Consider the following 72089-nt stretch of genomic DNA (forward strand, 5'->3'; position numbering starts at 1 on the left):
AACACTCTAGACAGCTACCGCCATCTATAAGCAACGGCGGTAACAAGACAACCGGATTACCGGTTGTCTGCTTGCCGCCGTCGCTCATAGATGGCGGTAGCTGCCCGAAGTGCTGTGTTTGCCGATTGTCTGGTTGCCGCCGTCGTTCATAGATGGCCGGCAACCTTTCCAGCCTTTCCACTCTGGCTTGCCGACTTGCGGCTGGCCATTACTTCATTCCCACCATAGTACATCTTCGCTGGTCTTCCTTCTTCACCGGAATGGAAAGGCCAAAAGTTGTTTTCATTATTGTTTACACAAATACTTCCATGCTTCGGAAGGTAGAAGCCTCCTCTTCCACCGTGATCTGGTGTGCCACAAAGTTGAAGCGATCGGAATGAGAGAGTAGGGGAGTGTCGACCGAGTTCCAATTCCCACTACCTAAAAGTACCCACGAAGAAAGCCATGGACGATGCGGCGTGTGCCATATCACAAATAAATCGTGCAAGTTTTATTGTGGCCACTGTATATCCAGACGACCGTGCAGGAGGTATAACGACCGTATGCCGTTGGCTAAAGCATCGGTGGCGAAAGGAGAACAGCGGTCAGTGCAGGTCAACGAAGCGGTACCTCGCTGGCTTGTCTGGTGCATTGGCCAACTTGCCCTGAACACCGATGTCCTCGTAGTGGTACTCGATTCTGTATTTCAACAACAGCTGTAGAAAACAAAAAAAAGTATGGAGGAGTGGTAAATTAATGTGTTACAGAGTACATGCTGAAACATTCAATAACGACGAATACGACTTTACAAGACTCCCGCTGAACAAAAAAAAGGAGAGATAAAAAAAATGACTAAAAGGAATTCGATCGAGATGTTATGAACAAATCACTACGTTCAAGTTGAAAAATGTATGTGTCCGAGACATACCGGAAAAAAAGGCGCCCCTTTGCCGTACTAGTGTGGCAAAGGCAGTGGTACACAGAATATGATGTGTTAAAGCCTGTTCCCACATACAGCGGAGCGCTAAGTTAGCGCTACGTGAGCGCTCCAAAGAGCGCTCATGTGGCACTTCCTAGCGCGTGACTTATTTCTAATATAGCGCGTGGCTTTTGTAGCGCCTTGTTAGCGCTTCAGTAGCGTCTTGTTAGCGCTTCTTGTACGGCGGTTATTGCTGCGGATTAGCGCGTGCACTGCGGTTCCGGTTCATGTGGTTGCGTGTGCATCAACAGTACCATGGAGGACATGTGGGCCGCTCAAAATAGAAATGCGACAAATGCTCTTACATACGCAATTAGTGCATATGTGTGTGGACGACTTAACGCCCAGAAGAGCCTTCTCGGTGCGCGAAATCTTTCGCCACGAGATACCGATGGGTACCCGGCGAACCTTGTTCATAGGCTGAGGGACCGAGACACACAGAACACTTACGAAGGTGATTATTTTTTAACTGCGTGTCTTTGAAACCAGGGTCACGCATATCGAATAGAAAGCGATGAGGTCGCTCCGCATCCATGACTCTGGATCGTCTGCCCGACCCTTTGCTTGGAGGGCGGCTGTTTTACTTCCTCTTCTTTCAATACCAAAGGAAAAACAACAACGGAATCGCCGTGCACGTGCTCTTCCGCAGCAGCAAGCACGGCACAAGAAGCTTGAGAGCGCTTACACTGCGCTGCTGAAGCGCTAACCGAGTGCGCCATACTGAAGCGCTACTGAAGCGCTAACGAGCGTCTACTGGAGCGCCTATAGTGGAGCGCTAACCGAGCGCTACGTCACGCGCAAGTCTGTGCCCACAGTGAGTGCTGCTTCCAGCGCTCAGTAATAATAATTGGGGTTGTGGGGATATTTATACAGCGTGTAGTTGGTCAGCCATTTAAAGTTGCGACGAGTCACACGCTGTAGATGAGCAATTTAGCCAGTGCAGTACAACCGCTAGCCTGGGGTCTTTAACGTGCACCACGCAGTAGTGATACACGACCGCACGCCGGTCGTGTAGTTAGCGCTCATGAAGCGCTAACTGAGCGTTCCGCTGTATGTGTGAACCGGCCCTTAAGTGTGGAGAAACTGTGTACCCATGACGAGAGTGGATGGCTCGAAGCTGCCCTGTGTCGTGCAAGGTAAGCGCGTGAGCGCACCGTGGATGTCTTTCTTGTGGGTGTCATCTTCTGCGGTTGCAGTGTAAATGCGACTTTCTCAGAGCCTGTTGGAGTGTGAAGGCCCCTACGTATACAGTTGCGTTTGATAGCGTTTGAGTACGTTTGACTGCGTTGCGTCGAGAAACCAAAGCTAGTCACCGGCGCATCTGTGCTGCGTATGAAGCGTGGAACCCAATTCAAGGAAACATCTTAGCAAGCGACATTAGAAGCAAGGATGTCCTGGTTTCTCGCAACCACAACTGAGTAAAACGCACCGCTCTCAAACGAAATTGGGCCTTCAGGCGCAGAAGACAGAGCGCCAGCTCGCGGCAAAAGAGAACTAAACATTCAACGCGCTGCGGCAAAGTAGTCTCAACACTTTTTGTTTTGTTTTGTTTTCTTCCGATTTCTTTGCACTCTTTCTCTGGAAAGCCTGGAGCGCGCTCGTTTCTGGAGTACACCGCTGTGTGCCTGAACACGTGATGTTTTACTCCAGGAAGAGGTTCGGCCGAGGGGTGTCGCGAACCGGTCGAGGTTCGAGTTCGACCAGGTTCGACTTTTTCGAACTTCTTGTGAAAAGTTCGACAAAAGTCCGACTCAGGTTCGACTGCTATGTGCATGCGCGACAGGCTGGCTAGTCGGCTTCGGATTGGATGGTGATGGCTAAGGGATGAATTAAGGGATGAATTAAGGGCAGCATTGATTGGTTATTTCAGTTAATACAGTACAAAAAAAATAAGTTATTATCTTCTTCAGTGATTAGAATTAGTTCCTTTTAATTGCAACTGTTCATAAAATTAAAATAACCCTTTGCATGAAAAAAAAAAAAAAAACTCCAAATCTAAACATGCTTGTATCATGGTCTGGCCACACTGTCCACAAAGTCGAATTGGTTAAAGCAGTCGAACCCCGAAAGTTCCGACCTAAAAATCTGGTTCGACAAAAGTTCGCGACACCTCTAGTTCGGCTGGCACATGGTGTCCAATCAGTGAAGACACGAGCGCTTCGTCAGTGTTCGGCTGGCAGTCGGTCTGTTGACTTCCGTTGCCGGCACATCACCCGATATGGTTAGGTGCCAGCCATAATATTTTGCGTTAGAACACGAAAGAAGAATATTTTCTCAAATGACGGAACATAACCATATACCGCTGGTGACACAACAAAGACCCGGAATAAATAAATAAAAAAAAACTAGCTTTTTTCCGGAATCATGTATTGGGTGCGGCGATCGTCAGTGTACTAATGAACACGAATAATTTAAAATGGCATGGCAACCATGTGACTTTGTTTTTTCCTGACGCTGTTCCGTAACGTGATGCTCGTCTCATGAACGCTACCAGACACTGCGCATTAAAGGGTTCAGCCGCCGTATGCGCACCGAACCAACCGCACGGTTCGGAGCTTTCAGAAACGCGGCTGGTTGAAAGCGTCGGGGCTCCCTGGGGCGCGCACCCTGGCACCTAGACGGCCTGCGCGATACGTCATCACGGGTGGATCTCTGCAGCACCGCTCGCGTCAGCATCGCCACGGCGCACCTCGTATTATTTCACGAGGAGCGTAACTCTAACAGGCGGCGATGCCAAGGCGGACATCGTCTCAGCGTGTATTGGGGGCGGGATCCACTAACGATGGCGTCACGCGCAGGCCTTGACTTCTCGGCGGTACTCAGTGTGCTCACCTTGACGAGCATGATCCAGACCTCGAGCTCGGCCATCCGCCTGCCGAGGCACATGCGGGGCCCGAAGCTGAAAGGAAGGGAGGCGAACGGGTGCAGGACCCAGTCCTGGCGGCCTTCGTCGTCCCGCTTGAGCCAGCGCTCCGGCAGAAACTGGTCGGCGCGGGTGAAGTTCTCCTCCAGCCGGCTGGCCACGTAGTTCTCGGTGAACAGCGGCGTCTGCGCGAGACCATTGCGTCGCCATCGTCCGACGTCGTACGACCCGATGGATCGGTCGGTTGCAAGGACGGGGGCCACCGAATGTTCAGAGAATCCCGTCGTAATCGAGGGCTTTCGAAATGCCCGCTCAGACACTTGTGACTTTTTAGGACCGTGTACCATCTCTTACGACGAGGTAACGATGCCAAGTATCGGCTAGCCGCGGGACACTTGGCGGTCCCGTATATTTCCTTGAACATGATTGTAAACCTGAGACTGGGGTAGAGAAGAGAACCCAACAGAAGGTAATAAAAGAGGAGGCAACGTCTCAAACTCAGCTGCAAAGTTTATTTCGAACACGCTTTATATACCCCATCTCCAACGTTGTCTCTACAAAAAAAAAAAAAAAAAAATACACACATGACAATAGGACAATGACACTTGGGTAAACCTTCTCTTGTCCTCTTGTCATGTGTGTATTTTTTTTTTTTTTTTTTGTAGATACGGCGTTGGAGATGGGGTGTATAAAGCGTGTTCGAAATAAACTTTGCAGCTGAGTTTGAGACGTTGCCTCCTCTTTTTCTACCTTCTGTTGTGTTCTCTTTTCTGCCCCAGTCTCAGGTTTACAATCATGTTCAACTTACACCAGCTCGCCTGCACTCTGACTATTTTTTCGTATATTTCCTATTCTTTCTTTCTTGGCTCGAAAAACTTTGGCAAATGTTTGACCGAATACCGCAAAAAAACTTCGCTCTAGCGGAGGAATTGCGAAGCTGCCCGCTCTATTTCAGTCTCATTTAAACTATTGCCATCTCGTGTGGGCGGCTACAACGACAAAAATTAATCTTCTAAATGCACAACTACTGAACAAAAAAAAAAAGTACGCTATATTGCGGATGTTTCGTATACAGACCACTAAGAACCTTTTTTACAAAATTTAAATTACTTCCTGTTGCGAGCATGAATGTACGAATACCGTTTACTCTGTGCGACTCGGTTTTCATCAGAGGCATTTGTAGATTTTTTGTTACATTATTTCATGACTCAAAATGAACAAAAGCAATGTTAACACGACGTACAGAAACATATGTGCTTCCTCAATCTCGCACAACCATGCTTATTAAACAAGTATATCACAAACAACATAAACATATACACGTTAAACAAAAAAGACCTCCGGTTGTACAGTCTGTAGCTTCGCGTAGTGGGATTTTAAATTGCATGTTTTTGCTGTGAATTTTTTTTTTTCATATATATATATAACATATGTTTTTCAGCGTCAAAGCTGCTGCTAATGTAAAGGGATCCCAGACCCAGTCAAGTTGTTTTTCTAACAACTTTTTGTGTGGCGATCCCTCCAGTTTTCTGGAAATAAAGATTTGCTTTCATTTGAGCTCTTGTCGTAAAAAAAACATTTTGGACTTAAAACGAACAAAACCTAACTTATCTCGTCGCTGCTGTTATTGAAGGTCAATAAGCAATGTGCGGCGGGACTTCGTTAAAATCTAGACGTAAAACTATTAGGTCACGTGTCTAGTGGTCAAAAATGTGCAACATGGTGGCGGCCAATCGGGGGGTTACATTTAGCTGCCAGTTTATCGCTCTAAGCCCCTCCACCTCGTTGCTTTTAGCCTTTGATATGCTCACATTCAAGTTAAAACCAAGTATAGGTAGGGAGTCTGCTAGCTTCTTGGAATGACCCAGTCGGCGTACCGTAAACGCACAAGTATAAAAAAAAAAAAAAAAAAAAAAAAAAAGAAGTAGAAAGAGTTTGAGCGAAAGAGGAAGAGAGAAAAGATGTCGCTATTCAGGGACCCTAGGGCTTACCACTCGAACAGGACCGGGCAACACGGGCCTGCACAAATCGCCATCTATTCAGAGCTCCCGCCTAAACGTTTGACATGCGTTTTTTGTTTTTTTTTTTGTTTTATGGCCGACATTGACCAATCGGACAACTCGATCCTCCAGATGAGTCCTAACGCAACGTTATTATCAGACAGAATGGCCATCGAAACAAAGGAACCCGCTGTCTCCCCCTACGCGTGCGCCGGCGCCATCAACATGCGGACGAAAAGGGAAGAACTCACCCCCGCAGGCACGAGATATCCGGACAAGGTGACGTCGTGGTCGAGTTTTCGGAACACGCCGGAAAGTGTTGGGTTGAGGCTGCAAGGCACAAAGACGCCATCAGGGAGAGGACAGGTTCCGTATTTCAGCGCCTGCTTGCACGCATCCTCGGGGAAAATAGGTACCCCTTGGAAGCCGGGACAACTGTGCCATCCTTTGAGGTACGAAGCTGGCACTTGACATTCCGTTTCTCGCGTGGATGGGCAGCGTACCCGCACGTGGTCGAGTAACCGCGTGATGCGCCCTAAAGAACCCGGACTATATATACAGCCCAGGATCACAGAATACCGTATTTTCTAGAAAATACGGCATTTTGTGAATTGCAAGCGTGAAATCAGTCTCGCCAAATTTTATGCGAGGACTGAATTTTTGCAGTATAAACGATCCCAATGCCCAAACTACATGTATTGCTTCCAAAGGGTAATGTATTTGAGATCTACGTGGCATTTTTCGTTTTAACGGGGACTGTGTTACATTTAATTACGCGCTCCATGTGCGCGGTTGTTGGCCGTGTTTCCCCTCCCCCGGCACTGGTAGACGCTGACTCAGGTGGAGCCTTTACTCGGACGTCCCAATAGCGAAATAGAAGACTCCTTTCACTGTATGCAATCTTGTACACGTTACTCGAAAAAAATACTGGATTACAATTACTCTTAGATAAAAAGGATCCATTTAGATTACTTGATTACAAAAATAACTCACCATTACTTGAGAAACTAACCGTTACTTTTCAGATTACTTGAACATTTTCGAACGGCAGACCTTTCTGCCGGTTTGCGAACGGGTAGTTCGTCCATTATTCAATTAGAATCAATGAACTTGATCCACCGATCTTCCTAGACTAGCCTCCTGTCAAAACCTAATGATAAAGTTGGAGCCTTTAGACGTTTTGTGGGAGCCGTGGGACAACGCTGTTTGGTTTGTGAGCTAGTTTTTGATGCGCCATGGCGTCGACCCGCGCCATTCCCAGATCCCTCTCAGGGGGGCTGGGCGCCTCACCGCAACGCCTCCTTGACGCAGGCCTTGAGGAAGGGCAGGTGGCTCAGGTGCTCGGGCTCCAGAGTTCGGGGCTTGTTCCCGACCACGTCGAAGACTTCCTGCCGGGCTCGCTCCTGGGCCTCGGGGTTCCGCGCCAGGTGGTACAGGCAGAACGTGGCCGTGGCCGACGTCTGCGAGGCGTAGCCCGCCAGGTTATGCCTTTTAAAGCGTCAAATGCCCCCCTTACGGGTTATAACACTCCTGCCAGAAATGCGTCCGGCCCCATGGCACAGCCGGTTTGGAGCGGCAATACAAAGTACTTGCTTCGAATTAATGCAATATATACTCATCAAACCTAGGATTTCTCGGTCAGCAGCCCAATGCTCTATGGATCTGCGCCATCTGCTTTCATATGCTCACCGGATAAGGTGTATGTTTCATGTCTCCTAGAAGTTTCAACTGGCGATACTCCCCGTAGTTCACGGTGGTGATGTAGAGGATGATGTTGGAAATGAAGAAGCGATATGTGGCCTTCGTCACTCCCCGACCGTGTAATGTCTTCTAAACAATTAAAAAAAAAATTCCTTCTCAAATATTGCATTGCGAGCAGCACTTTTCAAGATAAGGGTCGCTGTCAATTCTTTTATGCACTGTCTTCGGAGCGACTACTCTCCGAGGGAAAATTATGAAATCGTTTTTTCATTCTATTTTTTTGCGTTTTTTTTTTTTTTCGCTGATAGGTTTAACCTCCTGGAAGCACGCAGTGTCAATACTCGGCGTCCTTTGCGCTAAGCAGCTAAATCTCGAAAAAGTTCTTCCTCGCAGAAACGTTGGATGGGACTCTGGGGATTCTTTTAGGCTGTGTCAAGTTCGCTCTACCACCTGGAACTATAGACCTTTTTCGTGTACTCCCGTCCCCAGCCACCAAATAGGCGTATCCGGTATGGGCGACAAAAAAATGATAAAATGTTTTAACAGCTGTTACAAGTAAAAAAATAGAGGGGAGCCAAAACGAGAATGTGTGGCGGTTACGCTTATATCCTAAATGTCTTAAGTTGGCGTGGCGACGGCAAAACAATTTTTTCGCCCATACTGGAAGTGACGACATTTCAAGATGGCGGCGCCCTTGCGGAAAAGGTTTATACCTTTGTGGTTTTGTTTGGATTTTCCTTCCGGCTGTCGATCGGCACCGGAGAAGCTAAAACTTTCTTGGGATGCATGGGCTTCCGCTCTGCTACCAGAAAGGGAAGGGGGGGGGGGGGGGGGGAGTTCTTTTTTCCTTTTTTTTTGTATCGTGCATTTTCGATTGTTTCCGGCAATTACCTGACGTGCAACAGAACTCAAATAAACCGAAGCTAGCAACGCGAGGGACATGACTCTTCTAGACCCGACTAATAAGCTTGGCAGCGCTGCGATTTGTTTGCCTTCGAGTCTTTTTCCGCGTCTCTGCGTTGCTTAATTTGCAGCCTATGTGTCTTATGCTCATTATTCGAAGCTGTAGACGGCACTTGAAAACGAGGATCGAGGCAATCGAATGAGCAATTTATGCCAGTCGTCGACTATGCATTTTATACTGTAGCGCAGCACAGAGAAAGACAAAAATTACAATTACCTCAATTGATAAAACAAAAAATTGGTGCATTTATTTATTTATTATATTCAACTTTAATCTTCTGCATAATTTTGCAGCTTTATTGCTTGATCAATCTAGGCGCGTGTAATGGATTCACAAATAATTTTTTGGCACATTATTAGCATTTTCTAATGTGCTTGTGTCACACTGTATGGTATGCACGTATAATAAGCCGCGTTCAAAAACTGTTTGCAATTCATATAATAACCCATGTTAAAAAAAAAAGAAAATAAATCACGAAGTGCTTAAAAAGCAGGCTCGAGGTACACCTAAGCACTTATGAGTTGTGAATGCGAAAGCATGAATGTCGTTCTTGAGCGCGTCCTCGTAAAGTGACCGCGCTGTGCTGACATCGGCCGTGCCGCCGCTCTCTGCAGAGCGGACTCCTTTTCCGCGCGCTGGCAGCCTGCCCAAGCGCGCCAGCCGACTCCTTCTACCGTTGCGCTGGCGGCGCTAACGCGGCGCGGGCACGCAGCGCCATGGGGTGGCCCACTCTGAAACTGACACGCAGCGGCCAATGGGAGCCTCGTTCCTTGACACTATGACGCACGCCAGCCAATGGGACCGAAGCCAAAATCCATCAGAATTCGGCTTCACTGCGCTCCATTGGGAGCGGGGAAATTAGGTGCCGTTTGGCTAGGCTTTTCGTGCGGCTTCATAGCTGGGAGCCATCAGATTGCGGCCTCACTTAGTGAAAGGAGTTTAGGTGCCGCTTGGCGCGGCTTCAAAGCTGATGACATCTGCTCGCTCTATGGGGCAGTTAATGCTTTTGCATTAAAATCTGGACTTCACGGAATCAGGGGGAACGTTACGGAGATGGTACGCCACAGTCGACGGTGACGTCACGTTCCGCGCCCACTTGTGTTCAGTCTTGTACACGTTACTAAAAAAAAGTAATCGATTACAATTACTATTACTCTTGGCTAAAAAGTATTCGATTAGACTACTTGATTACTCGACGGCAAAAGTAATTGGACATTACTTAAAGGAGTAATCGTTACTTTTCCGATTACTTTATTGTGTGAAGACACATCTTTAGCGCTCATAACAATGAACTACTTCCAACCTATATTTCACATTTGCACAAGTATTGAATAAGAAAAACTGGCACCCTCTTCGTGGTCGTTGCACCTTCACAATGCGGACACAAGCATAGAATTCGTTTGAAGACGTCTAATGATTTGGGCGTTCGCCAGTGTGTGTGTGTGTGTGTGCGTGGGTTGGGGGGGGGGGAAGCGGAGGGGGTTCTAGATCTTGTTAAGCTTGGGCAAGGGTTGTCGCTCAAAGTTTGCATCGCTCATTTTATTATTCACGTGCGGATGAGCTCGCATGTTATACAAAAGAGCAGCAGCTCCAGGATTTGAAACGGATAATACGTAGTATCCATTAGCGGAAGAGATCGCCCCAACCACTTCTCAACTCAAAATCTTGCTTGTCACAAAGACCACGTAGGGGAAATGGGGAAATATTTCAACTGGCTTTGTTATATTTTGCATCCGCTTAAAGGCATTCTTCGATTCTGGTTCTCCTACGGGCTGCGAGTAGGTACCCTAAGCAGGATTTTTTTTTATTTATTTTTTTATTTCTGTGTGTGTGTGCGTGAGGGGGCTAGTTTGAACGAAGGACTTACAAAGCTACATTCTGCTTCCTCAATTTTCGCCCTGAATGGCCTTTGTCACGCACTGTGGCTTCCCTGGCCCAGTCCCAGCTCGAAAAAAGAAAAAAATGGACATTCCACAGAAACTGTACATAGAAAGAGATTGACGTCGTTTCCTACAGCTCCGCAAAAATCTTTCATTTTTCCGTTCGGAAAAAAAAAAAAAGCAAATTTTATTGTTGTCATTTCATAAAAAAAAGAAGGCGTGTGCCGGGGGGGGGGGGGGGGGGGGGGGGGGCGGGGGTCCCGTGGACGAATTGTAACGGTTACAAGTAAATTTATTACTTCAAAAAGTAATCAGATTACTCTTGTGATTACTGCCTAATAAAAGTAATCAACTGATTACAAAATTACTCCAAAAAGTAATCGATTACAAGTAATTTGATTACTTGTAATGCGTACGGTACAAGTCTGCTTGTGTTCAGTCAATCGCTCGCCGGAAGTGCATACATTTAAGTTCCTAGACAAAAGGCACACTGCGTAAACAGCAGAAGATTTTTAGAATAGCGTAAAGACCCTTGCACTAGCACTGTGTACGCCGCACGCAAGCTCTCATCGGAACGCTGCGGAGCGCACCAAACCAGCACTTTAAATTCAGTAAAACGCAAACGCGCATGCATGGATGGATGAATGGTGCTGAACTTTTCTAACCGGGCGTTGGCTTGCTCCACCTAAAGTCCCTTCATAAACGCTTTGCTAACTAGCGACGGCGATGGATGTGTCGACGAGGTCTCGCATTGGTCCGTGCCCGCGTTCCGTTTCCGGTTAGGAAGAACACGGCAAATTTGACTGGACCCACGTTCGAGAAACGGTTTGGTACCTTGGCGTTCAAAAACCTACCTGCGTCCAGCGTTTCTCTATCTAGATTGTCACGTGACATGACCCGCCGGGGTAACTCGCAAGATTTCGTACACAGCCCTGCTGGGTGAGTTAGGAAGAACATGGCGGACCGCGCGCAAGCAGACGAGAGGAGCGAGGGGAGGAGGGCGGGGGAGAGGGACTTGTCACCAATTCGCATAGCGTTATCGTAGAGACGTTAGCTCCTCCTAGCAAAGCTTAAAAATGTACGCCCAAGCCTTTTAACAGTATACTTATGGTGGCTTGAAGGGGAAGTGTGACGGGCGCCTTACGCGTGCAGTGAGAGACAGGGTCGCGAGTAGCGATAAAAAGGGGGAAAGCAGCAGGAAAGGAGGACACTATGCTTACGGTCAACCCTTTCGTCAGCTCCTCGTAGCTCATATTGCAAGGGTATTGCAAATACGCCTTATAAATCACGTGACCCCTATCGAGCAGTTGAAAAATCTCTGTAATATGGGCTCTTTTAAAATTTTGGGGACCGCTGACTCGCTTACTGGGCGCAGCGCCCCTAGCGGTCCCCAAAACTTTCATCGCGGAATTTTAGGCGCACGGCCTGTTTAATTGGTGAAACGTGCGCAATTTATGTAGTCGACAAAGGAAATGTAGTCTCACAAGGCAACGTATGCGCGCCATGTAAGAGAGGGGCGCAAGTTGCGATGAAAATCTTCGTCACCGCCAGGGGGCACTGCAGTTCGCAGGGGAGCCGTTTTCATCGCAAATCTGTGCCGACCTTCGCTCCTGCCCGTCACAGTCCCCCGGTTCCCCTTCCAGCCAGCATCATATACTTCTACATTCAGAGTTAAGGTCTGACAAAGAAGCAAGCGCGCGTTTGCAGCGTCATCTAGCTGTCTTCGTGCAAAGTGCCCTCGTCGCGCGTGGACAGCGCGACAAGAGCAACGAGAAGGGTGCACGCGGAGTGTGCGCGTAGCTCGCTGCGTTGCGTGCGTATGAGGCATGCGCAGTGTGGAGCACGCAACGCTAACGCAGACGCACAATGCTTGCGTTTGCTCCTACATGCATTACTAAAACTCCCTAGTATCGAAGGTTCTAAAGGATACCAGAACACAGAGCTGTACTCGGAACACATCTCCGGAAAACTAATCCGAAATTGCGCGAAATGTTAAACATGGTTCCGCGCTATTTCAAGATACGCCGATGGTGTTCGCTGACCATAAATCGCAATTACGGTTTTGTAAAAGGGGGGTAGTGATTTCAGTAGGTTAAATATCTACGGGTGGCTCCTTTAAAAGAAGAATGTGGAACTATTTGACCATGTTCGCACGTGCGCAAAACCGGTTAGTCTTCCCCATACGAGGTGTGATAAAAAAAGTTTCGGGACTGACTCTGTAGCGCTAGAACAGAGGCCAGCACAGTGATGCACGCGCTTTTGTCGAGGGAAGGTACCTTCGTGTGTCATTGTGACCAAACAGTGTCACTCTGGACAACGTGCACGAGCACAATGGCGATTCAATCATGCACTGCAAGCCAAAGCGAGAATGAACATCAATTCTGCGTCAAACTCGGCAAACATGAAACAGAGCACTTTGAAGTGATTCAGCAGGCTTGTGTTAAACATTAGTGAATTTTGCGAAGTGTTTTAAGTGGCAGTCGCACTTCAGGAAAGGAGAACATCGCTGGAAGACGAAGACCTGTGGTGCGACCTTATCCGAACTCTTCTTCAGTGACGTTCTGCCATTCTTGAGGCGCGAGTGCCACCCAAAACACCTCGCACACCTCACTACCTTTTGACATAAGCCTTCTAAATCATCTGAGAGGTCTCTGACTTAGATTGGCAGAGTTTGACGTAAAATTGATGTTCGCTCTCGCTTTAGTTTGCAGACTATGGAGAGATCATCATTATGCTCGAGCACGCGGTCAAACAAACTCGCGCAGCGCAGTTCCCAATGTTCAAAGAGAGACGTCCTTTGGCATAATGACGCAAGAATTTCCCTGCCTTCGACGGCTGCGCGGGGATCACTTTGCTGCATTTTCGTTTTACGCTACAAAATCAGCCCCGGAAATTTCTGATCACACCTCGTATATGTTTGACCTTATATTGGACAATTTTCGCGCTCGAAGAGCGCGCTCCATGTTGTCACTGCCATGTCACTGCGCAAAGTCGTGAGGCGCACATTTCTACCTAGGATTTGCTTCGTTATAACAAAAAAACAACAGCCATACCTTTTCTTCTTCTTTTCTTTGTTCACGTGTGCAGTTTTGCCGTCCTTCACGGGAATTTGGGCTCGGTCGCACGCCACGGTGGAAGACGGTTGTCTGAACAGAGCCGCCTCGCCTTGGAACTAGTGTGTCGAAGGTTCGCTCGCATTTCTGGCAAACGCCGTGAGATGCACCACATGGCCAAGGGCTCGAGGAACCGTCAGTATTTGCGCGCACGTGTTCGAGGCTGCGCAGCGTGCGACCGCGCCGACGCGAGGGCTCTAAACCGACTGTTGCCCTGCCGTGAAATGAGCGAAGCCCAAGGGATATTTCTGCCCCCTTTCCGGTTTTGTTCCGACCCCTCTCTCCTCTTCCACCGTGGTCACAGCACTGCCGCTCCTTCTATGCACATGTGCCAGCCGCCCACTGAGTGGTCGCATATCAGTCGCGTACCGTGTCGGCTCCTCCGAGGATGAAGTCGCTCATGAAGGCCAGGATCTCGCCGAACTCGAGCTTCTTCTCGGCCAGGAGGTACTCGAGGATCGTGTACTCCCGGTCCTCCGTCCGGGTCTTGAGTCGCTCGGCGGCGGCCTCGATGTGCTTGAACAGGCGGCTGCGGGACCGCACGGCGGACGTCCAGGTGAAATAAATGACAACCGCAAGCGGACCAATACCATCTGCGCTTTTCTGTCCCAAAGGTGATCGTTAATGGATCCACGCAGCGGCTCGCGTCAGCGTCGCCACCAGTGTAGCGTCTTCCAACGAGTGTGACGCTAGCACGCTACGGCGTCAAGACGCACGCGTTTGTCGCTTTGCTCTCGTGGATCTTCAGCGTCTTTGCCTGCCGCATGTGGCGGGTCCGAAATTCCCTAAGAATGACCTAATCCGCAGCCCTTGTCTTCTACTGAGCGGACAATTGTGCCTTGGAGTCATCCGGGTGGTACTTAGCAGCAGGTCATGCCCGATCAACGTGCTTCACTCACTATTTGACGGAGTCAAAAAAAAGCAGCCAGTCACTTTTTTTTATTGTTTCTAAGTAACCTCTACATTCCAACCTTGCCTTCAACCATATCCGTGCTGTATTTTCATCGTGGTTAAGTCGTGCCAAATGAATGAACTGGGAGAGGCCCTCCAAAAGGTATAGAGACAGTGTAGCCGCTCTCATATTTTAGTGCACCAGCTCTATCCTGTTTTTAATAAGAATTGCTCCCTGCAAAGTCGAAAACTAGTAAAATTATTGAATCAACGAGATTCGAATTGAAAAGACAAACATTTTTTATATGCTTTCTACGATGAATAGAAATTGATTATATATCAGTTGCATATGAGTTCTAATGCCATCTTATGAGTTCTTGTGTGTTTACTAGGCTCATTCATATAATTGTTCTCACTAAGGATTGGGATGACCATTTTTCCTCTTGCTACGGTATTTCTACGCCCTATCAGCCTTTTTAGAGTTACATCAACCTCCAGTTTACTTTATCTAGGATAGCAACGGGAAAACGCTTCCCGTTGCTGTTCCTGAAACCTGAGTATGACAAGCCAGTAACATACTCACTTTCTTCTCGGGCGAGGAACAGTAAATGCACACTCTTTTGTGCGGTGCCTGAAACGCGCGTCCGACTAGTGTATTTACCGCGTCCTAAAAAGAGGCCCCATCAATTCAGCCTAATGACGTCTTACAAGTGCTATGCTGTCGCCGACCGCGATCCTAGCGGCAGAGGGTTTAAAACGGGAGCAGAACGCTGCAAATCCTAAACGCTGAGATCGGAGGTCACGAGGAAAAAAAAATACAAAAAGCGACAGAGGAGCAGAAAAAGAAAGCAGACGAAAGGTTAGGCGTGTTCGTTTTGCCGCTACGAGTTGAAGTTGCTCGAGTGCTTGTCAACTTAATTTTTTTTCAATTCTCGATTCCCGTGTGTAACCTAGAACTAGGTACATACCTTACAGGCAGTGTTGCTTATTTCTGCATTTTAAGGCGCCGCCAGTGATATAGGCCCATCGGGACTAGCTAGTACCATCTGGAATCACAGATGTCCGCGTCTATGCCCAGCCGTTATCAAGCGACCCGAATACGTGATACCTTTACCTCTAGAATATTATATTAACTATATGCCCTACCAGTGTCACAACAGCGGTGGTGAATGTGGCGGAAGTCTGGTCTGCTGCAGGTCGCCCTCCAGATTGACAGTCAACAGAAGCTTTGGCAGCCAAGAGTTGGGACGACAGAGACACTTGCGTTCTCCCGCATTTTTTTTTTTTTTTTTTTCTGAAATTCTACGCCCAGCTGCCAGGATCGCGACATCCGTCAGCATGAGGCTCCAGCTTTTGTGACATCACGTGTTGCCACTCTTTCGATGCATGGCCGGCATAGGACGCTAAACACACACGTCCGAGACGCGTCCCAGACGCCATATTCTTTTGTAACGTGTCTGCTAAGGAGCCAGGGCAGCGGGCTTTATGTGCGGACGCTTACATGGTGAAGTCGTCCATGGCGAACTCGAACCTCTTCCAGCTGGGGGTCCTGAAGTAGCGGAAGTAGGGGAAGCGGTAGCCGAAGATCTGCAGGCAGGCGAACACGTCGTCCATGTCTTTCAGGATCATGGCCCCGTCCGAGTGCGGGTCCAGGGGTACGCTGAGGCAGCCCACGCGGGTGTCCAGGGAAGCGTACACCACGCCTGAACGGCAGCGCCCAGACAGACACACGTTACACAGTTCCTTCCCAGGGGTGTTCTGGAAAGTATTTCTTGGCAAATGAGAGCAGCCAACTCCTAAATAATTACTGAAATTTTAAGAGCACCCGTGATAATGTCCAAAACTTGAAAAATTGTTAAAAGCTCGGTTGGCGAGTGGTCGCGAGTCTAACGTATCAAATTAGAAAGCAGGAAATTGAAAAGGACGAACAAAGACGCTGCGTCCCTCATGAGGCACGGTGTCTACGCTTGTGATAATTTTTGCTATCGCTGTTCTTTTGAACTAACAGGTGCACACGCAGTGTTCCTGTTGAGAACTGAGTCTGTGTTTGTCTCTCTTTGGTGCCGGCATCTGTGGTTGTCTTTTTTGGCACCACAATCTCTACACATACTACACAAGCGCAGAGTCACACTTCGCACGTTTCTATTCTTATCGTGCCACAGCCCCTAGACGAGCAGACAATGTGTCCAAGCGTTACAGCAAACTTGTAAATAGCCTTATTTTTTTATTGATTTCTTGCTTTCTTTTTTTATTTAGGTGTACTAGGCCAACTGGTTCGGGCGCCCTGCCTTTCTGGCACAGCTCAACCCTCCTGGGTCAAAATAAGGATTAGTATTATTATTAAAGGAAGTATTTTAAGGATCCAATAGCTCCTGTGTTTGAGGTCAAGTAAGGGCGGTAGCGCGGCATGGTCGAGCAAACGGAATCTTGAATCTACAAAGTTCTAGGCATGCGAAATCGGCACGACTGCTGCGGACAAACGCGGTAGTTTACAGACAACGAGTCGGCGTGGATTCCAAACGGGTTGGGCGGAGACGGGTCGCGGCTGGCGGAACTAGGCGGAGCAGTTGCGTGGTCAGGGGAGGCACTCACTCTCTAGGGCCCACTTGTAGAGCAGTTTGTAGCAGTCCGCTGTCTCTCCCCTGGCGTCCCTGTCTCGGGCGAGGACTCGCAGGGTGTCCTCGGCGATCTTGTCCATGCCCGGCACGTACGACATGATGGTCCGGGGACGGAGCGTGTACGGCTGCGTCTTGGAGCGCACGTTGTACCACTCCTGGCCCTGCCTGCACGAGGCAGCCAGCGGACTGCGCGTCACTCCGATGCAGAGCTGTAGTTGTTAACGTAAACGATAATTAAGATATATAATGTTGTTTGAACTGGAGTGCAATCAGTTACCTTCCCACATATGCATTAAGTTACAGACACAGTTCCTCGCGAGAAGTTGCTAAGATAAACACCAATAATTATTTTAACGATCCCATGTCTTCGAGGTACACCGTCACTGCCTATCAATTATTCATTTTTTATTCCAGAAACGATATTGCCATCATATTTATTTGGTTTCAGCCCTACAAATACTAACGCTTAGCTGTCCTCGGGTATAGTGACACGCGGCATCGCTCTAGAGAGAAAAATAATGTGAATGGGCGTATTTGTCACCAATATTCTGATTAATTTACTCTAACTGAACGAAATTACAAGCTTATAAAAAAGGCGACGAAGTTCGAGTCACAGTTAGTGAAATTTTATTTTATTTTCAATGGCTTGCCTTAAGAAACGCGGTTACCTCGTACGTAAAGTTCATTCATACATGCACGCTGTCATTTACATGAAACTGCAGCCGACAGGCACGGCGAAGCACATTTTACTCAAAGAACATGGCGAATTCGAATAGACCTTTCCGGAAATATGTGGTGCCCCCAGCGGCTGCTTTACGCATTGTGACGTTCAGATCGGACGAAGTCGACGTTGGTTTGAACAGTTGGTGGCTTCAGAACGCAGAGAAGGCTGAATGAAAGCAAAATAAAGTATGTAATGACCTTCTTTTGCGTTCGCTTAAATGTATTGGTGTGCTCCGAGTTCCCAACTATAAGAAAGAATGAATCGTGTCGCTACCTGCAGGATATACGAAGCGTTCGAACCGGCGCCCGAGCGTACATCCGAACAGCACCACAATTCCCCTCGTTGCAAGGTCTCCTGGGATTTTCCGGAAAAGTATATTAATTCTGCTGCTATCTGCCGCTACCTTTCTTCTCTATCTGCGCCGAATAGAATGTAGCTATTTTAAGAAGGACGTTGCGCAATTTGTATATAAAAAGTCTCGCAAATTGTTGCTGCTTCGTTCATTCTACCAAAGGCGATGAAATGCGGTTGCTTTACAGGAACATCGTTAGTAAAAATAAAATTAGGAAAGGAAATGTACGGTGATGACATGGTTGTAACATGCCGTACACACATCGAGGACGACGTCAAGGACGACCTCTAGGAAGACGTATAGGAGGACGTCAAGAGCGATGTCTAGGACGAGATAAGAAACGACGTCTAGGACGACGCCGAGGAGGACGTAAAGGACGGTGTCAAGTACAGCGTCTAAAACGACGTCGATTACGACCACTAGGGTAGCCTCTTCGACGACGTCTAGGACCTCATGGAGGACAACGTCATGAGCGGTCTCACGGACGACGCTGAGGATAACGTCTTAGAGAAAGACGTCAAGAACGACGTCTAGGACGATTTCTATAACGAACTCGAGGACGACGTCGAAGACGACCTATAGGAGGACGACCTCAAAAGCGATGTCTAGGTCTACGTCGAGGACAACGTCAAGGACGATCTTTAGGACGACCTCATGGGCGACGTCTCAGAGGACGAAGTCAAGAACGACGTCGGCGTTGACATTCTTGAGGACGACCTCTAGGACGACGTCGAGGACGACGTCAAGGACGCCAGGTCACGTCAGCTTGAGCTACCGGCGCTTCAGAGCTTACACGACCGGCGCCTACGTAAACGGAGCTTACATAGCAGGCGCTTACGCGACCGGCGCTTACAAGCTTACGCAACCGGAGCCCACGCGAGCGGAGCTAATGGGCGATTCACACACTTGCGTCGCGTCCAATTAAGTGCGAGGGTTGCTATGGCAACAGCTGCATCGGCTGCTCCAACAAAACCAATTTTTACCCGTTTTATTGGATCCGACGCAGCTGTTGCCATAGCAACCCTGGCACTTAGTCGGACTGAACGCAAGCGTGTGAATCGCATTTTACGCTTCGGCTGCGGTCTTTAGCCACGGGCATTACGTCACCCTGATTAGGTGACCTTGAGCGTGGTTGGGTTTATAAAGCTACCGCTTTAAAACAGGCTCGGCTGTAACCACCAGTGGATAATATAACCTGTCAGAAGCGTTATCTGGCAACCATTGAGACCGTGAAATGACGTGTGGTTTTATATGTATTCCGATCTACTATTGGCGACGTGCGCGATCAAAAGCGTCACTGTGGTCGGCCTTCCACGATTGGCTGAATGCTGACTATGACGTCAGCAAAGGTTTCTTCATCGACAGAAATAAGAGTAATGCAAGAACTTCAATTTTGACGGTGTTGACAGTGTTGGTTTCAGAACGCAATGATCTCAGGCTTCCACCATGCTGATTATAAACACAGTCGAACTTGTCGTTCGTAAGGTAATGACGTCAAGAGAGGAAACCACAGGAGGGCGCCACCAAAACATCTCGCCGCTAATACTCTACCTCACAAGTTGTTTTCAATGGGATCAGTGACCGAGTGGGCTAGAGTACACTTTAGTGCGCACCAGCTTGGAGCACGTGGAGCGAATGCTCGCGCTGCAGAACCCAGGGGTCCTGGGTTCAATCCCCCACGCCTGCCCGTTTCAATCTGGATGAGCACCGTTCCGGGTGTGCGGTCGTGTACCACTACTGCGTGGTGCACGTTAAAGACACCGTTACTTGAAAAAGCTGTTGTTCTGTATAAACACAGGGACCAAAAAGCTCGAGAGAATGTTGAAACTCATAGAATAAAGAAGGAGGGGTCAGGCTGCGTGAGTCAGGCTTCCTTGAATTTGCTGGACAATGAGGCCGAATTTTTAGATCGGGGATGACGCATATAACATTGTGTAACTGATAGCACCCAATTTTGTGAGGCGCATGCGCATTTCCATCGTGATGAGACAGTCGTGTTGTCGTATGTTTTTCTTCGTGGTTTCCTGCGAATAAACCTTTCAGTTGTTAGTCAGCGCTCGTCCTGTCCAGTTCCTTCCTCTGTCCTTGCAAAAATTCGCGCTGTTCCATTATGAATCCATACCTACTCGCCCAGTTATCCTGTTTACGTTAAAGACCCCAGGCTAGCGGTTGTACTGCACTGGCTAACTTGCTCATCTATAGCATAGAGACAAGTCGACCTGAGGGACGACGTATATGACGACATCAAGAACGACGTCTAGGATGACCTCTAGGACGACCTCAAAAACGACGTCTAGGACGACGCCGAGGACGACGTAAAGGACGGTGTCAAGTACGGGGATTGAGACTTGTTGTGTCCGTTTTTTTTTATCGTTCCGTGTCTCCGGTTACTGTGGACGACGAATTGCCCGTTGAGGCAGGCTAAGTTCAGGCTGTATGAACATACACAAAACCCAAAAATTTGTTTTTAGTGCTGGCAGACTTGGGCGCGAGAGAGGGCTCTGAAAAATGCTTTGTTTTCATGATATTCATCCATTAAAAGCAGCTTTGAATACCACGCGCTGGTACTATACTCCATTTCATGAGTTGCGTGCAGTAAAGGCAAAAAAAAAGCATAGGCGCGGGCGCTTGCCTTTCAGATTTGCCTCCCTTCACGAGCACTCGCGGAAGGAAAGCAAATCTAAAAGCCATGTGCCCGCGCCTATGCCTTTGCCTTTGCTGCACACAACTCCTGAGACAGAGTATAGTGTCTTTGTTAGTGCTGAAGTTAACTCGCGCGATCTGTGGTACAGTAAATAATTCTTATGTGAATGTTTAGGCAACCGGAAGTTAGTCAGTCCCAATGGGCGTCTGGTGTCTCAGCTGTATAGATAAAAAATTTAGTCAGTGCAGTACAAGCACTAGCCTGGGCTCGCAAACGTGCATCACCGAGTAGTGAAAGACGACCACACGCCGGTACGATGCTCATCCAGATCAGAACGGGCAGGGGCGAGATTGAACCCAGTATCCCTGGGTTCCGCAGCGCGCTTTCACTCCACGTGCTCCGAGCTACGGTGCGCTAACACACTCGGCCACCAATATCCCGCTATGCGTTACAGTGCAGCATTTTCAGCTCTGAGACCTACGATACGAGCACTCATTGGCTTAAATCGCGAGTTCGTGCGTCGAAGTGCCACGCCAAACCACGACGCGGAGCTCGTGTTTAATCAATCGATTGAAAATGCGGCCTGTTTGCCCACCAGGCGTACTGACTAACCGCTCATTCACACTGAAAGCGGATCCGCGTTCGCAACCGCTTTGCGAACGCGGATCCGCTTCCAGTGTGAATGAGCGGTAAGAGCTGACTGCTGCACCGATGTTGCTGAACACCTGCTGTCGGCGAGCCTTCACAAACTCATGCGCGGAACGTGCATGAGTTTTAAATTAAATATCGTGTTCCTGGCAGCCGGTTAGCAAGAGATTATCTTGATTATCCGTCGTGACGAGGAACTATGATGGCCTATAGCCTCCAATGAATACTCCACCCGCAGGAGGATGGCACGTGCCAAAATTTCCAGCTCGCGGCGCAGGACCGCTGCTTTCTGTCAGCTGCGCTAAATTGTTTTCACACGGGGCTCCCTTCGAAAGTCTGCTCCTCGCGTGCCGCTCACATGTTCAGGATGCCGATGTTCTTGTAGTACTTGGGGCGACTGCTGCGGTACTTCTTGAAGGCCGTGGCCCCCATGCGGAAGGGCGTCTTGCCCTCGTGCTGGTACAGCGCGTGGAAGTCGTCGGCGCTGAACAAGTGCACCAGCGAGTAGCGGCCAGGCAGCTTCTCAGCCACGATAGGGCCGTACTGGCGGTGCATGTCCAGCGCCGCCTCGTGCCGCCGGTCCGGGTGGTACTTGCCTGGGGACGAGCCAAGGGGCAGCCGCGTCTCTCAGCGACGTGCGAGACCAAAAGCGTCTCTGCGGTCGAAGTTCGCGATTGGCCAAACCATAATTTCCTGTGTACTGATAATGCCTGCCCAATCGCCGCTTCGCGGAGAGACGAATTGGACCAATCAGAGCGATTCAGGGGCAAATCTTGCCAATCACGGAGAGGCAAATCCTGGTCGTGACGCTGCGAACGGAAGCCATAAGAGGGCGCCACCGTAACGACTCGTTACAAGCTGCGTTTTACGTATTATTCGCTACTTTTCTGGTAACAAAAACTCAGACTTGTACGTAGTTCAACTACTTTACTCAAGTTGCTGTAGTTTAACTACTTTTCTGAGTAGTTTAGTAACTTTCAATTACATTTTTATTTCTGGAATTAGTAGTTTACTTTAATCGCTTTTTCCGAGTAACTTCTACTCAAATTACAAATTACTTTCGAATTTCAGTGGTTGTTTTTCCTAGCAACAAACTTTCCTGCACAAAAAGAGATAAGATTTTGGAAGATCAGCTGATATTTGCAAAGAGGGGGAAGCATGTGGCGTAGGAGGGGGGGGGGGGGGAAGAAAGTGGTTTGGAGAGTCCGAAACCCCCCAAAATTTTCACGAGCCCCCCTCCCCCCCCATTGCAACAACACTACTACGAGGAGCGGGAAGCAAACAGACACGACGCAACTGTGGGATTAGCGCCGAAGACTGGCGTTTCTTTGTGTTCCAAAGCTCAAGGAGACTTGAGTCACTTGACCCACTTAAAGAAAGGACTGGTCCCCACTTCTTTCCAACGTAGGAACTCTCGCCCATTACAGGAGGTGTACACAATGCATCCTCACTCAAAGGAGGCAACAAAATCTCAAGCTTATCTAGTGCTCCAGTAGTTTGTGCTGTACTCGAAGAATCGCGTGCTAAAGGGTAACGCAAAGGCGACCTTGTTGCGTTGCCTTTCCTCCGAAAACTCAGAATATGTAGATCTTCAAAGATTCGAAGATCGTTCAAGAAACCTGAGTAATTCTCCCAACGTTTCTATATAAAAAAAATAATAAACAAGCAGTGCTGGGAAGTAGTTTAAGTACATAAAACTTAAAGAACTACTGTTTAGAAAACTTGTACTTTACTTGAAGTACATTCTCTAAGTATATACGTGTACTTTACTGAAGTATTTTGTTCTGGTACTTTCCGATGTAAATAAAACTCCAGACTTCAATCTAGATTCCTCAAATTTGAAAAAAAAAAGGCCTATTGTCGTGTGAGAACGCGCTCTTTCGAGACATCATCTGGTTCTTTCTCTGAGTGAAGTAATGGCGACTTTAAGACAGACACAAATAAGTACCTTATAAGTTTATTGTGTCAAATAGCTCGTCAGCGAGAGTAAAACAACTACTCTGTGGCGACTTGACTTTACACAATTATTTGCTGGCATTTCAGTAAAAAACGGATGCACCCCCGATTACCCCTGGAGCAATGCATACCAGTTTAAAAAAAACACTGTATGGGGAATGAGAGGGCATGCATTATGAAAGATTGTGTTAGAAGTACTTGTACTTTACCTTGAAATATTTTGTATTTATAGTACGTTAGTTCAAGTACATTGCACCCGGTGTACTTGCTACTTAACTTGAAGTACAAAGTGTCACAAAACAAATTTACACGTTTTTGTTTTGTTTTATTGCAAAAATAAACTAGGTATCGCCCAACGCTCATTCTCCGCTCAAAAGTTGCGTTAGAGGTCACAACCAGATCCCAAAGTTTCAGCTCGATCCGATACTTTATTTAAAAGTTATGCGTGTTTTTCTGAAAATTACAATTGGAAAATTGCGGCCGACGGAATTTTCGAATACATGGGGCTTTATGGCACCAGAAACTGAAAACAGGCAAAAATGGGCTCCACTTTTCCATTGAAATTTTCATAAAATCACATATAACTTTTGAATAAGGTATGGGATCGGGCTGAAACTTTGGCATCTGGTTGTGACCTCTAGCGCTACCTTTAGGCGGAGAATGAGCTTTCGGCGACGCCTAGTTTATTTTTACGGTAAAAAAACCCTGTAAATTTTTTTGGGAGACACTTTGTACATAACGTCTAATTTTTTTTGTACTTTACTTCAGGTATATTTAGATGTGCTTTACGTAACACTGTAAACAAGCAAACACTGTCTAAAAAATCAAGCTCAGGCAGCGCTAAACCTCAAAGTAGAAATGATACATTCGCAGTACATCATTGCGAAACAATTAGGCACGCAGAAGCAGAACCAGCTATTAAAGAATATCTCTGAAAAAATAGGCACATTCATATTTAGCTAGCACAATTTCGCCAACGGATCAAAACTTACGTACTTTATTGTTACATGGTAACAAGAAACATATAAACATATGGTAACAAAAAAAATATAAAAGTAACTTCAAAAGTAACTCGCAACTTTTTGCGGTAATTAGTAATTTCATCAATTACTTTCCACTTAAGTAATTTATACCCTACTCAAACCACTTTTGAAGTCAATATTCAGTAAATTAACTTAACGACTTCTTTTTAGGAACTTGTGTACGTCTGCAAAACCTTAATTACTCTTTTACAACAGGAACTATAAACTGGTTTTCACCTCAAGACGCCGCACGAAATAGTTCTTACAAGATTTGTTTGTCGGAGCAAGAAGCGAGGCTTTTGGCGTTTGAAGTGTGTACGTCCTGATAAGATAACGTACATCTATTCTAAAATGCACCTACACGTATCTTAACACTCCACATGAAGGACGAAATTTGTTGTGCTCCGCGAGGAGCCCGACTTTTTTTTTACTACGGTTTTTGAAGTGTAAACGAGTATAGTGAAATATTTCCGGTATTTTTGTTTAACAGGAACAATGCCTGCATTTATAGGGATGCGACCGCAGCACATCTTATCAAGTCCAATCACACGCGCCTAGTTTATTTGTTTTCTTATCTTCTGTACCCCGTCACAATTGTCAAGTCTCGATTCTATACGCTCCAGTTGCCTCTATGTAGTGTGCATGCTGATTTTTACTTACTCTTGTACTTAATGAGGATGTAAAGGCATCTATTTACCTTCGTGCTTTGAGCATGCACAATCCCAACCTCGTCAGCTGTATTTGCATTTTTTTATTTATTTATAATACCACTAACCCCATTCGATGTTGTTGTAGGGTAGGTTACGACCCAGTAGCGGAAGTAGTTGCTTAACGATCCCGTAGCGCTTCACTGATAAAACATGGCAAGGCAGACAAAACCGTTCGATGTGTCTTCATTGTCTCGTTATCCACCAGGATCAAGCTCTTGTAGCTCATCTAATACCAAGGGTGAATAATAAGTAGTCAGGCTGTCGTCAAAAACGACCCAAGGCTGCTGCCTCGATCGCGCTTCTGCTTATCTTATCGCGAGGTTAACAATGCTCGCCTGAGCAACCGCGTCGACTGAGTACTTCTCTGCCCACGAAACTTACATCGTGCGTGCTATCTGTTGTCACCTGAACAAGGTGTCCTTGAATGTTAACTATTTTTGACACAGAAAAACAAAGACGTTGGAAAAAATAATGCGACGTACGTCACGAAAATTACTTTCGGCGAGACCAGAAGGTGTTTGAACACATTGGTGAGCGGAAGATGTACTTTCGGCGAAGGTAGCTGCAACTGTTGCCGCTTGAGACACGACTACATTAATATGATGTGGATGTAGCCGCGTCCAAGACCATGGCAATCGTAAGTAAAATAAAAATATTATGTTCATAGTTACCACTGCGATTTAATTAATTGCTTAGGTAAACCAAAGAATGACAATTAGCAAGCGTAAATAAAAGCAGATACTTTTTGCGCGATCGTACCAAGCTTTGTTGTAATATTATTTTAAGAGGCTTATATTTTGTTATAAGTGCTTATATTTTGAATTCTTGAGTTTTTAATAATGTGACAACTCACTCGACAATAAAAATAAGATATTTATGGCATTTTAACAGCTCTCTACTTACCCTACCATAAATATTTACAAAAAACTTATGGTATTCACTGTTTCCTGATGCTACCTTAAAAGTCTCACGTTAATTTGAGCCAAATTCAGTCTTGAAAAGTACGCAATTTAAAGAAAGGCGATTAAAATAGTAGCTTACAATAATAACCTTATTTACTGTGTGAAAATATAATGGAGGGCTGAGAAAAAAAGCTGTCCAAGCAGCCTGACTGCCCCCCCCCCCCCCCCCCCCCCCCTTTCCCTTACAGGCACTTGGTGCGTGCTACTTTATTTTGTATTTATTTTTTGTAATTTTTGCGCTAATTACTTGTCGTGCAGTTTTTTTTCATCTACAAGTAGAAAAACGCAGTTAGAAGTATTGCTTGAAAACTGACATTATCAGTTTTTAACAGAACCCATAGTTTTCAATATACTACATTGCTGTGGAAAGTTTATTAGTAATGGCTGCATGGATCTCGGGTTTTTTGTGAAACAAATTTTAGGGCGTCATTTTTGTCATCTTGCAAACCCTGAGATGAGGAATGATAAAAAAAAAAACGACGAATGGTGCGTTTATCTCTGATTACTGTTACCGTGTCCTAGTCGCAAACAAAGAAATAAGGTGCCAAGACACAGGAAAAGTAAACAATGATTAGGAAGCGTTCGGCAGACAATTATTATTCCACAAAAGAAAACCGAGAACAACAAATCTAGAGAAGCGAGACTGCAAACAACTGATCCCCCCCTCATGGCATTTGCGCTTCGAATATAGACGCTTTGCAGCAGCTGTGCATGGACGCCGCCATAAGTGACCTTCAGTTTTTGTTTCCTCTTATTCCGTTTATTTCACTTCATCATTACCATGGCAGGCCAGGCTATTGCCACATTAGATTCAACTGTGTCCTTTTCTAAAGCATCGGCCTTTGTAGAGGATCGTCAACTACCGTTTCAGTTGCTCGGCATCTCGGTAAGACAAGAGAAGGTCAGCAACGGCGGCTGTAATTTGGCGCGTGTGTAAAGCGTCTATAAGTTTCTGCCGCTTGCGCAACTATACCGCTATCCATCATTTCAGGTTAAGTCAAGCCACAGCCGATGGTATACAAGCGCGAGCTCCGGTTCTTCGGCGTCCCTGCCAAGCACGCGCGCTCGCGCATTGCAAGCACTGTTCAGGGGCACAGACTCGCGCTCGTAGAATTGGCTGCGTGTGAACTTAAGCTGCAACGAAGTGTAGTACACCCTAAAATCGATAAACATCCCTGCGCGAGCCCAAGGCTCCGTCGCTTTTACGTAGAGCTTCCTCGAGCAGGACTGCCCCAAAATCCAATAAATATAATATATCAAGTTTGTGTCATGTCCTTGGTAAGTAAAACTGACGCCGTCCGCGTTAACCCTACCATGGTGTTTTGTCTCATTTGATACATAAGAGCAACACGCAACGTTAATTGCTCTTCATAATGTGGTGGCGTCGCTCGCAACGCGATCGGCAATAGACGATGTCGACAAAAAACAAGGTCCGTACCATAGTACGACAAAACACGTGGTCCATACAAACAGTTGCGTTTGAATGCGTTTGACTGCGTCATCGACAAACGGCCGCGAGCAACCGGGTCATCCGTGCTTCACGAGAAGTGGGGCAACCAACGTTACAAAAACACTCAGTTGGGAAACTCCCATAGAGACAGCTTTGAAAATGTGGCCCCAAAATGTCTCCGAGCACCGAGCTAATGACGAACACAACGCCACCATTTCTCCCGCAGCGGCCACTCAAGGAACTGCACGTGACTTCTACTTTGGCTTTAGGAACAGATACAGCGGAAGAGGTTACGGGGGTGCCACCCCCGTTTCCCCGGCGGACGCGCCGCGTCGAACGACCGAAGTTAAAATGCACCTAGGTCAGGACGCGCTACCTGAAAAGACCGCTGCAAACTAAAGATTTTAAAAACATAACGCGCCCCTCTTTTTGTACCAAACTCCAATAAATTTCATACAAAAAGTGTCTTTTCCGTTTGTTTTTACGCAAAAACAGGCTTTCAAAAAGCTCAAGGTGACCACAGTGCAGACAAACGATAAAGAGTGGCGCTGTTGTCGCATTTAGCTCGGTCTCGGTGGACGCCAGCGGCCCAGGTTTCGACGGCGAGTTTCCCAACTGAGTGTTTTAGTAACGTTGGTGGCAACCGATCCCACCGCCAGTTTGACTACGCCATGCACCACGGCCGCGATGCATGGAGGGAAGTCTTTCTGCGCGTGCGACAACCTCGCTGGAGCTCTGCGCATGTAGGGCACGAGACGGCCCGAGCCCTCTCGTTCACTGCCGTTCTCCTGCAACGTTGGCCTCTCGTGAACTTTAGTTAAGGCGGCATTCCGCATGCGCCGAACATTTAGTGGTATCGGTCTATTAAAGCAGTGCATGGCAAGCAGCATTCGAAGCGCGAATGCCCTGGCTACACGCAGTCGCAACGCGGTACAACGTTCTCCAACCACACAAAGCGCCGGTCAGCTCACCTCGCCAGCTACGCTCATGAACAGTAAATTTTAGCGAAACCCACGGTTCATTTCTGACGTCCCCTCCGTCTTAAGAGAGGTTGCACGGCGGGACAGCAGAATGTCAGTTTAGTTCTTTTTTTTTTTAAATTTATTTTACACGAAATAACAAGTTTCATGGAACTGTAAAAATAGATCGAGCATATTGCCAGGTCCCTACAGAGTCAAAAAACACCCTTTTCTAAAAAAAAGAAAAAAATTAAAATCGTCTTCATGGTCGAACCAAAGTCCAACCAAAATAAATGAATGATCTCGATTCATGGAGACTAAATACGAGCCAAGATAGTACACTAATGAAAAATCGCGATCCACTCTAAAACCGATATTAAAAATACTCCACCAGTGTCTCAGCTGGCATTTAGCGAGTTGGCTGTTTGTCAAGCAACCTTGTGCACAGACATCATGTTCGTACTCGAGGAGGTAACTTGTTGGTACTGCCACTTCTTTCTCCGTGCTTTTTTGCTTAGTCTTCAGCCGTCTCAGCGGACCATTTCTGCCTGTTATGTTAAAGTATAACAGCCATAGTTTTTACATGTTCCTCGGTCATCGCGGAAAAGGAATATTGACTCCCTGCTCGCTCAAGCGTGTCGTGGTGCCGAAGTGCAAGGAGCCCAAGGGACTGGCATTGTTTTGCAATGCCGAGCACGTCTTGCTGTGCTGTGGGTTGCGCAAACGACCCGCTGCACAACACGGACGTGAGTTTTGCACCAGCTCCCCCAAAAACTCAAAATTGAGGAAAGTGTGGGGTCGACGCCGTTCGTCGAAAAGATTTCGGAAGGCCGTGAACTCAGAACTCTCCACTGGCCGCCATAGTTGAGTTCGTTCCTGCTCAGCGTGAGCTTACGGTAAGTTTCCACAACGCTTCTGCAACGTGCATTTCTCACCACTAATATTGTAATTCCTATCAGAAAATAAGTAGGGCCCGTTCTGAGAATGCTATACAAACATCGCGGTTAATTATTGCGCCCTGTAAATACCACCTCCGCGATTTTTTTTTTGGCCAACAATGTGTATAAACATTTGCTCCAAATGTTTGATAACTACAAAGAAAATCAGCATGGTACCTGATTGATCGGAACTGCTTTTGTGACCAGGCCAGTCGTACGTTTTGCGGTACCGCGGAAAGAACTTTGCGTCACACGATGGCTGGATGGATGGATGAATGCTAACTGCTGTACCCTTTGTAAAGGGCGGTGGCATGCGCCGTCTAGCCCATGAATTAAAAACCAAAAGTACGATTCCTCCCTTCTCCATTCTAAGTCAATTTGCTTCCTCTCTGCAATTTCTTAACAATCACCAGGCGGTGTGGGATATATCACCAGAATGGACTTTGGGGATTCGGGCAAAAAATTAAGAACATCACCCCCTGCCTCTTTCCCCCGGGGAGGGAGTCGCCCATTTTCTTCTGGTCAAACCTAGTCGGCATTACCCCAGCACAAGGTCCACTGGGATGCTGGGTTGAGACTTTGGGCTGGAGCCACAAGGGAGGGAGTCACAATTTTCTTCTGTCCCACCTGCCACCAGCTGTGTTAGTTGTACGTCATTCCAATCTCCCTAGATAATTTCCACCTGTCTTCCCATCTCCTCTTTGTTATTAAAATGCACTTATCATCGATTCTTCCATTATCGTCTGCAAACCCCAGTGCTCCGGCTAAATCCGTCGCCCCCTCCGGGAGGGCGGGATCAAGCCCTGTGCACATTAACAGCATATGTTTTATTGTATCGTCTTCCCCTTGGCATACGGCACACCGCGTATCCATTTTTTCATACTTTACCTTATTTGTCCCAGTACTCACTACTCGTGTTCTAGCCACAGTTAAGAACGAATTCCCCCGTGAATTATGATAACAATGTTCCTTATTTCCATATTTAGCCTCGTATGTATTGTTCAAGATGATTTTCCCTTAATTAATCGCTCCCACATTTTTCTCTCGACTTCTTTTTATTTTCTTCTCCACAGAGGAAGTCTGCTCCGCCCTGCAGCACTTGACTGTTGGTATTTAAATTCAAGTTTTCGGGTTCGGTTTGTTCATTTAGTGTTCTCACTTTTCATGTAAAAATGAACATTTCGATGTTCATAACAGATGCTTGAGACCAAGGTAACTGGCCAGAGGGACGGACCAACACTGACGTCGGGGTGTGGGCCTGTTCTTTTTGGGCTATTTTTCTTTCTTTGAATGTTGGTGCTCTCCAAGATATAACGAAGTGTGTTTCTCTTTCAGTTCCTACATATACATATGATAATAAAGCGAGCACTACACAAATGCCATGCCTTTACGCGAGCTCTTGAAACAAGAGGCGCCTGCCGTTGTTAATTTTTGTTTATGATTTAATTAAAATTTAAAAGTAATAAAAAAAAACTTTTTCGGGGGAAGGGGGGGGGGGGGGGAGGGAGTGAGTAATTGGAGGTCGTGTCGGCGTTTCAATAAACATCCCTTATTAATTGTATATTTATAGCGAATCGAGACACGTTGTTAGCACACTCCACACGCGCCCTTTGCAATCCAGCATCTCGATAATGCCACAGAAAGCAGCACGCAGGGCGTGTTGCTTATTGGGTCTTTTTCTACGCCCAGCGAACATGAGCCAGGTTCTCATCGCGCTCAATGGCGTGCATTCTGTGTCCGCATTCGCAGGGTTAAACGCTCCGAAACTACTGTCGTAAAAATTGCGTAAGGAAAGTTCCATCGAGAGCGACCACTAGGAAAATCTGTCCTCCCGGGTTTCACGCTTCCCCCCTTTATTTCTATAGTTTGTTTCAGAATAACTCGGAGCGCAGCCAAAGGATAGAAGACACCAGACGCACTAACAAAAAAAGCGCAAGGTCGACGGCGCCCTCGTGCACTGCGCTCGGTTCTAGTTCCAGCCGGGGATATCAGACGACAAACGCCGTGACGCTTTTGGCGCTGCTCGATGGGCCTCGTTGGTAAACCGCAGTAATTCTACAAAAGACTGCCTGAGGTCAGATTGGTCGCACTGTCTGCAGACCGTTTGTGTGATGTACGGAAAGTGCGACTCCGGCTATACGGCAAAAGAAAGTAAAGTCACAGAGCACTGCACCGAGATCACGCTCACCGACGAGGGGCCAGTAGATCCAGGAGCTGCCGACCAGCGGGAACGACGGCACGCGGGGCATCTGGCCGAAGGGCTTGGCCGCGACCCGCGACTCGCCGTGGGTGGCATCAGCCGCCGGAGCAGCCGCGGGCCCCAGGTGGGCCGCCCGCCGAGAACCCTGGAGCAGAACTCGGGCCGCCTTCATCGCGGCCGCCTCGGTCACGAGGGCGCGGTTGGCGCTGGGGGAAGAACACAAACAAACCGAGTGGAGCGATCCTTCACCGCGTGCACCGGGCTGAGGAGGTCTCTCGCACTGAGCGTGGGGAGAGTGGAGGCTTCCGAACGTGCAAAAGGGACTCCGGAAGGACGAAATCAGACATTGACCGGGCCCCGCGATAAGGCTCTTATTTTCGAGCTCCCTACTCACCGCCATCTTATCGGTAAGGTTGTTGAGCGCAATCGCACCGAAAATTTGCTTGTATCTCCACCATTGTGCAGCGGGCTGCCGCCGCTGCTCGCCGCAAGGCCGATTTTAGATAGGGAAGCGGATGATAGCGTTGGTCGGGTCACCGCGGCTCTCTCAGCCAAGTTCCGGCGGAGCATACGGCGGCATACACGCACGTTGCTCTCGACCAGGGGGCACGAACGCGTCCGTAAGACGCGACCACATAATCCTTCCATCGGGCATAAAGACGGGGGCACACTGCCCATACATCCTACAAAAGACATCCTGCAAACACCAGTCACCGCAATATCCGTGGTTCGAACGCCGCGTGCCAAGATTTCTCGTTGAACTCGTTAACATTCGGCATTCGAAGCACAAATCTCGTGGTGGCTCGCGTTCATATGTGCCGTGAACAAGGAGCGCCGGCCCTCCGACGCCCAATTGGCCAAGTTGCTGTCGCTAACCTCGATGGCGCACGTTGTCGTCTGCCTGGTCTTTTCGCCGAGCTAATTTGCGGCCGACACGGTGCAAGCGTACGAGTCCCTCGAGGCGTATACAACTACTTTGACTCTGGTTAGAACTGGCGGAGTGCTGCGCGTACCAATAGATTGGAAGTCGTTCGTGTCGAAACTTTAACTGCACTTGTTTTACGCCACAAGCTGGGTACAAGACTGCAAGCTCTGGACGCTTGTCCAATCAGGAATCGCGAGGCGGCACGACTCCCGCAAAAATCATAAAAGTTGAAACATCCGGCAGTCCGATGTCGGTGTGAACACCACCGCGAGTCAAAATCACGATTTTCCTCCTCGCTTCCTACGTTTTTCGATGACCTGAGTGCTCGTCAGACTTGACGTCACGTGCCACCTGCCAATTCTGTCCATCTGTGCTGTCGGTAGGTCGTAGTAAAAGTAACTTACATACTACTGTAAACACATTTTCAAAAGAGGCTTTTAGTATCTTATCTTAATTAAATACTTTTGTTGAGTATTTGAGCCAAGGTGATGCCGTCGCAGCTGGAAGCCCCTGCTCCTAACGATGCCTGGGTAGACACTCTCAGAAAAAAAGGGTGTATACTTACACCCTTTTTCCCAAATAAGACACCCCAAAACTTCAGTTCGGCGTACAGCTCACTGCCGTTGAATCGACGGTACCAGCTTCCACGAGAGTCTTGATACAACTTATTAAAATACTGTGATACAAACTTGTTAAAATAGTTTATGTACAGTGCTAATCACACTTGTCTATAACGCGCGAGCGTGCGGCCTTCTCCAGGGAGCGCTGGACTGGTAGCATTCGCGGAAACTAAGCTAGTCACGTGGCGCAACATAGAACGGCCCGCTCGAGGGGTGTCCTGCCCACTCTATCAGCTGGCGGCGAACGCGGGAGGCTGCTCATACGCTGTTTACAAACATCAATGCTCGAACAATAAACAAACTAAAGCATGAAGGCGTATCAACGATGTCGTCATCAAAAAACAAAAATATATCATAAAACACTTTACTTTTATGGCTTATCAAGCTGATAGAGTGGGCAGGACACCCCTCGAGCGGGCCGTTCCATGTTGCGCCGCGTGACTAGCTCAGTTTCCGCGAATGCCACCAGTCTAGCGCTCCCCGGAGAAGGCCGCACGCTCGCGCGTTATAGACAAGTGTGATTAGCACTGTCCATGTTACTGACTACAAAAAAAAAAAAAAAAAAAAATCGGTGTTTTTTTGACCCTATACTGCAAAACCTGTGTTTTCTTTCAGTAATCTGTGATACGTAGTTTAGCTATCTAATAAGTTATATCGAACCCTTATCAATCCACACGTAAAATTTGGGGCCGTCTGTTCGACTATAGTGCGCTATACGTCGAACTGAAGTTTTCAGGTGCATTACATGGGACAAAGAGTGTAACAATACACCCTTTTTTTTTAGAGTGTAGCGAGCAACCGAGGAAATCTTGGGCGGCAACTTGTGCGCAAACACCGTAGGAACGTAATCCAGGTGGTCTGGATATGATGACGTCCCTAAACATAGGTGTGTCTCAATGCTGGGAACAAAAGTGGGAGCTACGCACTTACCTTCAATGAAGGCTTACCCCACATGCAATCGTCCGTGCAAGGCGAACTTTTTTTTTTAATCAATGCAGGTTATCTATTTCGTGCGTCTGTCAGCGTCCGCCTGGAACTTCTGGAAGCCTATTCCACCACTTTCGCAGTACGTTTCGGCACAACCAAAAGCCACGCAGCTTTGCGGCAGACCGAAACGCCGCGTCGCACGTGCACGTAGTCTTGCCCAACGTTGATCGCAGCACCGCCGCAGCTCCGTGACGTCAACCGCGCGCGTCGGTGTTTAGATCGACTTTATTGAGGGTTACAAGCCTATCAGTGCGAATCTCGCGTTAAAGGGGTTATGACACGAAAATTAAACAGAGAGATTATTCTTAAAATGGAATGCTCCTAAGCTACTTAGTATACACACAAAGGTACGTGTTTTTTAGAGCTCTGGTAATTGCAATATTAAATTTACGAATTTTTATCATTTTCATCTTGCGACTAGGCAACACTGCCCAAGTTAGTCACACCATGGTGTCCATAAACCACGTGACCATGGACGCTCTCTCATTCTAGGCGCCCCCGTGATCGCCTAAGCTCTCCTCGCCGCGGTACGATCAAAACCGCTGACGCAACTCGCTAACCCGATAGCTATTCTCGCTCTCGCCCCCGGTCCGTTGACCTTCCACCCTGCATGCGCCTGCGAGATATTCCCGGACGACGGTGACCATGGCGAGTTCGTCCGTAACTCGTCGTCGCTGGTGCTGGTCGCCAACGGGTCGCAGTAAAAATGAACAGCTTCCAACATCTATTAATAGCAATCACTCTCATCGCTGCTGCGATCAGTGTCGAATACTTTGACAAGGCGAGCGATGCCGTAGACGTAATCGTCATGGACCGCATGCTCGAAACGTGCAACTTAAATGAGGAAGCTGAGGCTTGAGACGCCAACAGAGCCAAGTCTGTGAGTGCGTGCAAGGAGATACCGTGCTGGAGGCTGGCTACGTAGCCAGTCTCCAGCTCCACCCGGATCCTCCCCTCCGAGGGACCCTCATTTAAAACGATTTATCCACGAAACTATCGCGCCATTTTCAAGACATATTTAGCAGGATTATAGGAACATACAATGAGTCCTAGCAGGATAGTTATATCCTATTTTATTTTTGGCGCGTCATAACCCCTTTAAGGGTTATTTAAGCTGAAAACAACGAATGCCGTGCATGAAGAAAAAATAGGGAAAAGATAAAGAAAACGCGCGCGCTTCATGAAAAGCATGGAAGCTTCGGCGCGCTCCGCTTCCGTTTTCAGCACGATCATAAACCACGCAAACAGCGAGGCATGCGCCTTCTCGCCTACCCTTTCTTGTTGTAGGGAGGTTTGGGACTGACCACGACAGCGGACCCCATGGCGACAACGTTCCAGCAGGGCGTTTGAGTGGCTGTCCTGACTCACGTGATGAGCACGCTTCATTCCTCTGTCCAAGAACACATGTGAAGGCTAATCCCCCCCCCCCCTCCGGGAAAAAGAAAAGTTTCTATGAGGTAATAGCGAATTTTGGAATAGCATACGCAAAGAAAGAAGATCGTCGTCATGCGTCAATCAAAACTGCAGTTTTGGCTCGAAGCATGTTTAGTGGAGGGTGACCGCGCTCTTTCTTTGCGTACGATATTCTAAAACTCGCTCATAACACGTATTACGCCGTCAGTGTTGGGTAAAGTACATCTAAAAGGTACTTCAAGTAAAGTACAAAGTAAATGAGACGTGATGTACTTTAAGTAAGGTATGAAGTAGACTGGATGCAACATACTTGAAGTGAAGTACTATAAATGCAATGTACTTTCAAAGTAAAGTACAAGTATTTTAACACAATCTTTGATGATGCCCTTTCATCCTCCTATACAGTGATTTTTTAACTGGTATCATTGGTATGCATTGCCCAGGGATACTAGGGTACATGAATTATTTTCAAAAACAACGGCGAATATTTCATAAAGTCAAGTGGCCACAGAGTAGTTATTTTCAGGAATGGAGCCAAATTCAGAAGTCCCTCTTCTGAATTTGGCGCTCTTTGCTCTGGATTGTTGCATCCAAGGGGTTTACATGTACTAGGAGAAAGTATGACGTCGGCCCCGTAGCTTCCGCAACAAATCCTCTCATAGAGGAGTGTCCTCTCCTTGTGCAAGAGAGTTGGTGATAATTAATCATAATGTGACGCCGGAGATTGGGGTGCGAAAATATTGAGGAACTTTCAAATAGAAGGAAAAGACGAAAGAGAATGTCTCAAAACATTGTGACGTTCTCCACTGTTTTTTTTTTTGCTTCGACTTGAAAAATTTGTTTTTCCGCACCACAGTCTCAGATGCTACATTATGATTAATTTTGCTCTCCTAATATTTTAAACCTTCTCGCTTGCGCTGACCGACCGAGAAGTTGCGAGAGTTTAAAGAGCTACGGGAAAGCCGCCCCCAGAACAAACGGAGCGGTGCGTCGTCTGCTCACGTTTCTGATGAGAGTAGAATATCCCTCCCAGGTATTTCTTCGGAGTTGACAAAGAAACATTTCGTGGTACAAATTTAACAAAACCACATTTGGGGAATGTACCCTGAAGTCGGGAATTGTACTTTCCATTGAAAGTACCAGAAACAAACAGTAACAGAAACAGTAAAGTACAAGTACAAACTCAGTGAATGTACTTCAAGTAAAGTACAAGTTTCGTAAACCTACTTGAAGTAGTACTTTAAGACTAAGTACAATGTACTTAAAGTACTTCCCAACACTGTACGCCGTTGTGAGCGTATTCCCTACCAAAAAGGTAAACACGCTAAGCTCTGCATTGGAAATGAACCAACGTGAAGTATACATACGTTTTTTCGACGAAAAGGAAGTGCGCTCTTGGCTTTTGCGTGAGTTTTCACGTTGTTTTTTTTCGAGCGTGCGGAGCCAACAAGAGCGCCGAGCACGGCCAGGTGGAGCAGTGGAAATGAGGCGCTGAATAGTTTGCAACCGCTGGAATGCAAACCGACACCACCTGTGCGAGCCCGCCTGCACGGGGGTATGCTCCCTCTCGCGTTGTCAACAGGACAATTAACCGTGTGCGACGTGGGCGAACCAGGCGCACAACCGCTCGCATTGGGGAGCTTTAGCATGGACTCCAAGATTCTCGGCGCGCAAAGCTCTCCGGCCATTCCGTTCGTCGGGAGAGACCGAAACAAGTGGCTGGAGGCTGTACTCGTGCGCACTGACGCTTTGTACAGGCCCCGGAAGTTCTCATCGTCCTCTTTGCTTGACTGGCTGCTCGGATAAAAAGGGGCTTGTTTTCTCGAATTATATTTAAATTATAATTCACCACAACACATTTTCTTTTTGTTAAGCGGTGGGTTGAAATCCGAGTGTTTTGTCCTTGAAGGCCAGAAAAAATAGCTATTAAAATGCCCGCCTTTTTTTAAATTTGTTCTGAGACGAACTGAGCGTTTAGTAATTTTAAACTAGAATTGTGGCGAGACAATGACGAGTCTCCATGAGGTTTATGACTCAAGAACACAACAGTTTTAGAAAAATTCACACTTGTTTGTCCAACACCACGGTGCTGTGTACGTCCTTTTTGTTTCCGTGTCTCCGGTTTATTATGTTACCTAAGAAACATCAAGGCCGTAGTGTTGTTACCATAGCGCAGGCCAGCGCAGAAACACAGGGCAGTGGCACGAGTGCTGCGTTCGCGTTCGGATCGGCACGCTGCTCTGGTGTCCAAGCTGTGCCCAGCGCTGACCTGTGGCAGGGTATGTAGACACTCCATCGGAAGTTTGCTATGATAGCTGGTGTTGGTTTGTACGACCATCTCTCGCTCTCACTGTGAGGAATGCCTGTAGGACAACGTTCTTGTTGTAGATCTTATATAGTTTTGTTTCTTTCTCATTTTGTAGCCAAAGTTAACGTTACCTTTTCGCCAGAACTGGACACTGAAGCTAACGAAAGCATGCTGGGATTCTATTTCCCATGTATTTTGTGAATAAAGGCAACGTGGGCAGCCAGCTTTCCGAGAGGATGGCCTGGACCTGCTGGTATGGGGATGGGCGCGTCCTGGTCCGGATGGTGACGACCGATGATGGTGCTCGCCCGATGACAGCCCCCCGGGAAGTTGATAATAAAAAAAAGAAATACTAAAAGTTGTTCGATCCCGCTGAACACATTGCGACGTTGGTTGGCTTTACGGTGACCAGTGTGGCCACGTTTATTATGAAACAAAACAACTCAGCAGTGAGTTAAAAATCCCAAAATTAAACCCCGTACTTTTGTTCCCAGTCTCCCAAAATCGAATCGAAGACAATCTTCCAGAATCCCTCTCGGGGATCCTTTTGTAGCCTCGTAGGGGCCTCCTTTCCCCTCAGGGTCCAACCAATCCTTTCAAATTTCACCACTCCCACGTGGTACACTGTTCTCCAATGGTTGACAAGCTGTCAGCCTAGCACTTCCAACGGCCAAATCCAAATTCTTTCTAGAATCAACCCCTGCATTTTAGGCAGACGGGCTGGCGCCAACAGCTAAATTATTACAACGGGTAAAAAGCGACAATTTGATACTAAGCGGCAAGAACCTCTGTGTACAGGCACATTCGGCTAAAAGCCACAAGCCTCTCCAAGCGCGGGCTGTCCCGCTCCCGGTCCGAGCAGGCTTCCGAAACCCGAGACGCTTCTTAACGACCGCGGGGGGAACCGCTCCCGCGACGCGGCCGCTCTGGCCCCGCCGACACAAACATAGAAAGCTAAAGAAAACAATGCCGACGCAACTCTGGAAAGATAAACTTTCCTAACAAAAATCACCTTAACTAATAAGCAGGATTTTTACAAACTTAACATGGGCGTTATTTTGTTTACATGCCACGACTAGAAGCTCGTTACATGGCACGTAAACAGTGTCTCGGTAAGGATCATGGCCCGGGCCCGGGGGGGGGGGGGGGTTCTGCCCCACCCCCGGATCTCACCAGGGGGGGGACGAGCCCCGATGCCCCCCGAAGTCTACGCCTATGCGAAGGAAACACACTCACAAAAAGAGAAATACACAGCACTGTGAGCAACAACAACAGCAACAGGCTTAAATGGACGTCGGCTTAGAGAAAAATTTCGCCTTTCTCAATTATCTGTTGATCCAACGTAACGTCATGTTCTCAAACTTCCGCAAACAGCTGTCGTTTTTTGTTCTATTTTTCAAACATTTCACCAGCTACGAGTTGAGTTTTAAGAAAATAGGCATAAATCTTTTTTTTAATTTTTTTATTGCGTTTGCGTGCACAGTTCCAGGTACTACAGTTGGAAATCGACAATCTTGAGGCGTGCCAACTATGCCGCTTCTCACGGCCGCACCGGCACACCCTGTACTTTCGATAATTTCGAACGCGGTCGAAACATCGGATCCAGTCGGAAATCAGAGCTTGTTATACGTTATGTAAGCCACCATAATCAACACGCTCCCAGCTGCACGAGCGGCTGGGAGGATGTCGTTTGTTCTGGAAAACTTCTACGCCATCTATGACGGAAAGAATACACAGAAAGAATAAAACACATAAAGGACGAACACAGACGCACACATTTCTTTCAATGAGCAACGAACATTTATGAAACGCCCATGACACATTTCATAAATGTTCGTTGCTCATTGAAAGAACTGTGTGCGTCTGTGTTCGTCCTTCATGTGTTTTATTCTTTCTGTTTAGTCTGTAGTTTTCAACGCGCTCTGCTACGTGTAGTACGGAAACTCTCTAAGAAATAGGGGGGTGTACAGGGGTACTTCCCTTGTCCCATATGTAACCCCCGAAAACTACATTTCGTCAATCTGTCCACTGACGTCTAGCTGGCGATACCAACTTTGACGAGCGGCTGGATAGTCGAGAGATCCAACTTATTAAAAGGACCCTGCTGCCAAACCTCAATAATTTTTTTTGAAGTCTTGCATACGGACATTAGCTACTTACTACGTTATATCCACCAGCTATGAAGCCGCTTATAAAAGTTTGTATCGCCAGCTCGACGTCAGTGGACAGAACGACGAAATGTAGTTTCGGGGAGTTACATATGGGACAAGGGGAGTACCCAGGTACACCCTCTATTTCTTAGAGTGAAGGTCACAAAGAAATTGAGGGTGAACCGCTTTAAAGGCATCGTTTCGTTGATAACGATGCGCAGTTGTGTTCGTTGGTCCTACTAATCTGTTTGGTTTTTGCGAACAGGTGCACTAGTATCGATCCTTCCAAGTACTTACTCTATACCTTTTCAAACGCTCCACAAGAACAAACAACTCGCGTCCCATTTAAACCTTTGGATCTTCGTCCATTGTGCTTAAAGGGACCATAAAATGACCTTTTTACTTTTGCCAAATATGCTCACTGAACGCCACCCAGGCATCCGTTTTCGTTTCGGTTTATTAACTTCTACGCGAAAAATTATTGAAATATCCAGTTTTTCTTCCTCTCCAAGTCACCGAAAAACAAGCCGCGGCGTACTTTTGACGGTCGTGACGTGCCCTGTTACCGGAACCTGAAGTTCTCTCGGCAGTAGGAGAATGGAAGCTTTAGCGACGAGCTGGCGGTGTGCGGGTAGGTTTTACCACAGGGTTTTACTGCGTTGATGGCGACGATGCCACCAACATATTTTCTGAACCGGCGCTTCTTATCACCGCGATAGCCATGGACACATCGCGGCTGAGCGAAATTCTATTAAATATGTTGCGCTACAGCGACAGCATAGGACTGGTGCTATACGTCGGTATACGAAGCACAGGAGGTCGTCAGCACGACAGCCGCTTCTCTGCCGCCGTCAGCCGTTTCCGCGGTATCTCGTATACAAAGAAGGGGACGCGCTGCCACTCACTGGCGTAGCAGAAAATGTATAGTTTTCTATGGGCTCAAGCTTTATTAACTTTCATTCTCTCAGGATAGGCTCGTAGGACAGAGTGGATGGAAAAAGAAAAGCAAAAGATGGCAGTACGCCGTCTTGGACGATCACAACTTTAAAACACGACTTTACTGATAGTACAAATCTCGCCGCACGCCTTTCCTACCAAGGGAAAAGACAATGTAATCTTAGCAGAGATATAGCAACGTAGAAATATGATCTCGTGATCACATAGGCGTTGCGACCGTTCAAGGAATGCTCTAAAACTTGTCCGATCGTAAATGCTAGCGTTTGCGTGAATAGCACGACCGAACTGCTCCCAGAAGCTCTGCCACACGCTGACCTCGCCGTTGAAAGTTTGAAGTCGTAACTTGGGTAGCTTCACACCGCTGGTCATGTTGGTGCGAGTTCTTCCCAGGTCTGTAATGACAGTCGCAGATGTTTTCGCGGATGTGGTCATCTGGGTGGCCTGTGCCTGGGTTTCCTTACTTTTCAGTGAGTCGGCCTTGCAGCCCAACAGCACCATCATTCGGATGGCCTCGTCGTCGTACTCCGTGACCGTAGTGTATTCTGCGATGAGGTCTTGTTCCGATACGTGATCTTCTATCACCACGTTCAACTCTTGAAGTGTCCTGTTATTGGCCTTCGGCCTCTCTAGCCAGGCAGTCAGCGATGCCAGGTCCGCTGTCTCCATCCCCGCTGTCGCCTCGTGGATAATTTTCGTGTTTTGAGACCGCTTCACTCCACGTTTTGCCTGTTTGACGATCTCCCACACAGCTTTCGGAAACAGCGTTCCAGGCACTGCGTTCCACAAAGGTGGAAAATCCGCTCACCTTAACCGTTCTCGATCCCGGGTTTCGGCACCATAATGTTTCAGAATCGAAGAGGTCGTGTGGGCTTCGTGCAGGCAGTTAACGTAAAAACAAAACACAAACTGTATTTACACTAATAAATCAATTGAATATACATCATTACACAGAACTGTCTCGATCGGCTTCTGTCTGACGTTCGCCTCGTTCCGCTCATGTCTCCAATCTTCTTCTTTTTATACATAATTAAACAGCGCACAAGGAGAGGGACAGAAAAGGAAGACAGAACAGGCAAGCGCTGTTTAATTATGTATAGCAACCACCAACTAGCCCAAGTATCCACCATTTTGAAGTTCTTCTTTTTTCTCGTCGTTTTCTGGTGAGCGTCAAATTCTTTTCAATCTGCAGCAGGCAGAGACCTTAAGAAGAAAAAAAAGTATAAAAGAGTCCGTTTTTTTTTTTTTTAAAGCTCTCTGGCGATTTTTTTTCTCTTCATTTTAGTGTTTTGGTTTTCTTTTCACACCTCTTACGACGTGCGGTGGATGAAATTTGATTTTAAAATCGTTTCATGGTCCCTTATAATATTGATTTTTTTCATGGAACAGTATGGGATTGGAACCTTTTACCAAGTAAGGTGGCTGAATGCACTACAGTTGAACAATTTTCCGATAACTGTTCTTTACTTTTAAAAATTTGATACGGCCACTCAAATACTTGCATGTCTTCGTTTATTGCCTATACAGTGTTTTTTTTGTGAATGCTTTAAAGAAAATATTATGAGTCACCCGTGGTGTTATATTTTATCATTATTCTTGTTCCACTGCAGTTATTAGCGACGTGCGCAACCAAAAGCGTCGCTGTGGTCAAAGTTCGCGTTTGGCCAAACCATGGCTTCCTGGACACTGATAATGCCTGCCCAATCGCCGGTTCACGGCGAGGCAAATCCTGGATGTGACGCCGGGGCGGAAACCAGCAGAGGGCGCCACCGAAACTTCTCGGCACTAATGGCGTCGTCTATTTGTTGATCGCTTCTGTCACTGTGCGTGCTATGAATGCTGTCTGCAGTGCCACACTATGTTCTTTCCGCTCATTTCACCAGGATTGGTGATATTCGTGATATGTTTGCTATCCTGATGACGGCTGAACACGAATGGTTGTAAAATTACATTGTCCTACCCTGCTTGGGCCTGCAAATAACCCGCGATATGTTGTAAATGAAAAAAAAAAAGCCTTCTAGAAGAGGAAGCATTTTCTGGATGGTGGATGAAATGGTACCGGCTGCAGGAAGCTCAAATTTACGCCGAAACGGCAAGTGCTACGTTAGCACCTGCCTTCATAACTGACATCCATCCAGGAGCTTCCGTTTCCAGAGTCACTGGGTCTCTAGCAGAATCTTCTATCACAACTTGGTCTTTGTTGGCACAATGGCGTTTCAAAAGGCCCGCGTTGGGTGACGGCTAATGTATCGATTTTACTGACAAACCTGGTGTCGAGATCTGACCGGCTGCGTGATTGGTGTCCACGTTTTGGCCAGTTCGTTTAAGCGCCGAAGCAGCGTCCTTGCCAGTTCATTCTGGCTTAGGCTCTGATATTCTTCTGGTACCCTCGGTGATGTCTCTGGTCGTCATTCGGCAGGAGATGGCGGACATTAATTGCTTTAAGAAATCCTACTGTATTAATTTTTGCATATGTAGCTACAGACCGTGCTTTCTTCCACTTCTGACACATGTGCGACGTGGCCTCATGATTGCCGCTGCAGTTGAAGAATTTCACTGTGATGGACGTTCATCGCTCGGCTGTCAGAACGTGCACGTCGATGGCAGGCTTGGGCGTGTTTGCAGGCGATCTTTTTATGTCCGAAACCGCCGCAGTTGTGGCATTGTGAAGGCTTCTCTTTAAACAGGACAACCGAGTGTCGCACATATTCTACACTCTAAGAAAACAAAAAGGAAGGAGAAATAGAGGAAAAAACGATTTTGCTTTCTGTCGCCAACAGAAGGGGACGAAATTGCTGGCGTTTCTCCATTTCACCGATTCACATGCAGCGCCGTCTGGTGGCGCTTGAAAAAGGAACGAAAAGTTCCTCCTCCATGCCACCTCGAACATCCTCAATGGTGGTGACGACAACTTGGTCGCTTTTTACGTAGAACTCTGAGAATGGTGCGTCGAATTTGTATCACATTAACAATAATTGCGCTCAGTTAGTTTTCCACTATGTATACAGTACATAATGCAGTTCATACATCACAACAATGTTTTAGCAGATCGTTCTGGCTCTCCCGATACGCTATACGCTAGAGTGACCCGACTACTGCGCATGCGTGGTAACATGTTTAGGTGTTAAAAGCGCTCAAAACGACGGACGAGTAGGAGAGACACACACCACAGAGCGCGCTCTGTGATGTTTGTCTCTCCTACTCGTCCGTCGTTTTTAGCGCTTTTAACCCCTAAACATGTTCAGCCAACTAGCCCAAATCCAAACCCTTCTGCGTGCGTGGTAGCGTAGAAATAACGGAACTGCGGAGGGAAGCGGAGGTAACGTTAGTTTAACAAAACCGCGAGGCACGTAGCGCGGCGTGCTAGCTTTTGTCTCGCGAGATCCACGCCGTATATATACTCGCTGCGAGATCGAGCTTTTTCGTGGTGGATGAAACCTAGTTGCTGCGAGAAGTATAGACGCGGCCAATTCATTCGAGGACTGAGACAGGTGGCGATTTGTCACTGGCATGCTAAGTACGGCCACTTTTGTCGTGTTACTTGCTGCATGACGATTTGAGTGGTTGGGCTAAGTAGGCTTAGTGTAAACAGTAGATACAAGGAGATGGTGATCATTGTCACCAGTGGCCATCACCGGCTTGTAATGTCCGATTCTTCTTGCGATTTTGAGTATCGACGTCCACCATCTCAGCTACGGTCCACGCTTTTGCAGCCCCAGTGACGTCGCGACAGAAAATTGCGAGCGAAATCTCATCGTGGGAATTAGGCTTTAGCGCCCATTCTGCGGCGTCCACGTGAAATAAATCGCTGCACGTCACAATATTCACGCAGTTTTGCGGTGTAACGAGCCTCGTTATTTTGCTGAAGCCGCTCAAGTAGTCGGACATTGTTAGGAGGACGTAGAATCAACAATTCTAACGCGAAAAAGATCACGGGGACTCACACCGACGCCGACAATACCCATTCGATTTGTTTGTTTATGGGCGACGGCGAGCTTCTTGTCCACACCCCCATCGCGCATGCGCGGCGCCGATTGCGTCCGCTAGGGGCCCTCCGGTTTGTTTGTAAACATGACTTGGTGCATATTCTGCAGCGTGTTGCAAACGCACTCAAGCATGAAAGCGCGGCTCCGCTACGGTACATGTAGCGGAGGTCACCGCAGATTGCGTATAGAGTTGCGGGATTGACTAAACGATTTACTAAAATCCTCTAGACGGGCTTTTTAACTTACTGACTTAGGCAATGTGATATTTTGAAGCGGTTACATTAAATCACGAAAGACAGTCTCATTTTAAGTGTCTAATGCGACACGAAAGTCATGGTTCGTGTGTCCCTATCACTTCCGGTACCTACTTTTTCTAAGAAAACCGCTTCAGGTAGAGCACTAGAACACTATTACATTTCTGTGAAACTGGGGACAAAGCATGACCCAAGATTTGTTGTCTGCTGTTGTAACGAATCTTGTAAAACCAATATTATTGTTTGTTTGAAAAATCCACTAAAATACTCGTGCAACAATCAAAATTAATGATTACCCCACAAGTGCAAAAAGCTGACACTGGTGCTGAACATTGCAGTCGAGCAACTTGATTTCAGTATTCAGCACTAGTGTACTGCGTTTCAACCCTGCATTGTCAGCCTAATTCATCAAACGAATATTAAGAATATAATTATTGAAGTTTAGTTAATTACTGCATTTGCTTTTCTCAGGGTCTTAAAATTAGAGATGGGGCTATTTCAGGGGGCATTCAAATAGGTGCTGACTACGAGTAATATTTCCCCCGCCTCACCGTGTTTATGCGACAAGTGATGGGAGTCACTGGCCAAGTCGGATTCAGAAACAAGACTGCCATGTATAGAGATAGTGTGAGCTTAGGGTAAGTAGAGAAGGGCAGGAGTCCAGTGTCGCTGTGATGTTGCTGTTGTTTGAGTGGTCTGCTTGTGTTCCGTTTTCCGCGTGTTCAGTGCTCTAGTGTGTTTACTATATAGTGATTGAAAGTCGGGGAAAATTGGAAACCATATTAACGCTTCTCCGTCCTTATTTTGTTGTGTCGTTCTGAGCGCCATTTGGTGGAAACTGCATCAATTACAAGAGGGGAGAAAGTTTCCTCCTTTGAGAACGGAAGGGTTTAAACTTTCCTCCTTTTTTGGGGGAGCAACTTTTTCTCTACGAACAAAAATAGGTGTCAACTTCCCTTCCTTCCTAGGGGAGCAAATGTCCTCCCCGTTTTGTAGGAGTAACTCTCCTCCATTTCTAGAGGAACATATGGGACACGTGAGTCCCACCTTTAAAGGAAGAAATACTACTCCTTTTTTTTTTTTTTTTTTAGAGGAGTAATACGTGACTAGGAAGGTGGCTGCCATTGAAGACGACTTTGACGACTTTTCAAGTCGTTGCATATTGGTAATCTACTTCTGATCGTTGGTGCTGTGCCAGTTCTTCATCGGTAACATTGGCATCAACGTCGTGAATTACACCTGAAAAACGTGCTGAGCAAGGAGTGGTAACCACAGGCACCGGACTTTTAGGTTCAATAAAGCGTTTACTCTCCCTCTCTCTCTTTCTCTCCGATGCAGTAAAATGGATAGGTGGGCTAGTTGGTCAATGTTTAACTTGTGAAGCGCCTAAGAAATGAGGACACGAGGAGGACGAGCTCCTGACAAATTCAGATATGACGACTAATTTCCAGAAACCGTAGGTTACCCACGTCGAGATGAGAGTCTCCAATGCTCCTGACAACTGAGAGTATGGTCGATAATCATGTCGTATTACACCTGAGACTGCGGTGGAAGAAATCGGAAGAATTTCAGTAGAAGGAACGGACACAGAGAACGTTCTCTGTGTCTGTTCCTTCTACTGAAAGTTCTTCCGATTTCTTCCACCGCAGTCTCAGGTGTAATACGACATGATTAGCTACCACCAGCTCGCCTGCACACTCACCGTCGTTTCAGTATGGTCGAACCTGGATTCCGCAGGGTAATGTATTGTACATCAGCACTTGTACTGCATGTCCGTTTCCGACATCAGCTGCAATAAGGGTGAGTCGCCGATTGTAGCGAATTTGAAGAATGCGTTCCGGACTTATCTCCTCGAGAGCCTGTGTGACCTTGAAACCGCTACGGGAAGTTAGTTTCTTCTCTGAGTCGGTCAGGGCGTGACGATCAGACTGTTGGAAACATAGTTTGACGCATGTTCTGTTACAAAATTGGAGAGTGAGTCATCACTTCAAACTCGTTTCCGATTTCCAGAGATGCACCATGGTCATCAAGAGTCATCCTGGTTTATCTCAGAATGTTCCAAGTTAGTAAATTCAAGTGAGGCGTTTAGAGCGACAGCAGGGCTGTCTTCCATGAAACTTACCGGTGGGCGAAAAGCCCAGGAGCGATGTCAGAATCTGAATCGTCACCGATGCTCGGTGCTTCCTCAGATAAAGACATGGCTCCTTACATTCAGAGGCGGTTGGTGGTGGAAGACGACTCAAATTCCACTTGTCGGAACGAAACTTCCACGTCGGGATACGCGTACATAGGTTGTAAACGTAGAAAATACTGAGAGAACCAACTTCGTGTTCCTTGCTCAAAGCACTTTGCTTGGTCAGCAAAAAGAGAGTATAGCACAGCTTCTCTGGAGCTCCGAAAGGTAGGCCAGTTTGTGGCCACACCAACATCTCAAAGGTGAAATTCGTGAACGCAACAAAGAGCGGCATAAGAAAATAAAAGACGTTTACAATCCCCTGTAACGCCGAATTTGAGCGCAACTCTCGAGGAGGAGGAGGGAAGGGCACTGAGGGGAGAAGGTGGAAAGTCCCCCACTACTAACATGAGTGTCGATCGACGTGTGCTTTACGCAAGTCGCAGAAAATGCACATCTTTGCTGAGAGCATCGCGTGTAAATATGGCGGGAATTTAGCGGGGCAATTTTTTCCCCTAACTTTAGCGGGGAATTTTTTCCACTAGATTTAGTGGGGACATTTTTCCGCTAAATTTAGCGGGGAATTTAGCGTCATACTCATCGTCATCGACACCGATGACGTCACGTGTGACATCATCAGTGACGATAATAATGACGATGAGGATGACGTCATCCTGATCGTCATCGTCATGGCACGGTTACGCCGAGGGCGACGGCGACGCTGTCAACGCGCACAGTTACGCCGACGGCGACGGCAACGCCACTCAAGCCGTAAATAGGCGCCTAAGAGCTGCGCTCTAAAAAATAAAGCCCTGCTAAAGCTAGGGCACCACCGGTTTGGCATTTGAACGGCTTGGCAGGCTTTTGCTTCAGCTTCTAGTTAGCCGGCCCTGGTCACCTGCAGCAAGCAACGAGTATAATTATCCCAAACAAGCGCATTTTCACATTTTCACTGCGCACCAGCAAACACACTACTCCCAGCGTGCCAGCAGACCCAAGCTACCGGAACAAGCAAGCAGGCCCAGTGAAAAAAAAAAAGAAGAAAAAAAACAAACAAGCTCGCGTCTATTATTATTGGACGGCGGAACGTGCCACCTTTTAGAGAGCCTAGGTTGTAGAGAGGGTCCATCTCAGTGCATGGGGAGCGTTTGTAATTTAATGGCGGACACCTCCTGCGGAGATTGGTCGCAAGTGCGCATGCGCTGAGTTGTCGCGTGGCGAGGAGGAAAGCAGGCGGAAAGGCGGATTCGTTCGCAGACGATCATCGCTTTGGGCGCCTCCTCGCAGCTCGCATTGCCAACGCGGGCTATAAACCTCGTGACCCCGGACGAGCATTTTGACACTCTTTGTAATACAGGCCTCCGTCATCTATTTCTTCAGTCTCTCCCGGAATATGCAAAGTCACTGGGTCCTGGGAAAGTAGCGCCATTGCCTTCGCTACCAGCTAGCCGGACACAAACAGATACTAACATACAGACAATCAAAACCTCGCAATGCGATTGGCTAATCTGTCTATGTTGCCACGGAAATCTCCATTTCGGTCTATTCAAATCTTCGAGGCTTCCAGAGGGTCGTTCTAAACCAGCCGCGTCAAGATCATCATGGAGCATCATCGTACTGGAAGCGTTCCTCGCCAATATAAGCGTCTTTGGCACTGTGTGTGCAATCAACTTTTTATTAAAGTCGTAACAGAAATCTGAACTCCACCACTGGCAATCGCTGTCCGTGCCCCGGAGGGATTTGAGGCGCTCCGTGGAGCGGGCGCTGCCAGAGATCTACGAGCGAAAGATGACCAACTCGAGCAAGATATGCGAGCGGAATAAGCGCGCTCGAGATCTGCGAGCGGAAATCACCATTAGTAAACAGATTTTGGAACCAACACCTAGCGTTATGTGAGCTTAATGCGCTACAAGCAGCGCCACAAACAACTTCTCCCAGAGTTAATCGAACAAACATTTTTTCATCACTGTAGAATTACTTGAGGCTGCGGTGGCGACAGAAAATTAAAGAGTTTTAGTGGATGGTGTTTTCAGGCTACGCTATTTGTAGCGGGAGCTCGCTCCGCCCCTTCGATGCGTGCTCTGAAGCGCGCTCCCGTAGCGGTAAGGGGCCTCTGAAAACAATCCACTAAAGCTCCCAATTGACGGGAAGGAGGAAATATGTCATTCCTTGTTCCTGTCATTTTTCTGTCGCTCCCGCAGTCTCGGGTAATTCTACAAAGATAAACTTCAACTCTCTTGCGCGCTCACGTTTTGTTCGTTTATAAGTTGCTGATTCTTATTTTTGTCCGGTTCTAGCGACTAATTTGATGCCGACGAGGAAAGTCATTTTGGACAGTGATATATTTCTAGCTTTAAGTAAATAATAATAAAAAAATCTTGAACCTCACCAAATATACGTGGATATATTACACCCAAACTTCCAGGAAAACAAAATTGCATTTTATCACATCGTTAACGCGAAGCTTCCGTCAAGCTTACCTCCTCTTCATGGCTAAAAGCCAACTTCGTCGTCGTGTACTATAGTTATCTGGTTCTTCGTTACATGGGATACGCAGTTATGAACTATAATGAACTATAACACCAAACTTGGCAACATAAGTCCGTCTCCCATAAGCACCTTCCAATTGGCGACACAGCTTCCCCTGCACGGGCAAAACAAAAAGCTGCGACGGTCGCCTGCACGCGCTGCCTGCGCCGCCCTCTGGAAACGCGCGGAACCAATTTCAGGAACACGGAAAGCGACATCGGCGATCCGTTTGAACAACCCCCATCACTGCGCCATTTAAACAAAACAAAAAATAAAAACAAATTTAGATTTTTTTTTAAAAGAAATTAAGATGCTAGTTGTTTTTACTCACGTTATGGTATTTATACAATTATTATTTTTTCAATGCTTTATTATAAATAATGTGATAAATATTTCACACTTCATGTGTGCTTGAAATAATATGCCCAAACACATAATGCCCCTATATTAAGATGTAGGAATGAAGGGAGGGGTTAACATTTGCTATATCTCTCGGGCTATCTTTCCGGGAGATCGGCGCGCATGTGTTGAACGAGAAACCACGTGTCGAAACCATGTTTTCTCACTCGTTGCGTCAACCGAATTGGTGCGTCGAAATGCAGTTCCGGGAAAAAATGGCTAAAACCCAGTAATTTTTTGAAGAATCGACAAAACCGATGTCGGCTTTATTGGGTCCTGAACGTCAGTATATAGTAGAGTCGATAAAAATGGAGTCATCTGGATATTGAAGAATTTCGCAAAAAAAGTTTGCGAGATTCTACAACGTTCAGATGACTCCAGCCTCAACGATTCTAGTGTACTGATGTTCAGGACCCGATAAAGACTACAACGGTTTTGTCGGTTTGGCGCTAACGCATCAGCCGACTTTGAAAAAAAAAAAAAGATGTGGCACGGCGAATCTGCGAGGGCCGTGAACTGCGCGCGAACGGGCAGCCCGCTAAGACGATGGTAATGGTGTATTCGCACGAGAGATCTTTATCTCCGGAGAAAACCGAGTACGCCATAGAACTGCCAGAAGGAAACGACTCGAGACGGAGGAGGCAGTGCAGAAGATCAAAACGAGCGTTCGCACGACGGAGTCGCCAGTGTTTTACTTTTCGCAAACCTGCTGGCGACTTTCGGGGGCTCATCGAACAAGGGGCAGGGATAAAACAATAAAGAAAATACACCCCACACTTCAAAGCTATTCATCATACTTTTTTTGCCCAAAAGCAGGAAGACAAAGGAGGGGGTTCAATCGCTCCGACGGAACGACGGATATTCTGTAGGCAGGTCACAGATTTTCTTTGGCTCCCCTCGAGCTCGGGGGACCAGCGAATATCCGTGACGCGGAGCACGTGACCTCAAAACTCGATTATGTATAATCCTCTCCTTGGAGAGAAACTCCGCCGTGCGAATATTAGGCCAGAAAGCTGAGATGGGTAGGAAAACGGAAAAAAGCGAAGTATGACAAAAAAAGAAGAGGCAACGTCTCAAACTTAGCTACAAAGATTAAAAAAAAAAAATTGGCTTGCTCTTTATGTTTATACAGCCTTGATGGAGATGCGCCTCAACGGGTAATCGGTCCCTTAGCTGTAGATGAGAAATTTAACCAGTGTGGTACAACCGCTAACCTGGGATTTTTACCGTGCATCACGCAGTAGTGATCACACGAACGCGTGCCGGTACGAAACTCATCCGGATCGAAACGGGCGGGGGCGGCGGGGATCGAACCCAGGAGGTTCCCAGCGCAAGCTTTCGCTCCACGCTCCGAGCTGAGACGCGTTAGCCCACTCGGCCACTTCCTCCCTCAGCTACAAAGATTATTTTGTACATGACTTATAAACCACGTCTCCAACGTCGTCACTGCAAACTCCAGAAGCAACAATACCCCATGACAAAACGACACAATAGAACAGAAGGGCAAACAACAACAACACATTTTTTAACAAAAGCGGAGTAAACCTTCTTTTATCTCCCCTAATCTGGGCTACGAAACATTTACACAAAGGGTCAGAGCTCAGCATAAACACGACTTCGCCCCCCGCAAACGCAATGGGTTTACAACATCAACCCCAAGATTGGTGGACATCGGCGCGTCCCTACAACTTGCGCCATCTATCGGCTACCAAAAGCGGGGGCCCCCGTAACTCAATGGGCGAAAGCCGTTTATATTCACTTACTCAAAAACTCGGCCAATAATCGCTTTGCACTCATTAAGGTTGTGTTAGGTGCGGTGTCCGAACTTTTTGGGAAAAATTTAGAAATCGTACGATCACGTTATACACAGCCAAATGACGATCAAAAATATTTACATTGCGTCTATGGCAAGACCCGAAGAAAAAGACCGAGTTTTAATGGAAGATCGTTGTTCTACAGAAAACATCCTCCCATACTGGATTGCACTCATCAGTAACAGGTTGCCAAGGGACTCAGCTATCTTTTAGTAACTTTCATTTTTAGTTTAATTAACTTTAAAGTAGACCGCCATTGCTCCGAATATTTAAAGGGAATGCTGCGCAACCTGTTTACGGCTTGCAAATAGCATATTGAAGATTGTGGTGCGCCGAATTAACACATGAGAAAAAAACTTCTTAACCTTCACTTTTACATAAACAAAGCCTATAATACCACAGTCACAGTACTCAAGGTTTGAGCCCGGGTTTAGAATTAATAGTTATTTTATCTGTATCTTAGTTCAATTAAAATGTACCACCGTCTTACACGTGGCCGCTGCGTGAAAAGTGGCAAAACACGCAGATACCGCACGAGGTTTGAACCCCTCATGGGGTTCAAACCTCACTAAGACAGCTAAAAAGGCGAGACATGGATCTGAAATCCCAGTTTTTCGATGAACGCGCATTCCTATACCCAAAGGCTAGAACTCCTAGCTGTGTCAAACCTTGAATATACCGTAGGCTATATATTTCCGGTTTTAACCGAAAAACACCGATTCGCATTCGCCGGTGTCGAAAGTATGAAATCGGTTAAAGCCCAAAAACACCGGTTTTTACATATTTTCGAGCAAACGCTGGTTTCTTTTTTTTTTTTTTTTTTCACTGATAAATCCTGTAGTTTTAACCGATAAACATCCGCCGGCGACGGAAATAAAAAAATCGTTCAAAACAAAAATACCCCGGTTTCCATATAATTTTTCTTTGGCAATGTTTTTGTCGTTTTGTTTTTTTTCACTTAAAAAGTCCAACACGAACTTTCGTCAGACACATTATCTTGCAGGGAATCATGCATTTTGCCTGTCTTTCTTTTGAGACCTACGTGTTCTTGGACTCTTGGAGAACAGTAGCTTTCTTCTACTGTTCCCTAAGGCCAGCGACCCTCCTGGGTCATCGACCTTGAACATTACTATTAGTGGACCGAGAGGCCAGCTACAGCCGGTGCTCTTGTTCTCTTGAGATGACAACCTCCTCAATGCCCTTGTCCTATACAAGTCAGAACGGGAGAATTATGTGAAAGAGATTCTGTAAAAGATGTAAATAAAATTTGAACTGTTCTTCGTCTTCAGTGATTGTTTACGTTCGCAATTTTTCCTCCCGATAATCACCGTTTTAGCACCTGCACGAGAGAATTCAGCGAAAACCACTGGTATTCTAGAAATAAATAAACACTGATAAACATCCGCCGATTTTCGTCATAAATAAACACCAGAAAGTATACACCCTAGATATACGATAGTTCCATGTTGCACAAGAGTGTCACGACGAGTGCAAACGCAATTTCTGTGTAAATAAATTAGAGTAGGGTCATAAAAAAAAGTTCCAACAGCCAAAAAACCCGGGAATTATATCGGAAAGACCACCTCTTCGACATACGCGGAATCGTCCTGCCCAAAGGCTAGAACCCCGAGCCGAGTCAAACCTTGGTTTTAGGATAGTTTCATGTGTGTAAAATGGTGTCCCGCCGAGTGCAAACGTGATTTCGACAGAAATAAATTAGAACCTGGTCATTTAAGAAAGGTTACCCTGCCAAGAAAAGGCGCGAATTACATCAGAAAGACCACTTTTTCGACATACGCGCAATCGTCCTGCCCAAAGACTAGAACCCCGAGCCGAGTCAAACCATGGTTTTAGGATAGTTTCATGTGTGTAAAATGGCGTCCCGCCGAGTGCGAACGTGATTTCGGCATAAATAAATTAGAATCTGGTCATTTAAGAAAGGTTATTCTGCCAAGAGAAGGCGCGAATTATATCAGAAAGACGACTTTTTTGATATACGCGCAATCGTCCTGCCCAAAGACTAGAACCCCGAGCCGAGTCAAACCTTGGTTTTAGGATAGTTTCATGTGTGTAAAATAGCGTCCCGCCGAGTGCGAACGTGATTTCGGCATAAATAAATTAGAATCTGGTCATTTAAGAAAGGTTATTCTGCCAAGAGAAGGCGCGAATTATATCAGAAAGACGACTTTTTTGACATACGCGCAATCGTCCTGCACAAAGACTAGAACCCCGAGCCGAGTCAAACCTTGGTTTTAGGATAGTTTCATGTGTGTAAAATGGCGTCCCGCCGAGTGCGAACGTGATTTCGGCATAAATAAATTAGAATCTGGTCATTTAAGAAAGGTTATTCTGCCAAGAGAAGGCGCGAATTATATAAGAAAGACGACTTTTTTGATATACGCGCAATCGTCCTGCCCAAAGACTAGAACCCCGAGCCGAGTCAAACCTTGGTTTTAGGATAGTTTCATGTGTGTAAAATAGCGTCCCGCCGAGTGCGAACGTGATTTCGGCATAAATAAATTAGAATCTGGTCATTTAAGAAAGGTTATTCTGCCAAGAGAAGGCGCGAATTATATCAGAAAGACGACTTTTTTGACATACGCGCAATCGTCCTGCACAAAGACTAGAACCCCGAGCCGAGTCAAACCTTGGTTTTAGGATAGTTTCATGTGTGTAAAATAGCGTCCCGCCGAGTGCGAACGTGATTTCGGCATAAATAAATTAGAATCTGGTCATTTAAGAAAGGTTATTCTGCCAAGAGAAGGCGCGAATTATATCAGAAAGACGACTTTTTTGACATACGCGCAATCGTCCTGCACAAAGACTAGAACCCCGAGCCGAGTCAAACCTTGGTTTTAGGATAGTTTCATGTGTGTAAAATAGCGTCCCGCCGAGTGCGAACGTGATTTCGGCATAAATAAATTAGAATCTGGTCATTTAAGAAAGGTTATTCTGCCAAGAGAAGGCGCGAATTATATCAGAAAGACGACTTTTTTGACATACGCGCAATCGTCCTGCCCAAAGACTAGAACCCCGAGCCGAGTCAAACCTTGGTTTTAGGATAGTTTCATGTGTGTAAAATGGCGTCCCGCCGAGTGCGAACGTGATTTCGGCATAAATAAATTAGAATCTGGTCATTTAAGAAAGGTTATTCTGCCAAGAGAAGGCGCGAATTATATCAGAAAGACGACTTTTTTGATATACGCGCAATCGTCCTGCCCAAAGACTAGAACCCCGAGCCGAGTCAAACCTTGGTTTTAGGATAGTTTCATGTGTGTAAAATAGCGTCCCGCCGAGTGCGAACGTGATTTCGGCATAAATAAATTAGAATCTGGTCATTTAAGAAAGGTTATTCTGCCAAGAGAAGGCGCGAATTATATCAGAAAGACGACTTTTTTGACATACGCGCAATCGTCCTGCGCAAAGACTAGAACCCCGAGCCGAGTCAAACCTTGGTTTTAGGATAGTTTCATGTGTGTAAAATAGCGTCCCGCCGAGTGCGAACGTGATTTCGGCATAAATAAATTAGAATCTGGTCATTTAAGAAAGGTTACTCTGCCAAGAAAAGGCGCGAATTATATCAGAAAGACCACTTTTTCGACATACGCGCAATCGTCCTGCCCAAAGACTAGAACCCCGAGCCGAGTCAAACCTTGGTTTTAGGATAGTTTCATGTGTGTAAAATAGCGTCCCGCCGAGTGCAAACGTGATTTCGGCATAAATAAATTAGAATCTGGTCATTTAAGAAAGGTTACTCTGCCAAGAAAAGGCGCGAATTATATCAGAAAGACCACTTTTTCGACATACGCGCAATCGTCCTGCCCAAAGACTAGAACCCCGAGCCGAGTCAAACCTTGGTTTTAGGATAGTTTCATGTGCGTAAAATAGCGTCCCGCCGAGTGCAAACGTGATTTCGGCATAAATAAATTAGAATCTGGTCATTTAAGAAAGGTTACTCTGCCAAGAAAAGGCGCGAATTATATCAGAAAGACCACTTTTTCGACATACGCGCAATCGTCCTGCCCAAAGACTAGAACCCCGAGCCGAGTCAAACCTTGGTTTTAGGATAGTTTCATGTGTGTAAAATAGCGTCCCGCCGAGTGCAAACGTGATTTCGACAGAAATAAATTAGAACCTGGTCATTTAAGAAAGGTTACCCTGCCAAGAAAAGGCGCGAATTATATCAGAAAGACCACTTTTTCGACATACGCGCAATCGTCCTGCCCAAAGACTAGAACCCCGAGCCGAGTCAAACCTTGGTTTTAGGATAGTTTCATGTGTGTAAAATGGCGTCCCGCCGAGTGCGAACGTGATTTCGGCATAAATAAATTAGAATCTGGTCATTTAAGAAAGGTTACTCTGCCAAGAAAAGGCGCGAATTATATCAGAAAGACCACTTTTTCGACATACGCGCAATCGTCCTGCCCAAAGACTAGAACCCCGAGCCGAGTCAAACCGTGGTTTTAGGATAGTTTCATGTGTGTAAAATAGCGTCCCGCCGAGTGCAAACGTGATTTCGGCATAAATAAATTAGAATCTGGTCATTTAAGAAAGGTTATTCTGCCAAGAGAAGGCGCGAATTATATCAGAAAGACGACTTTTTTGACATACGCGCAATCGTCCTGCCCAAAGACTAGAACCCCGAGCCGAGTCAAACCTTGGTTTTAGGATAGTTTCATGTGTGTAAAATGGCGTCCCGCCGAGTGCGAACGTGATTTCGGCATAAATAAATTAGAATCTGGTCATTTAAGAAAGGTTATTCTGCCAAGAGAAGGCGCGAATTATATCAGAAAGACCACTTTTTCGACATACGCGCAATCGTCCTGCCCAAAGACTAGAACCCCGAGCCGAGTCAAACCGTGGTTTTAGGATAGTTTCATGTGTGTAAAATAGCGTCCCGCCGAGTGCAAACGTGATTTCGGCATAAATAAATTAGAATCTGGTCATTTAAGAAAGGTTATTCTGCCAAGAGAAGGCGCGAATTATATCAGAAAGACCACTTTTTCGACATACGCGCAATCGTCCTGCCCAAAGACTAGAACCCCGAGCCGAGTCAAACCGTGGTTTTAGGATAGTTTCATGTGTGTAAAATAGCGTCCCGCCGAGTGCAAACGTGATTTCGGCATAAATAAATTAGAATCTGGTCATTTAAGAAAGGTTATTCTGCCAAGAGAAGGCGCGAATTATATCAGAAAGACGACTTTTTTGACATACGCGCAATCGTCCTGCCCAAAGACTAGAACCCCGAGCCGAGTCAAACCTTGGTTTTAGGATAGTTTCATGTGTGTAAAATGGCGTCCCGCCGAGTGCGAACGTGATTTCGGCATAAATAAATTAGAATCTGGTCATTTAAGAAAGGTTACTCTGCCAAGAAAAGGCGCGAATTATATCAGAAAGACCACTTTTTCGACATACGCGCAATCGTCCTGCCCAAAGACTAGAACCCCGAGCCGAGTCAAACCTTGGTTTTAGGATAGTTTCATGTGTGTAAAATAGCGTCCCGCCGAGTGCAAACGTGATTTCGGCGTAAATAGATTAGAATCTGGTCATTTAAGAAAGGTTACTCTGCCAAGAGAAGGCGCGAATTATATCAGAAAGACCACTTTTTCGACATACGCGCAATCGTCCTCCCCAAAGACTAGAACCCCGAGCCGAGTCAAACCTTGGTTTTAGGATAGTTTCATGTGTGTAAAATAGCGTCCCGCCGAGTGCAAACGTGATTTCGGCGTAAATAGATTAGAATCTGGTCATTTAAGAAAGGTTACTCTGCCAAGAGAAGGCGCGAATTATATCAGAAAGACCACTTTTTCGACATACGCGCAATCGTCCTCCCCAAAGACTAGAACCCCGAGCCGAGTCAAACCGTGGTTTTAGGATAGTTTCATGTGTGTAAAATAGCGTCCCGCCGAGTGCAAACGTGATTTCGGCATAAATAAATTAGAATCTGGTCATTTAAGAAAGGTTATTCTGCCAAGAGAAGGCGCGAATTATATCAGAAAGACGACTTTTTTGACATACGCGCAATCGTCCTGCCCAAAGACTAGAACCCCGAGCCGAGTCAAACCTTGGTTTTAGGATAGTTTCATGTGTGTAAAATGGCGTCCCGCCGAGTGCGAACGTGATTTCGGCGTAAATAGATTAGAATCTGGTCATTTAAGAAAGGTTACTCTGCCAAGAGAAGGCGCGAATTATATCAGAAAGACCACTTTTTCGACATACGCGCAATCGTCCTCCCCAAAGACTAGAACCCCGAGCCGAGTCAAACCTTGGTTTTAGGATAGTTTCATGTGTGTAAAATAGCGTCCCGCCGAGTGCAAACGTGATTTCGGCGTAAATAGATTAGAATCTGGTCATTTAAGAAAGGTTACTCTGCCAAGAGAAGGCGCGAATTATATCAGAAAGACCACTTTTTCGACATACGCGCAATCGTCCTCCCCAAAGACTAGAACCCCGAGCCGAGTCAAACCGTGGTTTTAGGATAGTTTCATGTGTGTAAAATAGCGTCCCGCCGAGTGCAAACGTGATTTCGGCATAAATAAATTAGAATCTGGTCATTTAAGAAAGGTTATTCTGCCAAGAGAAGGCGCGAATTATATCAGAAAGACGACTTTTTTGACATACGCGCAATCGTCCTGCCCAAAGACTAGAACCCCGAGCCGAGTCAAACCTTGGTTTTAGGATAGTTTCATGTGTGTAAAATGGCGTCCCGCCGAGTGCGAACGTGATTTCGGCATAAATAAATTAGAATCTGGTCATTTAAGAAAGGTTACTCTGCCAAGAAAAGGCGCGAATTATATCAGAAAGACCACTTTTTCGACATACGCGCAATCGTCCTGCCCAAAGACTAGAACCCCGAGCCGAGTCAAACCGTGGTTTTAGGATAGTTTCATGTGTGTAAAATAGCGTCCCGCCGAGTGCAAACGTGATTTCGGCATAAATAAATTAGAATCTGGTCATTTAAGAAAGGTTATTCTGCCAAGAGAAGGCGCGAATTATATCAGAAAGACGACTTTTTTGACATACGCGCAATCGTCCTGCCCAAAGACTAGAACCCCGAGCCGAGTCAAACCTTGGTTTTAGGATAGTTTCATGTGTGTAAAATGGCGTCCCGCCGAGTGCGAACGTGATTTCGGCGTAAATAGATTAGAATCTGGTCATTTAAGAAAGGTTACTCTGCCAAGAGAAGGCGCGAATTATATCAGAAAGACCACTTTTTCGACATACGCGCAATCGTCCTCCCCAAAGACTAGAACCCCGAGCCGAGTCAAACCTTGGTTTTAGGATAGTTTCATGTGTGTAAAATAGCGTCCCGCCGAGTGCAAACGTGATTTCGGCGTAAATAGATTAGAATCTGGTCATTTAAGAAAGGTTACTCTGCCAAGAGAAGGCGCGAATTATATCAGAAAGACCACTTTTTCGACATACGCGCAATCGTCCTCCCCAAAGACTAGAACCCCGAGCCGAGTCAAACCGTGGTTTTAGGATAGTTTCATGTGTGTAAAATAGCGTCCCGCCGAGTGCAAACGTGATTTCGGCATAAATAAATTAGAATCTGGTCATTTAAGAAAGGTTATTCTGCCAAGAGAAGGCGCGAATTATATCAGAAAGACGACTTTTTTGACATACGCGCAATCGTCCTGCCCAAAGACTAGAACCCCGAGCCGAGTCAAACCTTGGTTTTAGGATAGTTTCATGTGTGTAAAATGGCGTCCCGCCGAGTGCGAACGTGATTTCGGCATAAATAAATTAGAATCTGGTCATTTAAGAAAGGTTACTCTGCCAAGAAAAGGCGCGAATTATATCAGAAAGACCACTTTTTCGACATACGCGCAATCGTCCTGCCCAAAGACTAGAACCCCGAGCCGAGTCAAACCTTGGTTTTAGGATAGTTTCATGTGTGTAAAATAGCGTCCCGCCGAGTGCAAACGTGATTTCGGCGTAAATAGATTAGAATCTGGTCATTTAAGAAAGGTTACTCTGCCAAGAGAAGGCGCGAATTATATCAGAAAGACCACTTTTTCGACATACGCGCAATCGTCCTCCCCAAAGACTAGAACCCCGAGCCGAGTCAAACCTTGGTTTTAGGATAGTTTCATGTGTGTAAAATAGCGTCCCGCCGAGTGCAAACGTGATTTCGGCGTAAATAGATTAGAATCTGGTCATTTAAGAAAGGTTACTCTGCCAAGAGAAGGCGCGAATTATATCAGAAAGACCACTTTTTCGACATACGCGCAATCGTCCTCCCCAAAGACTAGAACCCCGAGCCGAGTCAAACCTTGGTTTTAGGATAGTTTCATGTGTGTAAAATAGCGTCCCGCCGAGTGCAAACGTGATTTCGGCGTAAATAGATTAGAATCTGGTCATTTAAGAAAGGTTACTCTGCCAAGAAAAGGCGCGAATTATATCAGAAAGACCACTTTTTCGACATACGCGCAATCGTCCTCCCCAAAGACTAGAACCCCGAGCCGAGTCAAACCTTGGTTTTAGGATAGTTTCATGTGTGTAAAATAGCGTCCCGCCGAGTGCGAACGTGATTTCGACAGAAATAAATTAGAACCTGGTCATTTAAGAAAGGTTATTCTGCCAAGAGAAGGCGCGAATTATATCAGAAAGACGACTTTTTTGACATACGCGCAATCGTCCTGCCCAAAGACTAGAACCCCGAGCCGAGTCAAACCTTGGTTTTAGGATAGTTTAATGTGTGTAAAATAGCGTCCCGCCGAGTGCAAACGTGATTTCGGCGTAAATAGATTAGAATCTGGTCATTTAAGAAAGGTTACTCTGCCAAGAAAAGGCGCGAATTATATCAGAAAGACCACTTTTTCGACATACGCGCAATCGTCCTCCCCAAAGACTAGAACCCCGAGCCGAGTCAAACCTTGGTTTTAGGATAGTTTCATGTGTGTAAAATAGCGTCCCGCCGAGTGCGAACGTGATTTCGACAGAAATAAATTAGAACCTGGTCATTTAAGAAAGGTTACCCTGCCAAGAAAAGGCGCGAATTACATCAGAAAGACGACTTTTTTGACATACGCGCAATCGTCCTCCCCAAAGACTAGAACCCCGAGCCGAGTCAAACCTTGGTTTTAGGATAGTTTCATGTGTGTAAAATAGCGTCCCGCCGAGTGCGAACGTGATTTCAGCATAAATAAATTAGAATCTGGTCATTTAAGAAAGGTTACCCTGCCAAGAAAAGGCGCGAATTACATCAGAAAGACCACTTTTTCGACATACGCGCAATCGTCCTCCCCAAAGACTAGAACCCCGAGCCGAGTCAAACCTTGGTTTTAGGATAGTTTCATGTGTGTAAAATAGCGTCCCGCCGAGTGCGAACGTGATTTCGGCATAAATAAATTAGAATCTGGTCATTTAAGAAAGGTTACCCTGCCAAGAAAAGGCGCGAATTACATCAGAAAGACCACTTTTTCGACATACGCGCAATCGTCCTCCCCAAAGACTAGAACCCCGAGCCGAGTCAAACCTTGGTTTTAGGATAGTTTCATGTGTGTAAAATAGCGTCCCGCCGAGTGCGAACGTGATTTCGACAGAAATAAATTAGAACCTGGTCATTTAAGAAAGGTTACCCTGCCAAGAAAAGGCGCGAATTACATCAGAAAGACGACTTTTTTGACATACGCGCAATCGTCCTCCCCAAAGACTAGAACCCCGAGCCGAGTCAAACCTTGGTTTTAGGATAGTTTCATGTGTGTAAAATAGCGTCCCGCCGAGTGCGAACGTGATTTCGGCATAAATAAATTAGAATCTGGTCATTTAAGAAAGGTTACTCTGCCAAGAAAAGGCGCGAATTACATCAGAAAGACCACTTTTTCGACATACGCGCAATCGTCCTGCCCAAAGACTAGAACCCCGAGCCGAGTCAAACCTTGGTTTTAGGATAGTTTCATGTGTGTAAAATAGCGTCCCGCCGAGTGCGAACGTGATTTCGGCATAAATAAATTAGAATCTGGTCATTTAAGAAAGGTTATTCTGCCAAGAGAAGGCGCGAATTATATCAGAAAGACGACTTTTTTGACATACGCGCAATCGTCCTGCCCAAAGACTAGAACCCCGAGCCGAGTCAAACCTTGGTTTTAGGATAGTTTCATGTGTGTAAAATAGCGTCCCGCCGAGTGCGAACGTGATTTTGGCATAAATAAATTAGAATCTGGTCATTTAAGAAAGGTTATTCTGCCAAGAGAAGGCGCGAATTATATCAGAAAGACGACTTTTTTGACATACGCGCAATCGTCCTCCCCAAAGACTAGAACCCCGAGCCGAGTCAAACCTTGGTTTTAGGATAGTTTCATGTGTGTAAAATAGCGTCCCGCCGAGTGCGAACGTGATTTCGGCATAAATAAATTAGAATCTGGTCATTTAAGAAAGGTTATTCTGCCAAGAAAAGGCGCGAATTACATCAGAAAGACCACTTTTTCGACATACGCGCAATCGTCCTGCCCAAAGACTAGAACCCCGAGCCGAGTCAAACCTTGGTTTTAGGATAGTTTCATGTGTGTAAAATAGCGTCCCGCCGAGTGCGAACGTGATTTTGGCATAAATAAATTAGAATCTGGTCATTTAAGAAAGGTTATTCTGCCAAGAGAAGGCGCGAATTATATCAGAAAGACGACTTTTTTGACATACGCGCAATCGTCCTGCCCAAAGGCTAGAACCCCGAGCCGAGTCAAACCTTGGTTTTAGGATAGTTTCATGTGTGTAAAATAGCGTCCCGCCGAGTGCAAACGTGATTTCGGCATAAATAAATTAGAATCTGGTCATTTAAGAAAGGTTATTCTGCCAAGAGAAGGCGCGAATTATATCAGAAAGACGACTTTTTTGACATACGCGCAATCGTCCTGCCCAAAGACTAGAACCCCGAGCCGAGTCAAACCTTGGTTTTAGGATAGTTTCATGTGTGTAAAATAGCGTCCCGCCGAGTGCGAACGTGATTTCGGCATAAATAAATTAGAATCTGGTCATTTAAGAAAGGTTATTCTGCCAAGAGAAGGCGCGAATTATATCAGAAAGACGACTTTTTTGACATACGCGCAATCGTCCTGCCCAAAGACTAGAACCCCGAGCCGAGTCAAACCTTGGTTTTAGGATAGTTTCATGTGTGTAAAATAGCGTCCCGCCGAGTGCAAACGTGATTTCGGCATAAATAAATTAGAATCTGGTCATTTAAGAAAGGTTATTCTGCCAAGAGAAGGCGCGAATTATATCAGAAAGACGACTTTTTTGACATACGCGCAATCGTCCTGCCCAAAGACTAGAACCCCGAGCCGAGTCAAACCTTGGTTTTAGGATAGTTTCATGTGTGTAAAATAGCGTCCCGCCGAGTGCAAACGTGATTTCGGCATAAATAGATTAGAATCTGGTCATTTAAGAAAGGTTACTCTGCCAAGAAAAGGCGCGAATTATATCAGAAAGACGACTTTTTTGACATACGCGCAATCGTCCTGTCCAAAGACTAGAACCCCGAGACGAGTCAAACCTTGGTTTTAGGATAGTTTCATGTGTGTAAAATAGCGTCCCGCCGAGTGCAAACGTGATTTCGGCATAAATAGATTAGAATCTGGTCATTTAAGAAAGGTTATTCTGCCAAGAAAAGGCGCGAATTATATCAGAAAGACCACTTTTTCGACATACGCGCAATCGTCCTCCCCAAAGACTAGAACCCCGAGCCGAGTCAAACCTTGGTTTTAGGATAGTTTCATGTGTGTAAAATAGCGTCCCGCCGAGTGCGAACGTGATTTCGGCATAAATAAATTAGAATCTGCTCATTTAAGAAAGGTTATTCTGCCAAGAGAAGGCGCGAATTACATCAGAAAGACCACTTTTTCGACATACGCGCAATCGTCCTCCCCAAAGACTAGAACCCCGAGACGAGTCAAACCTTGGTTTTAGGATAGTTTCATGTGTGTAAAATAGCGTCCCGCCGAGTGCAAACGTGATTTCGGCATAAATAGATTAGAATCTGGTCATTTAAGAAAGGTTACTCTGCCAAGAAAAGGCGCGAATTATATCAGAAAGACGACTTTTTTGACATACGCGCAATCGTCCTGCCCAAAGACTAGAACCCCGAGCCGAGTCAAACCTTGGTTTTAGGATAGTTTCATGTGTGTAAAATAGCGTCCCGCCGAGTGCAAACGTGATTTCGGCATAAATAGATTAGAATCTGGTCATTTAAGAAAGGTTACTCTGCCAAGAAAAGGCGCGAATTATATCAGAAAGACGACTTTTTTGACATACGCGCAATCGTCCTCCCCAAAGACTAGAACCCCGAGACGAGTCAAACCTTGGTTTTAGGATAGTTTCATGTGTGTAAAATAGCGTCCCGCCGAGTGCAAACGTGATTTCGGCATAAATAGATTAGAATCTGGTCATTTAAGAAAGGTTATTCTGCCAAGAGAAGGCGCGAATTATATCAGAAAGACGACTTTTTTGACATACGCGCAATCGTCCTGCCCAAAGACTAGAACCCCGAGCCGAGTCAAACCTTGGTTTTAGGATAGTTTCATGTGTGTAAAATAGCGTCCCGCCGAGTGCAAACGTGATTTCGGCATAAATAGATTAGAATCTGGTCATTTAAGAAAGGTTACTCTGCCAAGAAAAGGCGCGAATTATATCAGAAAGACGACTTTTTTGACATACGCGCAATCGTCCTGTCCAAAGACTAGAACCCCGAGACGAGTCAAACCTTGGTTTTAGGATAGTTTCATGTGTGTAAAATAGCGTCCCGCCGAGTGCAAACGTGATTTCGGCATAAATAGATTAGAATCTGGTCATTTAAGAAAGGTTACTCTGCCAAGAAAAGGCGCGAATTATATCAGAAAGACCACTTTTTCGACATACGCGCAATCGTCCTCCCCAAAGACTAGAACCCCGAGCCGAGTCAAACCTTGGTTTTAGGATAGTTTCATGTGTGTAAAATAGCGTCCCGCCGAGTGCAAACGTGATTTCGGCATAAATAGATTAGAATCTGGTCATTTAAGAAAGGTTACTCTGCCAAGAAAAGGCGCGAATTATATCAGAAAGACGACTTTTTTGACATACGCGCAATCGTCCTGTCCAAAGACTAGAACCCCGAGACGAGTCAAACCTTGGTTTTAGGATAGTTTCATGTGTGTAAAATAGCGTCCCGCCGAGTGCAAACGTGATTTCGGCATAAATAGATTAGAATCTGGTCATTTAAGAAAGGTTACTCTGCCAAGAAAAGGCGCGAATTATATCAGAAAGACGACTTTTTCGACATACGCGCAATCGTCCTCCCCAAAGACTAGAACCCCGAGCCGAGTCAAACCTTGGTTTTAGGATAGTTTCATGTGTGTAAAATAGCGTCCCGCCGAGTGCAAACGTGATTTCGGCATAAATAGATTAGAATCTGGTCATTTAAGAAAGGTTACTCTGCCAAGAAAAGGCGCGAATTATATCAGAAAGACGACTTTTTTGACATACGCGCAATCGTCCTGTCCAAAGACTAGAACCCCGAGACGAGTCAAACCTTGGTTTTAGGATAGTTTCATGTGTGTAAAATAGCGTCCCGCCGAGTGCAAACGTGATTTCGGCATAAATAGATTAGAATCTGGTCATTTAAGAAAGGTTACTCTGCCAAGAAAAGGCGCGAATTATATCAGAAAGACGACTTTTTCGACATACGCGCAATCGTCCTCCCCAAAGACTAGAACCCCGAGCCGAGTCAAACCTTGGTTTTAGGATAGTTTCATGTGTGTAAAATAGCGTCCCGCCGAGTGCAAACGTGATTTCGGCATAAATAGATTAGAATCTGGTCATTTAAGAAAGGTTACTCTGCCAAGAAAAGGCGCGAATTATATCAGAAAGACGACTTTTTTGACATACGCGCAATCGTCCTGTCCAAAGACTAGAACCCCGAGACGAGTCAAACCTTGGTTTTAGGATAGTTTCATGTGTGTAAAATAGCGTCCCGCCGAGTGCGAACGTGATTTCGGCATAAATAAATTAGAATCTGGTCATTTAAGAAAGGTTATTCTGCCAAGAGAAGGCGCGAATTATATCAGAAAGACGACTTTTTTGACATACGCGCAATCGTCCTGCCCAAAGACTAGAACCCCGAGCCGAGTCAAACCTTGGTTTTAGGATAGTTTCATGTGTGTAAAATAGCGTCCCGCCGAGTGCGAACGTGATTTCGGCATAAATAAATTAGAATCTGCTCATTTAAGAAAGGTTATTCTGCCAAGAGAAGGCGCGAATTATATCAGAAAGACGACTTTTTTGACATACGCGCAATCGTCCTGCCCAAAGACTAGAACCCCGAGCCGAGTCAAACCTTGGTTTTAGGATAGTTTCATGTGTGTAAAATAGCGTCCCGCCGAGTGCGAACGTGATTTCGGCATAAATAAATTAGAATCTGGTCATTTAAGAAAGGTTACTCTGCCAAGAAAAGGCGCGAATTATATCAGAAAGACCACTTTTTCGACATACGCGCAATCGTCCTGCGCAAAGACTAGAACCCCGAGCCGAGTCAAACCTTGGTTTTAGGATAGTTTCATGTGTGTAAAATAGCGTCCCGCCGAGTGCAAACGTGATTTCGGCATAAATAAATTAGAATCTGGTCATTTAAGAAAGGTTACTCTGCCAAGAAAAGGCGCGAATTATATCAGAAAGACCACTTTTTCGACATACGCGCAATCGTCCTGCCCAAAGACTAGAACCCCGAGCCGAGTCAAACCTTGGTTTTAGGATAGTTTCATGTGCGTAAAATAGCGTCCCGCCGAGTGCAAACGTGATTTCGGCATAAATAAATTAGAATCTGGTCATTTAAGAAAGGTTACTCTGCCAAGAAAAGGCGCGAATTATATCAGAAAGACCACTTTTTCGACATACGCGCAATCGTCCTGCCCAAAGACTAGAACCCCGAGCCGAGTCAAACCTTGGTTTTAGGATAGTTTCATGTGTGTAAAATAGCGTCCCGCCGAGTGCAAACGTGATTTCGACAGAAATAAATTAGAACCTGGTCATTTAAGAAAGGTTACCCTGCCAAGAAAAGGCGCGAATTATATCAGAAAGACCACTTTTTCGACATACGCGCAATCGTCCTGCCCAAAGACTAGAACCCCGAGCCGAGTCAAACCTTGGTTTTAGGATAGTTTCATGTGTGTAAAATGGCGTCCCGCCGAGTGCGAACGTGATTTCGGCATAAATAAATTAGAATCTGGTCATTTAAGAAAGGTTACTCTGCCAAGAAAAGGCGCGAATTATATCAGAAAGACCACTTTTTCGACATACGCGCAATCGTCCTGCCCAAAGACTAGAACCCCGAGCCGAGTCAAACCTTGGTTTTAGGATAGTTTCATGTGTGTAAAATAGCGTCCCGCCGAGTGCAAACGTGATTTCGGCATAAATAAATTAGAATCTGGTCATTTAAGAAAGGTTATTCTGCCAAGAGAAGGCGCGAATTATATCAGAAAGACGACTTTTTTGACATACGCGCAATCGTCCTGCCCAAAGACTAGAACCCCGAGCCGAGTCAAACCTTGGTTTTAGGATAGTTTCATGTGTGTAAAATGGCGTCCCGCCGAGTGCGAACGTGATTTCGGCATAAATAAATTAGAATCTGGTCATTTAAGAAAGGTTACTCTGCCAAGAAAAGGCTCGAATTATATCAGAAAGACCACTTTTTCGACATACGCGCAATCGTCCTGCCCAAAGACTAGAACCCCGAGCCGAGTCAAACCTTGGTTTTAGGATAGTTTCATGTGTGTAAAATAGCGTCCCGCCGAGTGCAAACGTGATTTCGGCATAAATAAATTAGAATCTGGTCATTTAAGAAAGGTTACTCTGCCAAGAAAAGGCGCGAATTATATCAGAAAGACCACTTTTTCGACATACGCGCAATCGTCCTGCCCAAAGACTAGAACCCCGAGCCGAGTCAAACCTTGGTTTTAGGATAGTTTCATGTGTGTAAAATAGCGTCCCGCCGAGTGCAAACGTGATTTCGGCATAAATAAATTAGAATCTGGTCATTTAAGAAAGGTTACTCTGCCAAGAAAAGGCGGGAATTATATCAGAAAGACCACTTTTTCGACATACGCGCAATCGTCCTCCCCAAAGACTAGAACCCCGAGCCGAGTCAAACCTTGGTTTTAGGATAGTTTCATGTGTGCAAAATAGCGTCCCGCCGAGTGCAAAGGTGATTTCGACAGAAATAAATTAGAACCTGGTCATTTAAGAAAGGTTACCCTGCCAAGAAAAGGCGCGAATTACATCAGAAAGACCACTTTTTCGACATACGCGCAATCGTCCTGCCCAAAGACTAGAACCCCGAGCCGAGTCAAACCTTGGTTTTAGGATAGTTTCATGTGTGTAAAATAGCGTCCCGCCGAGTGCGAACGTGATTTCGGCATAAATAAATTAGAATCTGGTCATTTAAGAAAGGTTATTCTGCCAAGAGAAGGCGCGAATTATATCAGAAAGACGACTTTTTTGACATACGCGCAATCGTCCTGCCCAAAGACTAGAACCCCGAGCCGAGTCAAACCTTGGTTTTAGGATAGTTTAATGTGTGTAAAATAGCGTCCCGCCGAGTGCAAACGTGATTTCGGCGTAAATAGATTAGAATCTGGTCATTTAAGAAAGGTTACTCTGCCAAGAAAAGGCGCGAATTATATCAGAAAGACCACTTTTTCGACATACGCGCAATCGTCCTCCCCAAAGACTAGAACCCCGAGCCGAGTCAAACCTTGGTTTTAGGATAGTTTCATGTGTGTAAAATAGCGTCCCGCCGAGTGCGAACGTGATTTCGACAGAAATAAATTAGAACCTGGTCATTTAAGAAAGGTTATTCTGCCAAGAGAAGGCGCGAATTATATCAGAAAGACGACTTTTTTGACATACGCGCAATCGTCCTGCCCAAAGACTAGAACCCCGAGCCGAGTCAAACCTTGGTTTTAGGATAGTTTAATGTGTGTAAAATAGCGTCCCGCCGAGTGCAAACGTGATTTCGGCGTAAATAGATTAGAATCTGGTCATTTAAGAAAGGTTATTCTGCCAAGAGAAGGCGCGAATTATATCAGAAAGACCACTTTTTCGACATACGCGCAATCGTCCTCCCCAAAGACTAGAACCCCGAGCCGAGTCAAACCTTGGTTTTAGGATAGTTTCATGTGTGTAAAATAGCGTCCCGCCCAGTGCAAACGTGATTTCGGCGTAAATAGATTAGAATCTGGTCATTTAAGAAAGGTTACTCTGCCAAGAGAAGGCGCGAATTATATCAGAAAGACCACTTTTTCGACATACGCGCAATCGTCCTGCCCAAAGACTAGAACCCCGAGCCGAGTCAAACCTTGGTTTTAGGATAGTTTCATGTGTGTAAAATAGCGTCCCGCCGAGTGCGAACGTGATTTCGACAGAAATAAATTAGAACCTGGTCATTTAAGAAAGGTTATTCTGCCAAGAGAAGGCGCGAATTATATCAGAAAGACGACTTTTTTGACATACGCGCAATCGTCCTGCCCAAAGACTAGAACCCCGAGCCGAGTCAAACCTTGGTTTTAGGATAGTTTAATGTGTGTAAAATAGCGTCCCGCCGAGTGCAAACGTGATTTCGGCGTAAATAGATTAGAATCTGGTCATTTAAGAAAGGTTATTCTGCCAAGAGAAGGCGCGAATTATATCAGAAAGACCACTTTTTCGACATACGCGCAATCGTCCTCCCCAAAGACTAGAACCCCGAGCCGAGTCAAACCTTGGTTTTAGGATAGTTTCATGTGTGTAAAATAGCGTCCCGCCCAGTGCAAACGTGATTTCGGCGTAAATAGATTAGAATCTGGTCATTTAAGAAAGGTTACTCTGCCAAGAGAAGGCGCGAATTATATCAGAAAGACCACTTTTTCGACATACGCGCAATCGTCCTGCCCAAAGACTAGAACCCCGAGCCGAGTCAAACCTTGGTTTTAGGATAGTTTCATGTGTGTAAAATAGCGTCCCGCCGAGTGCGAACGTGATTTCGACAGAAATAAATTAGAACCTGGTCATTTAAGAAAGGTTATTCTGCCAAGAGAAGGCGCGAATTATATCAGAAAGACGACTTTTTTGACATACGCGCAATCGTCCTGCCCAAAGACTAGAACCCCGAGCCGAGTCAAACCTTGGTTTTAGGATAGTTTCATGTGTGTAAAATAGCGTCCCGCCGAGTGCGAACGTGATTTCGACAGAAATAAATTAGAACCTGGTCATTTAAGAAAGGTTATTCTGCCAAGAGAAGGCGCGAATTATATCAAAAAGACGACTTTTTTGACATACGCGCAATCGTCCTGCCCAAAGACTAGAACCCCGAGCCGAGTCAAACCTTGGTTTTAGGATAGTTTAATGTGTGTAAAATAGCGTCCCGCCGAGTGCAAACGTGATTTCGGCGTAAATAGATTAGAATCTGGTCATTTAAGAAAGGTTACTCTGCCAAGAAAAGGCGCGAATTATATCAGAAAGACCACTTTTTCGACATACGCGCAATCGTCCTCCCCAAAGACTAGAACCCCGAGCAGAGTCAAACCTTGGTTTTAGGATAGTTTAATGTGTGTAAAATAGCGTCCCGCCGAGTGCAAACGTGATTTCGGCGTAAATAGATTAGAATCTGGTCATTTAAGAAAGGTTACTCTGCCAAGAAAAGGCGCGAATTATATCAGAAAGACCACTTTTTCGACATACGCGCAATCGTCCTCCCCAAAGACTAGAACCCCGAGCAGAGTCAAACCTTGGTTTTAGGATAGTTTAATGTGTGTAAAATAGCGTCCCGCCGAGTGCGAACGTGATTTCGACAGAAATAAATTAGAACCTGGTCATTTAAGAAAGGTTACCCTGCCAAGAAAAGGCGCGAATTACATCAGAAAGACCACTTTTTCGACATACGCGCAATCGTCCTGCCCAAAGACTAGAACCCCGAGCCGAGTCAAACCTTGGTTTTAGGATAGTTTCATGTGTGTAAAATAGCGTCCCGCCGAGTGCGAACGTGATTTCGGCATAAATAAATTAGAATCTGGTCATTTAAGAAAGGTTATTCTGCCAAGAGAAGGCGCGAATTACATCAGAAAGACGACTTTTTTGACATACGCGCAATCGTCCTGCCCAAAGACTAGAACCCCGAGCCGAGTCAAACCTTGGTTTTAGGATAGTTTCATGTGTGTAAAATAGCGTCCCGCCGAGTGCGAACGTGATTTTGGCATAAATAAATTAGAATCTGGTCATTTAAGAAAGGTTATTCTGCCAAGAGAAGGCGCGAATTATATCAGAAAGACGACTTTTTCGACATACGCGCAATCGTCCTGCCCAAAGACTAGAACCCCGAGCCGAGTCAAACCTTGGTTTTAGGATAGTTTCATGTGTGTAAAATAGCGTCCCGCCGAGTGCGAACGTGATTTTGGCATAAATAAATTAGAATCTGGTCATTTAAGAAAGGTTATTCTGCCAAGAGAAGGCGCGAATTATATCAGAAAGACGACTTTTTCGACATACGCGCAATCGTCCTGCCCAAAGACTAGAACCCCGAGCCGAGTCAAACCTTGGTTTTAGGATAGTTTCATGTGTGTAAAATAGCGTCCCGCCGAGTGCGAACGTGATTTCGGCATAAATAAATTAGAATCTGGTCATTTAAGAAAGGTTATTCTGCCAAGAGAAGGCGCGAATTATATCAGAAAGACGACTTTTTTGACATACGCGCAATCGTCCTGCCCAAAGACTAGAACCCCGAGCCGAGTCAAACCTTGGTTTTAGGATAGTTTCATGTGTGTAAAATAGCGTCCCGCCGAGTGCGAACGTGATTTTGGCATAAATAAATTAGAATCTGGTCATTTAAGAAAGGTTTTTCTGCCAAGAGAAGGCGCGAATTATATCAGAAAGACGACTTTTTTGACATACGCGCAATCGTCCTGCCCAAAGACTAGAACCCCGAGCCGAGTCAAACCTTGGTTTTAGGATAGTTTCATGTGTGTAAAATAGCGTCCCGCCGAGTGCAAACGTGATTTCGGCATAAATAAATTAGAATCTGGTCATTT

The 72089-nt window shown here is 46.2% G+C and overlaps 1 protein-coding gene across 1 annotated transcript; it reads right to left on the reverse strand.

The window, feature by feature from the left end:
* Positions 1 to 468: 468 nt before the first annotated feature.
* On the reverse strand, positions 469 to 31856 carry LOC8024727 (probable cytochrome P450 301a1, mitochondrial). Its single transcript, XM_029980422.3, has 9 exons — positions 31542 to 31856; positions 21715 to 21952; positions 16963 to 17153; positions 15872 to 16073; positions 13849 to 14008; positions 7112 to 7281; positions 6073 to 6151; positions 3791 to 4006; positions 469 to 695 (listed from the first exon to the last, which is right to left on the reverse strand). The coding sequence occupies exons 1-9, from the start codon at positions 31723 to 31725 to the stop codon at positions 585 to 587; spliced, it is 1551 nt and encodes a 516-aa protein (XP_029836282.2). The 5' UTR covers positions 31726 to 31856; the 3' UTR covers positions 469 to 584.
* Positions 31857 to 72089: the final 40233 nt, after the last annotated feature.

This window comes from Ixodes scapularis, unplaced genomic scaffold (genome assembly GCF_016920785.2).
Source record: "Ixodes scapularis isolate PalLabHiFi unplaced genomic scaffold, ASM1692078v2 PGA_scaffold3__209_contigs__length_174095766, whole genome shotgun sequence".
NCBI lineage: Eukaryota > Metazoa > Arthropoda > Arachnida > Ixodida > Ixodidae > Ixodes > Ixodes scapularis.

Excerpts from the sequence above, each read along its gene's own strand:
- LOC8024727 (XM_029980422.3), bottom strand. The coding sequence starts at position 31,725 with ATGAAGGCGGCCCGAGTTCTGCTCCAGGGTTCTCGGCGGGCGGCCCAC. Across the intron at positions 16,074-16,962 it reads CTACAAGTGGGCCCTAGAGA|GCGTGGTGTACGCTTCCCTG; the intron begins GTGAGTGCCTCC and ends GCTGCCGTTCAG. Across the intron at positions 4,007-6,072 it reads GATATCTCGTGCCTGCGGGG|ACGCCGCTGTTCACCGAGAA; the intron begins GTGAGTTCTTCC and ends GGTCTCGCGCAG.